The sequence below is a fragment of the Phoenix dactylifera genome, chromosome 5 (genome assembly GCF_051530095.1).
Source record: "Phoenix dactylifera cultivar Ajwa chromosome 5, Ajwa_hap1_PhDact_Kaust_v1.1, whole genome shotgun sequence".
NCBI classification, from domain to species: Eukaryota; Viridiplantae; Streptophyta; class Magnoliopsida; order Arecales; family Arecaceae; genus Phoenix; species Phoenix dactylifera.
Genome location: NC_143194.1, coordinates 25,093,444 through 25,154,391, shown reverse-complemented (window position 1 = coordinate 25,154,391; position 60,948 = coordinate 25,093,444). Strand labels below are relative to the sequence as shown.

Sequence of the window (60,948 nt, the reverse complement as noted above, 5' to 3'; positions counted from 1 at the left end):
AGATTACTTTGTTCAGAGTTCTTCTATACTGAAAACAACATGCTATGGTTCAATTTTCCGTTGCAATTGATCTTGGATGCCACCAAATGCAGGCTGCTTCTCGTTGCCCATTCTCGTTAAGCCAATCAGTTGGCAGAGGCTTGCACAGGCAATAACGAGCTCTTCTCGTTCAAAGTCCAGACCAGGTCCGACACATAACCATGCTCGGAAGAAGAAAAGAAAATTTTTTTTTATAGAAAACATGAATAAGTTAAAAAAAGCCTGTGGCTGGGGGATGTCGGCATCCTGCACGTCGAGAAACAGTTCACATCGCAAACCTATCATGGCCAGCCGGATATCCCAGCTTCCGATCTAAACTTGCCTCGCAAGCGAAACCATGTGTAAGCTTGCACGCATGTACAGTCACCATTATGAGCTCCTCAACGTGTTCGTCCTCTTTTTCTAAGACACTTCTCAGTCATCTTGGCACCAGCTCACAAACATGTGACTTGCTTGAAATAACCTCGATTGCCAGGACCCAGAAGAACCGAGGGACAACGTGCGCCCCCACTTGCAGTTGTGAAACAACGAAGAGGTGAGCGTCTCTCAAGGTCGCCATTGATAAGTATTTGTCTATCTGATCATGTCTCACCTGCCTCGTGGTAATTAAGTGGTACAGAGATGCAATGGAGCCAACTCGAGCTTACCTATGTCAAAATCCTTCCGAGTTGTTGAATCCGAGTTGATCGTGAGAACCACTTAATTAAGAAGACTTTTAAGCGGAATCTGAGTCTCTATTCATTTTGTTATCCAGGTAGTCTTAAAGCTTGGATTGCATGTAGAGGGACTTAGTAGTGCGTCTCAAACTGGACTAAATTTCTTAAAAGAATAATCTAGACTTGTTTGGTTGCTGAAAAATTTTATAAAATCTTCCGAGTGGGATCTTCAGTCTTGAAGGGCTAGTTTATAGAGTTTGGAGCCGGCAGTCAATTCTTAATATTAAGAGATAGTTAATCCATTTTTTGAGATAATTCAACTTATTCTCGAAAAACAGGAATTAGTGATGCTTTGTGCTTTCCGAATTCCTTGCATGGCTTGAATTCAAACAGGAGAGCAAACATGTAAGCTTGCTGATAAGGTTGTTCATTATGAGATGAGAAGCTTTATTAACTTGCAATCTTATAAACCATGCTATCTCACGCCATCTATTATTGGGTGCGTTTGGCATTGGCCAAAGAAAACACTCGGCAGCTTGAGCCATATATTGTTCTTGGCCCTCGGTGACGGCCCGGTCTGAACTGCGATTGGACCCATTTCCCTTTTGCATCCAAAACTTAGGAAAATTCCATCTGGAGTCCGACTCTTTCTGCATTCGACGCGTCCTGGGGACAGCCTCCGCATCGTGTTCGTGTCATCCGCTTTTCTTTATCGTATGGAGAGACGACAGATGGGGCTCATCCTTTGCTCCGTGATATATGGTTGATGGTGAGGGAGGGGTGTACTTTTCAGGCTAGGCATATATACCGTGAGGCAAATGGGGCAGCTGATTGGGTGGCGTCGTATGTGGCGAACCACTCAGGAAGCACCCTATGGGTTGGGGTGGATGACTTGCCCGGTGCATTCCGGGACCTTTTGTTTGCAGATTCTGCTGGGTGTATTCGTACCCGTGTAGTATGATATGCCCGTTGCTAGCAAAAAAAAAAGAGACGACAGAGCTCGTCAGTTGGGATCCCGTCACCGCACGGTAATTTTCTAGCCCATTCTTTTTTTTAAAATATTTTTTTTTTGCCGCTAAGATAGATAATTCATATTCCGATCCACAAAGTGCTACCGGCGTGGCTGGCCATAAAGACGGCCATCCAGTCCGCAATTCTGTTAGCTTCTCTAAATATATGCTTAGTTTGAATAGCTCCTTCATCCCTTACCATCATTTAGATGTTTCGAAGCAGTGGATGTTTGCAATCGACAGTCTTCGAATCTCTTTGGATCCAACTGACTCTTTTAACGGCTTCGATAGATCTCTGTGAGCTAATGCTGAAATATTTAACACAGAGACCACATCAATGTTTTCTTCCGCTTACGACAGGAAACGAAAGTGGCCTCGTCCAATCGTGCTTTTGCTTGCTGCTTCAGATGCTTCCGAGCATTATTTCAGCCACGAATCAAAAAGCTTGCCATATTGGTGTGGTTAGAAAAACAAGCACAATCAGCTAGATGAGGGCTTTTTGGGCATATACTTTTAGTTGGTAAGTGCTTTTTGGGCATGCTTGGTTCGATTTGATTGCGCGGAATAGCATGGTTCTGCTTTCTTTTATTCTTTCCTTTTCTCTTCTTTTTTCTTTTTATTTTTTTTAGCATCTGCTTTTGGTCAATTTTAACAATTCTTTTGAGTCATGTCATGGCCAACGACGAGCTAGTTATATGCACCTTTAAGTGTTTACTTGGCTAATGAAAGTTAGTGTTGCAAGCAAAACTTAATATATTATATATATATATAAGACGGTTGCTATGATGCTATCAAGACTCAATATTTATGGATCCAAGCAATTTTTTGTGAAGTAGTTGAGATTTTTTTTTTCTTCGGGTAAACAAACAGTTGAGATTTCATTTCAACATTTCAATCTTTTTCCTACGACAAGAAGCATGCAAAAATGATAACTTTTATTTAAACCACCTTTCAATTTGTCACTTTCTACCAATGAAATATGCTTCATGTATCCTAGTAAAAGAAAATAATCTGAACATGATTAATTAATTAATTAGTAAAAGATGATGTTTTGTGTGTGTTAGTTCTCAGATTTTGTCTGTTGATTGCTTCACATCGAAGAACAAGATGTATTCCTACCAATAAAAAGAAAAAGGAAAAAGAATAAAGTGTCTTGCGTAGTTGAAGAGAAAGATTAGCATTTTCGGCTGCTAACGGGGTGGTATCACCGCATAATCACGGTAGGGGAATTTATCAACGTAACGTGGATGGCCGCTAAAAAAAAAAAGAAAAAAAAAAGAAGAGAGCAAAAAACAAAAACAAAAACAAAAATAGCTATACTACTAAAATCTAATATAGAGATACAAGGACGAACATGACCCTTGAGACAATGTGAGATCGGTGCGTGCCGAAGACCTTCAAATGGTCTTCTAGTTTTGTTCTTTTTGTTAAAACAGGCGTTTCATATAATTCAAGTATGGATTTACTTAATAAAATCAGAAAACAATAAATTTTGGAGTATTTTGGGCAACTCCTTCTTTCGGCCCATAGGGTACTCTGGAGTGATAGACGACATAAGAAATCATCCAGTCCATGGCTTTATTCACCTCTCTGAATATATACCTAGTCTGAAAGGCCACAACGTCCCTCAACATAACTCAAATATCTCGAAGTAGGAGGTGTCCCTCTCTATCATCACTTGGGCCATCCTGGATTCAGTTGATCATCATTGTCGAGTCATCCTCTAATATAACCGAGATAGTATGTAGCACGCGCGCTCAAGTGGCCTGCTCATATGGCCCTCTATAAAAAGAAACCATCCGGATTCCCTACATGGGCTTTCCTGGTTTGGGCCTCATTAAGAATAATGCCCACATCCCCCAGCGCCAGAGGATAACGATTTAAAGTTCAAAAATCTCTCTCCTCGACTCTCGCAGCCAAATCCCACCGCTTGGGCGCCAATAAATTAACACATGTCCGAGCTCTCCTCACTCCAGCACTCGACCTCTCTCTCTCTCTCTGGGCGGTTTCTTGTGAAGCTCTCGGTGTCCTGCGGAGGAAGGGTTTGCGTCTCTCCCCTTTTCAGCCTTCAATTTCTTCTTCTTTTCCCACAGATAGGGCTTACCGGTTGTCTTTTCTTTTCCTACAGTAACGGTTCGTTTGTCTTGGGTTTTGTTGGCCGCTTTTGGCTTTTTAGTGTTGGATTGAAGGGTGGCATTTGAATTACGCTGGGGAACCTGCAGAAAGGAAAGACATAATGCGAACTTGTTGGTTGCTGAGTTCTCGCCGAAGGGTAAAGGCTGTGTTCTTTCTTACGCGATAATAATCACAGCGATTTGGGCTTTCGATTATCGTGACTTCTACTCTCTGTTACTCATAGTTTTCTCCGAATTGGAAAATGGTTGGTCCTTAGTGTAACAGGAGTTGTGATGGTCGGTTTTCAATTTTTGAGATCTTGTTGCAATCCCTTCGTTATGTTGCTGCCTGATGCATCATGCTCAAGTGTTCCTTTTGATGGAAAGTTTTAGGTCAATCTGCAGAAAATCCTTTTTTGGGATCCTTTTCCACCTTAAAAATCTTTATTTATTTATTTTGGTACAATGGCGACTTACACGCGACCAACTTATCCAATTCTGTATGAATTTCCCCGTTATTCTTGAACTTGACCAATACTTCGGGGGAATTTTTCTTCTTTATTTTTTTCTTGTAGATTTCTTCTGGAAGTACTTCTCTTCGGGAAAGAGTTCTCCTTTACGTTTCCATATTAATAAGCATTTTGTTTTCAGCCTGAATGAGGCATATGTACATCTAGCAAAATCCAGTACCAAAAATTCTTGGTATGCTGTATGCAGATGGTACTCAACCTCATTCACTTTCTCTCTTCTTGACCTAGATCCCTATCATAACTCAAGACCTCACCCAAAAAGGATAGCAGGAAGGTGTTATTTAGGGTTCCTTGTCCTATACTCAAGGTCTACCCAGTGCAGAACTGATATGGGACTAAACACATGCCTGCACAGGCCCTTACATACTCTCCTATTTAAGCCCTGGTATCCTCATTAGGATAAAGGTCCAAGTCAATTCAAATCTAATTACAGGTATTACTTTTTTAATCACAAACACCACAATTATTGGTAGTCAAACAAAATGGGCCCATGCTGTAGTGTTCCCTAGTCCACATGGGCAATGGGTCGGATCTGCTCTAATATCATTTGTTGCAACCTAGGACCTTATCTAAAAAAGCTAATTGGAAGATGTTATTTGGATTCCTTTGGATAAGTATCCAAGATATATCCAATGCATAGCCGATGCTTACGTAAGACTAAATATACACATGCATAGGTCCTCACAATCTCCCTTTTAATTCTCTCTAACTTTTCCCCTAACTTCTCTAACAAGATCTACCTTCTCCCATTGAGTGATTCATATTTTTTGTTTTCCTTCTTCAACTAATTGATCCTGAATTTTTGCTTTCTCCTATTCTTAGTGCGGCATCACATGATCGGAATGTGACTTTCTCTCATATTCCTATTTATATGACAGTTTTCCATTTTATTCCTGCTTAAAATACTCAGCCTTTGCAAGAATATGTTAAATTATAATTTTAGACTTCGCTCATAATCTTTTTCTCAGCTTTGAAAAACTTAAGCTTCCTCACCCAAATTGTCATTGTTTCTCCAGATTTCTAATCCTTTTTCCTTAATTCACAGATCGTACTTTCCAACAAAGATAGCCTAAGGATTGCGTTCTCTGACACTTTGGACAACTATTGTGAAAAGTCTGCAGTCTTATGGACAAATATTGAGCAAATGCATATTATTTTAGTCAGCAACTTGTTTTCCAAGACGAATCAAATGCTCGAAAGGACATAAACAAATATTTTTAACAGCTTAGTTGTGGTAAAGGAGGGAGGTTTGTATGCATCAATCATGTCTCTTCTTTAAACCATGAGAGCGGACTAAAGGTTGGTTTGTTGATGAGTTGAAAAGGCTTGTCAGGATTACAACCCTAAAGGAATCAAGGTGAAGGGAAAAGAGAGAAGAAAGGAAGGACAGATGATGGGCCATTCTTGTTTTTGTTAAAAAAATGTGGAATTCAAGGGGGCTTTGATTTGGCCAAAATGAAAAGAAAAGAAGAGAAGAATTTTGGTAGGCAGGCGCACATACAACCCAAAGGCTGAAGCTAATTGATGTTCAGGCAACACCTGCCCTAAGGACTAAAGCATAAGGGCATAAGGCAAAGCCTAGAGTATCTCCATTGCAGGGTAATGCAATTGCAGAAAGTTATTATGAAAATAATTTTAACAATGGGGGAGCATGAATTATTAGATTTTGGTGTTTTTGCTATATTGCACTCTTTAACTATAGAAATCATAGAAAGTTTCATTGGAATATGAAATTTTTTGAATCATAAATATCATTTTTAAAGTGTGAAGGGGTAGGGGCTGACCATTATCATGGACAATAAAGAGGATGTTATGGGAAGAATTAGGGTTTTTTGGTGGTTTTTCCCCCTTTGTTGTATAAAAGGTATTGGTTGTCTCCTTATGGATATCTCTTGAATACTCAACCTTATAGAGAGAGAGAGAGAGAGAGAGAGAGAGGTGGATGTGTATGTGATTCATTATTATTAGGATCTAGTAGAGCCTCATACCCATTCCCAAGTGATTTTGTTGATTAGGCCTCCATAAGTTGTCGATGCGAGTCTTTTTGCCATCCTATTACTCACTCTGGCCAATTTAGCTACAATCAATTAGCATAAGGGTGTGTTTGGTCAGTGGAAGTTGGGCTCTAGAATGAGAATGAGTGACTCCCACTCCAGTCATTTGGTTTGGAGGAGTACCATTCCCATTCCCATTCTAGGAGGGGAATGGGAATGCCTCAACCCCCCAAAACGCAATCCTAACTCTCCTAGAAGTATTCAAATCCCATTTTGCTAGGTTTACTTAAAAATTATTTTCCAAAAATACCCTTATATTTAATTGATTTTTTAAAATAATACTTAAAACTATTGCGCTTTCGATTCTGATTCTGATTCTAGTTATGAACCAAATGCGTTAGGAAATATGGTCATTTCGATTCCCATTCCAATCCATTTCAATTCTGATTCCAATTCTAGTCACTAACCAAACGTACCCTAAAGTTATCTAGCGAGCTTGATGTCCTTTGTACTTAATTTGACTTGTCGAAGTAGTCCAAACTTCCATGACTTCCTCAATTTCAACCATTACTTCAAATTATGGAGCTCGTTTTTGTACCCCCAAAAAATGTGGAACTGATTTTTATAAGTATTGGTAATTTTTTCTTGTAATCCAAACTTTGCAAGGGCATGTTTGGAATCTTTAGTGTTCAGAAATCTACTTTTGTAGGTATTGGATATTAGTGGTTAGATCAAAATAAAGTCTATTGGACATTTCATGCAAAATTTTAGAGGCTTCCCCCTGATTCTCTCTTATTTTGATATATATGTCATGACAGGAACATATGAGGGAGATTCAACTAGGTTCTCACACAGTGCAATCTCATGGAGTTAAAGTGGCAAAAATACATAAGTACGACTGGTTTGTTGTCGTTTTACTTATGATGATGGTGGTTACTTTGAATGTTATCCATCCATTTTACCGCTTTGTTGGAAAAGATATGATAACAGATCTGAAATTCCCACTGAAAAGTAACACCGTGCCAGTATGGGCTGTTCCAGTAGGTTTCTTCATGTCTTTTTCTCAAGTTGCTATTCTTTATGAAATCAAGGCAGTATTGTGATCTACAGCAACTTATTTTCTTATTCTATCTGTGTTGTACTTTTAGATCATTTCAGTCTTGTTGCCGGCTGCTGTTTTTCTTGCTGTATATTTTCTTAGGAGAGATGTTTATGATCTGCATCATGCAATACTAGGTAGTTCTCGATCTCCATCTCCTTGATATGATAAGAAATTCTTCTTTTAACTGCCATTGATGGCAAAGTTTACACTTTCAGTTCATGTGTTTTAATTATGTGCAAGATCAGGCCTCCTTTTCTCCGTGCTGATAACTGGAGTCATAACCGATGCACTTAAGGATGCAGTTGGGAGACCTCGTCCTGACTTTTACTGGCGCTGTTTTCCTGATGGAAAGGAGGTTTGATTCTCATCCCATCTTTTATTTTTCATGTAAAAATAATTTTGTTCTTGGCGGTTATTCCCTTTATGTCTTTTTTATCAGCGTGCTTGATCAGAAAACTATTTGCTTGTGCATTTGTTTCAGTTGTATGATCAAGTGACGGAAAATGTTATTTGTCATGGAGATAAAAGTCTCTTAAAGGATGGACACAAGAGTTTTCCTAGTGGTCATACTTCATGTAAGAAATATTGTGCCTAATTTCTTTCCTTCTTTTGCCACATTTAATGAAAAATGAATCTTTATTGTTCACTATGTGATGGAAATGCTATTCCAGTGTTAGATAATGTGCTTTTACTACTTTGCAAAGGTGCCTTCCTTTCCAGAGGTAATCCAATCTGAAATAATCGTGATGAACTTTCATGGTTATGTGTATGATGTATACTGACTGCTATTAACAACTTGTATATTTATTGCAAATGGAAAGTTATTGGTAGCTTACTTTCTGTCAAATAAAGATATTATAGATAAAGAAAACAGTTTAATGACATAACCATGACACAAAATTCAATTACCTACATATATATGCTTTGTGCTCATTTTACTTGGATCTGAATGTTGGATGATTTTCAGTCATCATATACTCAATTTGAACACCTGTATTAATGGAAAAAAAAGCAAAAATATGGTTTTGTGCAGGGTCCTTTGCAGGTCTTGGTTTTCTTGCATTATATTTGTCAGGGAAAATCAAAGCATTTGATCAAAGGGGTCATGTGGCAAAACTTGGCATTGTATTTCTTCCTCTACTTCTTGCATCCCTTATTGGAATATCAAGAGTGGATGACTATCGGCATCATTGGCAGGATGTCTTTGCTGGCGGTATTCTAGGTTTGTGTTCTTGAATTGGTCAGCTTGCGAATTTATAACTGTTAGCAGTTTATGGGCAATAATGCTCCTTCATGCCTGGCCTAATTACCACCTACAACATATTCCTGCAGGTATTATAATGGCTGCATTTTGTTATTTGCAGTTCTACCCTGCCCCTTATCATACTGATGGTAATAATCTATATGCATAATTCTAAATGTCAATGCAATTGCCATTGTTTTTTGCAGTACTCATATTTCAGTGACACAGACAGATTTAACTATAAAAAAACTTAGTGGTGCTTTGTTTTAATATCCTGTTTACTGGACTTAAATGGTGCTCTTTCAACATCCTGATTAATGGGCTTATTACTAGTTCATTTAGAGCATGTTTGGTGTTGTTATTTTTTAAATTTTTTTGATACATAAGAATGATATTTGAGGTTAGCAGCATTTGTTTAAAGCCTTAGGTCAATTGAACCCCCCCAAGGAGTGCAACTGTGTAGTTGGGATTCATGAGAGCTAGGTATGGTCCCATATTCTGGTGATGATTGTTGGACCGGGCAACCATGATCATGAGCGAATGTTGGGAGTTGATAAGATATATGGTTCGAGAGTTTGATGAGATGTATGGATCAGAGGACTTCCAGATATTAGACTTGTGGGATACTCAAGCAGCGGGTCCTGGTCATGAGCCCCGCCCTTTGCTATAGGGAGGAAGACAACTTTTATCATAACTTATGACTAGTTCAATTAATGGCATAAACAAGGACTCCTTTGGTATGCGAAAGAATAAAAAAAATATATAGTAAAAAAAGTTTTAAACAAACTTTTTGTTTGATTGAAGTTTTTTTAAAAAATTAAAAATAGTATTTTCATACAAATAAGATTCTCATATTTTATGATAAAAAAATATATTAGAAATATAGAAAATCTACATTTCTGCCGAGATTTTTTTTTCCAAAACTACTTTTAAGCATCAAAATACAGAAATAAAATTATTTGTTTTATTAAAAATATAATAGATATTTCATACAACTTTTCTAAAAAAATTAAATACTCAACATAAGCCATTTTGTAATAGTTACTTTCTTATAGTCAATCAAACATACTAAAATCATTTTTCAGGGATTCAAATCTCACATGTATTGCTTTATCATGTATAGAAAAGAAATGTGATTCAAATCTGTTGCTGCACTTATTACAATTCAATTAATAAGGTCTCTCATGTCTCTCCTGTCTTCAAAAATTCTGGCCACAAAAATCCGCAACAGAGTAACATGGTAGAATAGGCCGCTCTCTACTTTCTTCGTCTCCTGTTGCTCCTATGAGAGCAGGAACCCAAAGACCTCATCTTTATTTTTCTCCAAAGGCACGCATTCTAACCAAAAGATTATATATATATATATATATATATATATATATATATATATATATATATATATATATATATATATATATATATATATATATATATATATCTCACAATCCACGAGATCATTTGCAAGAAACAATCAGAACATCAAATAACGACCAATATATCTTTCGAAAGGCGTCAATATACCAAAAAAATAAAAAAACCTAACCAACAGAATTCAAACCTACAGATATCATCAAATAGATTACGACAAAGACTAAAACAACAAGAAACAAAAACAACCACATCTACAAGATAATCCGCATCCCTATCTCCAAGAAACTGCGATCATCACACAGATCTAAAACTACTTAGAATCAAACCCAGCAAGGATCACGAGATTAAGTACCATCTCTGACTTCCGCTTCCGAAAACTCGATCTAATGTAAAATTCGCCAAGAAGACACGAAAAAGAATCCCCGAAAGAGATCGGACGATCGAATGAGAGGGGAAGGCGGGCAGATCCATGTCTGTATTGTGGAAGGTGCAAGCATGGCATAATCAGATGGAGGATTTCCAATCAGCAGTAACAGATTGTATAGGTCTTAGAACATTCTTTTTTGTTATATTCATGTCTTGTTACACTTTAATTGAACGGTGTGAATTTGTACTTAATATCTGTGCTGATTTTCTTTGATTTTATCTTGTTTTGCCTCACTTTGTCTTCTTGCAGCATCTAGGCTACCACCATGACAATCGAGATTTTATTGAATCTGTCATGTGATGTTTAAGTCGCATCCTTGTTATGCTTGTTTTCTTTCCATACATGGTTTGGAATATTAGCATGCACATATTTTATTAGTTGATCTGTACCTGGTTTGCACCTATCGGTATGATAACAACCTGCCTCTCAGAATCTTGGTTTATTGTTTTTATTTGGGTCATAATATTGCTCCATGTCATAGTGCCTTGACTAAGTATCTTATAATATGTGCTCAGTTATTGTGGTAAACATTATCATTGGTCTGGTTAGTTTGTCTTGTAGAGATCTGCATGGTGGCCAAAAAGAATTTCTTGGCCAGCGGTCATGCATTGATCTCTCTTATCCTTCCACATGGATGTGCACCAGCTTTCTAAGATTTAAAAAACAAAGTAGAGCCCCTTCATAAGGTTTGCTTGGTTATAATGTTTGAGATGATGCTACTTGATAATTATTGTCCGGTAGTTCTTGAAGGTTTTGTTGTTGTCGGTGGCGGTGGGCCTCTGTAGGAAGCTATCTAAGATGGTTTTCCATATATGACAGGAGTCTTTAAGTCTAGGCTTAATATCAGAATAATTATTCCTTGTGGAGTTTGTGCCTGCGGAAAGTGCTGATTGGATTGGATAAGATCAAGCCAGCACATGAAACCTAACTTCTGAGGATCACAATATTCTAATTGTATATTTTCTTGTGTCATTGGAAAGCTAGTTGAGATGCCATCTAGTTTGCATCTTTTCTGGTTATTAGTTAGCCAGTGCAACCCACTATGAGCTTGTATTGTAAGTTTTCCATCTGGTATTTTTTCTTGTTAAGCTCATCATCATAGAGGATCTTCCAACATCAACATTGCCACTCGAGGCTCTGTGTCCTAGGTCTATCTTCTTGCATGCCACTTCTATGGTTGCTGATGAGGCATATTATTGCCTCCTGCATTACCATCTCAGCTTACATGGGAAGTTACCTCACTGCGAATATCATTCCTTTATAACTCTGCTTATCTAGTTCTTTGATGCATCATTGTAGGAGCGATCGCTTCACTTGCACCGTTGAGTTCCTTCTCATTTTCTTATGGACTTAATATTCAGCCTCCACTTTTGATTGTGATCCTGGCTGACCAGGTGGCTTGATATAGGATTCTGTTTGCTCTGAATTATGCTAAAAAGAAAGAGGTGGGGGATTTTATGCATGTCTTAGTTTAACAAAATTTCTGTTAAGGTTGTTTTTTAGGTTCTTATGTAAATATTTAAGGGAATTAGAAATGAGGATGATATATTTTTGAGAACTAACACAGTCATTTTGGTTGGACATCCAAGGAAGTATTCAACCTTTTCTGTAGCATGATGGTTTAAAGTTTTAGCAGGAACTGAAACTAATTAATCCATAACCAATCCAATGGGTGGCCTAAATTAGGTAGTTTATATAGCCTATCAGCCTAATTTGATGTATTTTTCATCAACTTGATTGATGATATTACTTGTGGGTTTTACAGATTGGTCTTTAAGAAGTATTTTTAATCAATGCATGATAAAACTTGGATTTTGCAAATTTTGAGAAAGAGATGGAAACATTTGATTGTTGGATACTTCTATGGATAAGGCTTTGTTTAAGATGCACATTAAACATTTTCATTTGGGTGCTCTGTCTGTTTTTCACATGAGCCTTATGGAACTGTCTTGCCTGTTCCTCTGTGATGCCAAACTAGAGCAAAGATGTAATCAGGTTCGATGTTGTACATCAGCAACTAGGAAGTATTTGCTAAGAACACAGATTGGCCACCTGACTAGGAATTTCCAACCTATAGGTGCCTCAGAAAAGTGAATCACTGCTTATTACTCTGACCTTGGCTCAAGCCTTAGGTAGGCCTTGATTTTCCAAGCAAATGGCAACACGGAAAGCGCTACACCAGTCCTCTTTCTTGCCAAAACTCTGTTCTAATATTCAACGTTTCAACTACAGATTTGGATAAACGAATCATGAGAAAATTTCAAAGCCATAACTTTCTCAGCCTTCAAGTTGTAAGTGTAGCCTAGGTTGCATGGGAGAGGGGAGAGGGAGTAACTGTTTGTGTCCGATGTTAGTTGAGGATGTAATTTCTGTTTTGGAAATTGAGGCAGATTGTCTGGCATCATTGGTTTTTGTTAAGAAATCTTTAACTGCTCAATCAATCCTTGTCAAGCACTGTATCTAATATCTCTTTTATGGGGATTCAATCTTGTGTTAAATTTTGCAGTTATATCTTGAGAAAGTCTCGTATGGATGTTGGTAGTATTTAAAGCTCTCAAGAAGATTATAAATTGTAGTTATCACCACTCTGCCCTGCCTGACACCCTGTGTGCTTATACTTTGGAAGTTTCACATTGATTTTCTGAGTTTCTTTTCTGTGCAACCTCTCTCTTTATCATCTTTTCCTTTTTCCCCCCCTTCATGTCCCAATAATGTTGTGTGATTCACATTCATTCCAAGGGCTGGATTTTTTATTGTTTTAGAGAGAGTAGTAGAGGAGTGTGGAGTTTAAAATTTCTATACAAAAAATAGTTATTTATTGATGTGCTTGTATGTTAAGAAAAGAACATAAAGAAGCATTATAAGGAAAAAAAAATAAAGAAGCATGATAAGGAGAAAAAAGGAAAGCCTCCAGTTTCTCAAAGATGCGAGGTTTAATCCTGCTTGCAAGAAGGCAAACAGTTTCTGCTTTCCTCCAAAGACAACCTCTCGAATAGGGAGTGTGCAATTCTTCACGTTGCTCTCCAGACTTGTCCAGGATGATGCCGAAGCCAGGATTATTTCTAGGGTTGACTATTTCTTATAATACTATTTGATGTTCCATACCCTTCGCTTTTTTGGCTCCATTATTTATGGATCTAGCCCAATGCTAATTCAACAGCAGAGGGAGAAAGAAAACAAAATGGATATTAATAAAATGATAACTGTACAATGTCATTTGTTTGTGAAGTTCAAATTTTCACATGCATTTATCTGTAACCGCCCTTCATTATTGACACCATGATTTTGGACTTGTGCTGATTATTTTTCTTCCCATCTCTGAAGAGACTGAGAAATCCATTGATGGTACACTTGTGGTGGCTCATAATAATTTTTGGTTTAGCTATTGATTAGCTGATGACGTCATAGTTGATAAGTAATATATTCTATTTTCTACTTTGTTGTATGTTGTCTTCTGTGTGGTCATCATCCACCCGTCCCCGGTCTCTCTCTCATGCTTGTGTCGGTAAAGAGCAATAAAGTAAATTAATATCGGGCATGACTAAACTAATTTTTTGTATTATGAGAGGATATTCTGTTACATGGATGGATCTCCTCTACAGTGGAGCAAAGATCCATCAGATGACTATAATCATCTGTGCTTGACTAAGATCTCCTGCACCGACATCATTGAGAATTGTCATTATACTTATGACAAAGTTAAGCTAATTCTGTGAGTGATTTCTTGAAAGTATTCCTGAGCGATCATCTAATAACATTGCTTTGTCGTGAAGGTTGGGGACCGTATGCGTACTTCCAGATGTTGGAGGAGCCACGAACCAGCGGCAATGCAACTAATGCGTCAAACCAGCAACCTGAAGGTAGCAATAACAACAGGTTACCTGGAGCACATCACGATAATAGGACTGAAGCAAACGATTTAGAGTCTGGTAGGTCGTGAAGTAATGCTGTACTCTGACCAAGTAGAACTGTTGACATTTACAGATAGCACCTCTAACTTGTCTCTTGTATATATGTGCAACTGCAAGGCTAATCGTGGAAAAAGAAAGGAGTGTTCAATCATGTTAGTTACGAACTAGTGCAGGAATTCTGACGAACTTGTAGTAACTGTTCTTCCTATGGAGTTTCCAAATGAATTGCTTGCTCTTGTACAGAAGCCTGATTCCCTGGTAGCAAAATGGCTTTAAAGCTCTTCTTCCAGAGCCCTTATTAATTTATGCTTATTTAATGTTTATTTGGATAAGAATCCCAAATCAGCTGTGCAGTTGCTGATCATTGCGAATTTGAAGGTCATCTGTTTCTGTGAACTTAAGGGCATTCCTTCCAGAGCCCTTAAGCATGTTTACTTCCATGTCCAACCTATTTGGTATTGGACCATTTAATTTATGGTTAGCTTTATCCACATAGCGTGTGTTGCATCTTTGGGTTGTTTATAATGTCTGGAACAAGCATCATTAACCTTAATATTCCATGGCTGCACATAATATCTAAGATACTGTATCATGAAAATGCCCCATTAGATTGCTTTTGAGAACCTTATCGTGCAAGCTCATTAGCAATCACATCTCCTCTTTAGACTTTTTTTTCTTTCCTGATGCAAGAATAGACGTCTTTGCTAATGTGCTTGCTTCATGAGCTTCTTAAAAGCAATCTAATAGTGCGTTTTCATCGTACGGTATCTAATATCTTGTTGTTTTCGATTTTTAATTAATTGATTTAGTCGTCTGGCATAATGATTAGGCTTGCAGCGTCAGGCTTTTACGGGCTTGCAGATTCTGGATTGAATCGTGCTGGGCCGGAGTTATGGGCCAGGCCCATTTTGACCTCCTTATGGCACTTTGCCGCGCTCAATACTTGGCCTTGTTTACAGTTGTTAACCCCTTGCCGCCACCCACAAAAACGGAAAAAATAATAATAATAAAAAAAGCCCTTTCCGCTTTTATTTGGAGAGGGTGTGTCCCGTTCACATCTCGCGAGCTCGTCAGCTTTCAAATTTCAAACGGGTCGTGCTCGACCGAACGTCACAATAGCGACCTGTGTCTCCCAGCCTCGCTCCCACTAACCTAGGATAGGGTCACCCGACGGTAAGTGTAAGACCAAATGGACGACGGTAAGCCAGCCTGCCTGCGGCTTCGAGTGGACATAAATAAACGGAGGCCGCCTCCCTCCCGAGCGCCGCCCTGTCTTTCCTTCCCACTCTTTTCTGCGTCGTGCCAGGGAGGGAGAGGAATCTCTCTTGTTCTTCGGCCTTCTAATCGCGTTAGCACGGAACTCCAAGTCCAGCAGCGTCGTTTACTCTCCCGGTGATATAACGGTTTCTATTTTCCACTCCCTGGTAAAACCGACAATTCCCTTCGCCACTTCTTTTCTTTCCCCGTCTCCTCTTCTACTTCACTTGTAGCTGCTCCGAGTTCGCCAGATCTCTCTCTCGCTCTCCCTTCTAAATAAATAAAAAAAATTCTCTCTCCCAGGAGTGTAAGGTCACCTCATCTCTCATTCATCAACTTCTTTTTGTTTTTATTGCAATCTTTTAGATTTATAAAGAAATGATCGCAGTGATGTTGGTTTCTTTCTGCACCACCTCAGGAATCCCTTTCTTGTTTCCCGCCGGAACCTGTAGTTATGATTCTTTTCTTCCTAATCTCTCTCTCTAGTGAAAACTTATTATCATTCTTTTACCTATCGAGATTTTTAATCTGGTTGATTAGGTCTAGTGGAATCTAGGTTTTCTGTTTTCTTGATTTTAATTATGAATATGATGTGATTGGATTTATTCCGAGTATTTAGATGTGTGTTATTTTCTGTGCTTTGGATGATTTCTTGAGAACTTGGTGCCTGAATTTTCTGATTCATTTTCTGTTATCGTCATTGATGTGAACTGCTTTCTTGTTGCAAAAAAGTCGGTGAGATGCTTGCGATGTTTAAGAAATTATAGATAACCTACCGGGGGGTGCGGGGTGGGGAGGTAGTGGTTTGTGGATATTAGGCTCTGTCTATGTTGACTTCAGTTGAATGGTGTGAATAAAGAAGTCGGGAACTCACAGTGACAACATGTTTCCTATACCTAATCTTGCTGAAAGATTATTGAAGCCTTTGATTATGAAATTGAATACCTTAACTATTGTTTCAGAATTTCTGAAGGACTTCAAGCACTTAGTGGAAGCCTTTGTATTGACTAGGACTATCTTAAAATTATTATTATTATTATTATTATTATTATTATTATTATTATTATTATTATTATTATTATTATTCTGGACCTTACTGCAGGCTAAAGACATTACAGTCTGCTTACAAGTTAGGTGATGCATTGTAGTTATTTATTTTAATAAGATTCACAAACAAACAAATAGCTCCATACTCACTATGGATGTTCAGGTATAAGATCCATGGGTCATCTCACGTGGAGGGAAATACATTTGGAATCATATGTTTGAGGTGCTTATAAGGTTATCCAGTTATAGTTGGATGGCCAACCATATACTTGTATATAACATCAAGATCCATTTTACCGATGTATCGAAATTTTCCAACATCTTTAGACTCTACAATATTCATTGGTTGTGTTATGGGATAATGCCTGTAGAGCAATTTGCTAGTCTGATCATGAGAAGGAAGAAAAAGTCCAATATCTGAAAATCTAGCAACTAAATAAAACGTGGATGCACCACCACCACCATCACTAAATACTCTTTCCAAGGGTCCATCCATGCATTCCAAAGCCACCAATCCACGTACGTTACCTTTCGGTTATTCATGTGCCACTCACATGCTAAAAGCTGCCTGGCTTTGTCCTTAGGACTATTGTTTAGGGCCAGGTTTGGTCCAAGCCCACCTGGTATTTCAATCGAGCCTCAGTTAAGACATGCACATGTCTTGAATTGTTTGGTCTGGGCATCAGTTGGCCCAATTATTGGTGCTAGTTGATAGCCTATTCAGTCTCTTATACTACGTCCTCTTGACCTTTGTTTAATCAGAGACTACATTTTATGTTTTCGTCAATGCATAGGATGCTAGTATGTGGTAGCTTAGAGTCCAAACATCCCTTACCTAAGGTTCAAACATAGCATCTTGCTTTGAGTAAATTATATCGATTTTAGAAAGTCCAATATAATGATAGGTTTTGTCATAATTTGGGCTATATGAGGCCATGATAGTGAGTTATGCTAATTCATATTGCCACCAGCATGTCTGTGTAACTGGGTGGATTTGTATTTAAACTGATGCTGCTTGGTCCAACTGAATGAAATGGTGTTTAGACCACAAAAAATGGATTACATGTAATTTTGGTTTAACATTTTGCCTAGTGTTGGCGTTATATGGGACTTGAGTAGGTAATCTTAGGCCCCCTATAATTGATGGGGTTATTCGTCATATTTTAAAAATATTGAGAAATATGTTATCTAGCATGTTTATATTCAATATTCTAACAGAAATTTGGTGAATTTGATGGTGGCTTCAGCATCTAAAGATCTTGCTAAAATTAAATTTGACATTTGAAGGGGCTCATAGGATGTGACTGTTTATGTCAAATTTCAAAAGTATCATTTGTTGTGGTTGCTGTAGGTGTACCTATAGTAGTTTGAGGTAAGTTGTAATTTAAACATGTGAGAAAGATGAAACCGACAATGTTGTGGATGATCTTTCTTTCACTATTGAGAATTTAAGATAGTAACAATTAACCTGGTCTCTCTGTGTCCAGGGACCAGTGGGATATTTTGCTTTCTAGCCTCCTATGTGCAGGCTATATGCACACATGCACAAGAATTAGGCACACACATTGCATCTTATTAGCTATTTGGAGGAAGTGATGATGATGGTGTCATTTCTTCTTCTTTTTTTTGGGTATTTGTTTGGGTTTAACATTTATGAAAATACATTCATATTTTATTTTTGAAGGATTATAAAACGTTTACTTTTAAGAATTTTAAACTTATTTGGGTGATCGGCAACATAGGGTGATTATTTTGAAAAGGAGAGCACTAGATGCTCAGCTAAAAGGTCGCAGGTATTAGAGAAATGGAATGTGGTTGATGATGGGGAACTTCTGGAGTAGTGATTCATCTACCAGAGTAAAACTTGATATCACTATTTACGTACTCTTGAAAATTTCAAAGATATTTTAAGTCGTTGAACTTTAATCTTCAAATGCACTCAAGACGCTAAGAGGTCATGATATCATAAACATCATGTCTTCATTCGAGTTTACTTTTGTGCAAGGTTTTAAAATTTGGTTGTGGTGCCCTAGGTATGGTTTTGGTTTCAGCAATTTTATCGTCATATGGACTAAAGATTCTGAGAGGTTATGATTCATAAAATTTGTCTTCATTTAAGTTTACTTTTGTGCAAGATTTTAAAATCGGTTTTAGTCCCCCACATAGAGTTTAGTGTCAGCAGTTTCACTCGAATTTTAGGAGTTTGTCATAAAGTCAAAAAAATCAAAAATTAAAAAGAATTTAAAGATCAAGAAAGTTATTTTATAATATTTTATAGTGTTTTAAGTTATCTGGTATCATAGTTTATGTATTTTGGGTAATTGTAGGCTGAAATTAAACTTTATTGAAGCTTAATGCATTAGATATATAACATGGATGTACTAGTCTATTGGTAAAACACGCCAAATATCACTCAAACAAGCACAAATTAACAAGACAAATATACGAGTATAAAATTAATTACATATATGAACTATAAACGCTTCGATACATGCTGTGCAACTTAAATCCTACATATTGTGATGTCGATTATAACTTAAAGACACAAGTGACAATTGCATCTGAACCACCATCATAATAAAGCTTAGATGAGAATAAATAGATTAGATCATTAGAGCCTTAGATAAATGCGTGATTGTATTGTAATGAATATTAGTAAACATTAAACATATATCTACTTGTTAAACAAAAAAAAAGGGAGGAAAAACTTTTTTAGGTTTTTTTTTTGGCTGAAACTGATTGAAACTGAACATTCCTGTCAGTTTTGATTCGGTCTCATTTGAAACTGACCTGTTTCAGCCGAAACTTCAAACCTTGTTTCTATGGTATTCTTGCACCTTTTTTTCTTAATGCGAAATGAAAAGATCTTAGTCTATGGCCCCTATTATTTTTGACCATCACGGCCACTTCCTGCCTTCTTCCCATTTCTGTTAATAACATGATTAACAGTTATTTCTGAATTATATAATCGTTTCTTTTTTCTGAATTTATTTTTTATTCACCTACCAGTGCAGGATTATGGCAGATATTCGGTTGGGTGCTCATACTATAAAATCCCATGGAATGAAAGTGGCAAGGTTCCACATGCATGACTGGATTATTCTACTCCTCCTTGGGGTCTTAGAAATCATACTAAATGTTATAGACCCTTTTTATCGCTTTGTGGGGAAAGACATGATGACTGATCTGAAATACCCACTAAAAAGTAACACAGTGCCATTTTGGGCTGTTCCAGTATGTTCTTGCTTCTGACTAACTAATATCAAGTCTGGAGTAGAGTTGATCTGGATCTTTTACTTGTGGTACTTAATTTATGTATTGTAACATAAAAATACCCTCTTCTTTTGTCACAGGTGATCGGAATTGTATTGCCTGCTGTGGTCTTCATTGGGATATACTTCAAAAGAAGGGATGTGTATGATTTGCATCATGCAATACTGGGTAAATCTACTTTTATTGGCCCTATTATTTTAGAATAGGTGCATTTTTGTAGTATATTAATGGATTTGCCACTTAATTATTGACATTTGCAAACAGGCCTTCTGTATTCTGTGCTTGTAACTGCAGTGATTACCGATGCAATCAAGGATGCCGTTGGTCGACCTCGGCCAGACTTTTTCTGGCGTTGTTTCCCTGATGGAAAAGAGGTGGGTCATTATTCTTGCGACCATCCTTCATTTTTTTTGGTAAATAAATTCTTATCCTGGAAATCCCTATATATGTTTCTTGCTGTCCTGCATTGCATAGCCTAAACAGCTACAGTTGATCCACATGTCATGTATAGGTCTATGATAATGTCACAACAAATGTTATATGTCATGGAGAAAAGAGTGTTATCAAGGAAGGGCACAAAAGTTTTCCAAGCGGTCATTCTTCATGTAAGTGAAACAATCAGTGTCCGCTTATTGTAGGTTGCTACTTTGACGATCTTTACTGTTGATTATGTAACTTGCAACATGGCTTATGTTTTGGTGACTTCTTGCCATATCTGATATCATGTCACATTGTACTCCTGATGTGGATTATAATAATATCCAATTATCTGCTAGTTCACTTATTTAATATATTATATATAAATCATATATTTTTTGTCTATCTTACCTGTGTTGATGTCGCTGTTTTAGTTAATATGCAACATGAGGCGGGGTAAGAGGTTGCATGTTGGTCCATTTCATATAGTTCAAACTGTCTGGAACTTCTATTTAGCCCATTAGGGCCCAGCATTGCCCTTAACTAAGTCTCCTCAAATCCACATTGAAACAGTTCACAAGTGTTGATAAGTGGATTGGTTGCATAGAGCCATTTATTGCTCTGTGCTTCATTGGCCACAAAGAACCTGTTTCTTTTGTTGTTAATGATGGGTTTGATTTTATACTACTTTAGCTATGGCATTTGCAAAGAATATTAACATGTCAGATGAAAGGCTTTTTGGGGTTTCTTTGGGGGGGGTGGGGAAGGGATTTGAATATCAAATATACAATGTGCTCACTTAATATTTAGATAGCATCTACCTTTTTTATGGAGCTGTCATCAAAGACCAGCTAGCAGTTCTTCATGCTTTTTTAAGCCATTTATAACATACTAAACTTGGGCAATCATGTGAATAGATAAATTTCATTCAACCCAAAACATATAAGCGTTGCCTATGCATGCTTCCAGTAAAGATCATGTGGTGAAAAATAAGTATCTAATTATAATGTATTTTTCGATCGCATTTCTGGAGTCTTTTAATGCATGTTGATGCCTTAATAATGTTAAATGTGTTGATTTTGTCTGCTTTGCATATTAAAAATGGTGAAGAATGAGTGCATATTATCTATTTCTATAGTCGATGAGTTTCTAAGCTTGTACGATATTGAGCTTATTTGGCATCATGAATGTCTTATGCTGCACTTGGCTTGTGCTTGAAAAGGCAGTTGAAGATCCTCTTGCTTTTCAGAGTACTAATCGTTTGTAAATTAGAATTTTATGGGATCATTTCATATTCTGTTTTTTGCATTATTGGTTTATATAGTAATGGGTACTAATGTGCTTCCCATCCATGCATATGCAGGTTCATTTGCAGGCCTAGGTTTTCTTGCATGGTATCTTTCTGGGAAAATCCAAGCTTTTGATCGCAGAGGCCACATTGCCAAACTTTGCATTCTGTTTCTTCCTCTACTTTGTGCATCACTTGTGGCAATTTCTCGAGTGGATGATTACTGGCATCATTGGCAAGATGTATTTGCTGGTGGCCTTTTAGGTTTGCATCTCTAGGATTGATCATTATGGATGGTGTACTATTCTTTTTGCATTTCTTTATCATCTGTTGAGACCTTAATTGGTTTTTGCAGGATTCGTAGTTGCTTCATTTTGTTATCTGCAATTCTTCCCACCACCTTATGATGTAGATGGTATGTTTTCCATATCCTTGATTTGCTCCTTGTGCATCTATATCATTAAATGTTCTGGTTCTTTTTCTTCCTTGTGGGCCAAGTTCTAGCCATACTTAACTAGATATTGAAGTATTCTTGGGAAGTAATTTATATAAAAAATTATAATATTGTTTTTTGGATAGAAATGCTAAAAGCATAACCTTTTTTGTTTATTTGTTGGGAATGCCTTTGCTCTGTAATTACTTTTGGCATCTTGATTTCAATATAACGAGGGCTCAGGGTTGGTCAATTGCATTATAGAAATGTTAATTATTGTGGGTAGTGGCTTTCTAGAGGCTTAAAAGACAACTCATGAGATAATTATTAGACTTTGAAATTCTTTTTCGATCAGCAGAAATAGTTATTTGTGCAAAATATGTTCTCTAGCTCAGTTGATGGGAATATATGCACTTCTGTAGTGATGGGACCAGACCGAACTTATATGCTAAAGAAGAAAGAGGACAGCTGATGTGATGCTGTTATATTAGACAACTGAAGAATGTTGGAATAATTGAAAAAAAATTTAATAGATGAATCTCCTAATAGCAGAAAGTTGCCAATCTAGCTGGAAATATATGGCACGAAGGAATTAAACAAGATGGATGCGATATATCTTTGCATCTAGCTGAACTCTTTATTATTCTAAATTGTACCTAAATTTTAATCAAAATCTATGCATTTTTCTGATTTTGAAAAATCTTTGTTTCTAGTTGAAGTATTCATGAATACGGAGTTGTATTTATGTCCAATACATCCATAGAATAAAAAGACTAGTTTGCTTTCTGCATTGAGTCGATCTATATCTTTTTATAAGCTCTTATACTTTTCCACCTTGTCCATCTAACCTTGAAATCAAAACCACTATGTATATACCATCTCCACATTGTCCACTATTGACATCTCTATAGCTACTCCCCTTTAGTTCCCGGTCTCCAAGGGAGAGATATAAGAGAAGTGCCCCAGGCAAAAGTTGGGGTGTTTTGTCTACTTACATATATATGTAAAAGAATCACTGAGCATATAAATCTTCATCTGCCCCTCTCCATGTCTCCATGGCTCACAGCATGCACCTTGTTATGTTTCCCACAAAAGTGAGAGTTCAGGTTCTGAAATTCTTAAATTTCTATATGATATCAGGATCCAGACGCCTCCATCTAGTGTGAGAAACCATTCCATGCTGTGAGCCCTCACCCCTTTCAGTGTTCCTTTCTTTTTACTTTATACCTTTCACGAAATCACTACCACCCATCAGTGAAAAAAGTCCTTCCTCTAATATCAGTTGTGCAAATTTTAGTATATGTGAGGGGAAAGGGATATGAATTATAGATGTAAAAAAGGACTACTTTAGCCTAATGGTAATAGCTTTGTATTGGATGACTAACCTTTGATTCTGATGCTTTGGTTGCTCATATGATGGCCATAGCAAGGCAATTGTGTTATCCAAATATTTGTTACATGCTTTGTTTAAGTGTGCCCAGAGCGCCTTTTTTCGTTAGGCAACATCAAGACGTACGCAATGCATTTACCTACATATTTTTCTGTATGGTAATAATTGTATCAAGATCACTTTTCTCTGGGTTGTGCATTTGTTGCAGCCTCCCATTGGAACTGTTTTTTGATGTTGTGGAGAGATTGCCATGTACCAAATGAACAATATGGCCAGCCAACTTATGCATCAATTAGTGTGATCTTTCATAATGTATATTTAGTATGCCATATTGGCCCATGGATTGCATAGGGGTTCCGATATGGTATAGAAATAAAATTCCAGTGTCCATACATAGAGTTGAACATAGTCAAACAAGAAATTGAAAGATTTCGTTGAAATTGTTCGTTTGGAAATTTGTGGCAACATTGGGATGGCAGACGTGGATATAACTATACATTTTCAGGTGCAGTTATTATAAGCATAGGAATGACTTCACATCCACTGCAAAACTTAGAGGTGGGGGGTTGAAAACTGTAAACTTAAAATGTTGGATGTAATATAGGAAGCTTAAAATCCCTGTCTACAAAGATCACATACTTTGAAGCCTCTTGCTTATGCATCAAAACCTCCCAGATATGATCTTAGTGGCCTAATACCATATGTTGATTTTGGTGACTTGACATGTATGCTTGGGGTCCCCAAACGTGTTAATTTTCCATACATAGGCCTAAACTGTATAATATAACCACATATATATATCTTCTTGTATACATCCACATCACTAAGCAAAGAAATAGAATATCCGAGCCTTCAAACATGGTCTTTCTACCAGCCAAGACGTAAATAAGGGTGAAAACATTACAATGGCAAATGGAGGTGCTTGATTTATGTTAAGAGCCTATCAAAAAATCCAGGCGATTAGATGGATGGGCTCAAGAGTACACAAGCACTACAAGAGTTCTTAACCTATGCGATGTGGGACTATTATTCCTCAACACCCCTTCTCACGTATAGAGCCTGAGGAACGAAACCCGGAATGAGGGGCGACACATAGATTAATAAGTGGGAGCATGGAAGTTTTTGTAAGCAAGGAGGATCGCTGGCTCTGATAGCATGTTAAGATCCTATCTAAAAACCTGGGTGATCTGATGGATTGGCCCAAGAGTATATAAGCACCACAAGAGTTCTTAATGTATCCGATGTGGAACTTTTATTTCTCAACAGTATATTATAAATAACAAACCCCCCGGTGAGCAAATTGTACAGCAGGATGGTGATGCATGGACAAGTCATTTTGAGGCATATGGCTGGAATGTATTTAAGATATATGAATTTCAGGAATATTGGCTCTATCTAAAGGCTTGGAATGGGCAAAGGATGCAGGATATAAAAGTCTGGGCTGAAACAGATGCTAAAACAGAGGTCAACTTTCGGAATGAATATTTTGCATGAACTCATAAGTTCATTCTACATCTTTGGGACGTTGTTGGTCAGCTCAAGGATTTTGCATACCTTAGGGTGAGCAAATACACGGCTGATTGACTGGCAGACTGGAAAGAAGTCAGATGGTAGATGGTTGGAAATCTGGGCTTTGTCTTGATATGATGAGTTATAAGATTTGGGGGGGAGTGTACATAGTAATCTGTGTTGCAGACGGTTGAGTTAATTAGAAAGACAAAATAAAATCAAAATAAAGTTAATAACAAGGAATACAGGTCTATTGTCAGAGCTAGTTAGAGTCTTGTTGATCTGCAGCTTGTTCCAATGTCCTCCACCTGGCTGCTTACGAGGTGCATAATTGTCAAATAATGCATGTCATCAACACAATGTTTTTGTATGAACAGTTTGTTGAGCTGTTAAATATCCAAGGCATCATGACATGTCTACTTTTATAAGTATTTTATAGGACATCTATAGCTTTTTAGGCAAAACATTGTCGATGCTATCACATGATAGCTTGAAACATCAGAATAATGGAACTAATATAGCATTGCTTATACTTCATTTGTCTCAAACCTTCTCCTTTGGCACATCAGTTGTTTTTTTACTTCAGAAGTCCTTTGTCATTTGATTCTTTTAAGTGCAGGTTGGGGGCCTTTTGCATATTTCCAGATGTTGGCAGAGACGGGCAATAATATTCAGGGGTCAACTAATACAAATCCTCTTACTTCACGACCATCAGAGGTTGAAACTGTTTATGTTCAATCCGAGCAACAAGTTGGGATTTACATGCGAGACATAAACCCAACTCTAGACGCAATGGAAACTGGCAGGAGAGATTAATTTCGGACACCGGAGGTAACATGAAATCCTCTCTAGAAAATGGGGGTCAGTTGGTTTCCTAATCTTTCCAGTCCTGTATTCTCTTTTCACAATGTATAAAGTTTCCTCAGTGTGATTGTAAGCATGCAGAGTTTGCAAACGCTACGCTGTCTTGGCTCCTTGCAAGGAAAGATGCAGTGTGATAGATTGTAGCGAGAAAAGCATTGTAATAGGAGTCGCATGTATGTGAAATGCAGAAGCTGTAGCTATATGCAATTGATTTTTTTTTTTTGTTTGGATGCATGCAACTACAGTTTTTGCAGCTCAATATTTGTTGTAGGTATGTTGCAATTGGAATTTGCAAGTATAAAAAAGCTATCATGGTTGGATAAAACAGAACAGGTATTTTCATCGTTTAAATACGAAGGTAATGTTATCCTCCATCCCTGTACTTATTTTAATATAAATATACTATCATCCTAAAGTAAATAAATATGAAAATTAAAATAATTCTATTTGTAATACGTAATGGATCTCGCCAAGGATTGAAATTTTAATCATCCTCCATGGCTGCGTGCCCGATAATTATGTTATACAATTTGAGGACATCAATCTTCGACCATTTGGTTGAAGAACTAAGAGTAGACTCATCAATCAGGGTTCTCCAGAGCACGAGATTTTGATAGACCAACTTGTTCTAAACGTACTCGTTATGAACGGTGTCCGAAGTAATTGTATTTCTCAGGCATTTTAAAAACACTTCATGCGCGCATGTTGCAAGCGAGTGATCCATGTATCTTCTGGTCTCCTTGGAGGATGAGGAGGGGAGCAGACCTTAAAGTACTTGTCAATTAGGTAGCCTTGATGATGATGTGACTGTCCATCTCATATGCATCTCCACGTAGGCTTGCACCCACTGAGATTGAGCATTCTCATGTGTGTTTTTTTTTTTTTTTTTTTTTTTTTGTGAGGTGAAAATGAGCATGCTCATGCGGATGCATGCGAAGGATGCCTACAATGGTGACTTCATCAAGCTAGCCTCGATGAGTTGGATCATATGTAATAGCTCGGATGCTCTATGGTGGTGCTCCAAGTTATTCCATCCTCCTCTGGCGGTTTATGTATGGACAATGATGTGGGGGTTGAGGAGAAGGGCACGGGTCTGCAGGTCTTCTTGGAGGGTGAGGGGGTTAGGGCAGGCCTTGGGCGGGCGGTAATGTGTGGGGCTTGGTGGAGAGTGGGAGGTGGAGTAGAAACAAATGGTCAGCATCTGATGTGTGAGAGAAGACCAGGTCTGATGGGCTCGCAAGAAACGCTGATGGGATGAGAGCCTGGGAGAGGAAAATAGATAGAATTAGAGAGCTTCAGAGAAGTCCTGGAATCGTGCAGCCACCTTGAAGCACGCGCTGACTCGAGATGCGGCATCTTGTCTTGCAGCCAATCTGGGTGCAGAAAAAGTTGCTGAAACTCGGCTTTCTTTGACATTTACAGTAGTTGCAGCTGTAAGATCTCGGCTCCAGCGATCCAAACAACTCAAATACGGCAAGTTGCTGTACTCGGACTTGCGGCCAGTCCAAATACAGCAAAACAAACAGGCTTTTGCTGCCATGACTTGAAAACGCTCGACCAGATGCTACCGTCTCTTGTCATCTGGATAAAGATGTCGAGGGATCGATTCGATTGGAGTCTCCCTCAAGGGGTGGAGTGGGAATAAGATTTAAAAAAAAAAAAAAAAACCGACTTGAAGGATCTCAAGTATTGGAAAGTTAACCTGCAATTGTGTATTGACTGATGCCTCTTGAGGTTTCAACCGCCATCGAACCATCTAAATGCTGTAGTTCGCTCCATTTCAAGCGGCCATTTCGATACGTGCCTCATGAAATTTAGGTGTGAAAATGATTTAACACTCCCGGAAAACCTCCCCGTGTTCGATGTTCTTCCCTTATATATATATATATAATATTTGTATCACCAACTTTTAGGCCACTAACAATTGAGTCAGTAAAGTACGGGATATGGCAAATTAGTCAACAATCTTGACAGACCATGCAATTTAATCAATAATCTTGATAAATCATGCCAAATCAGGAAATCGCGCTGATTGGAGTTCAATGCTGTTTGCTCTTTAGTATCACATGACCGCACCTAATTTTTAGATTTGCTGATATAGCATCTTAAGGATTACATAACTCTTAAGTCTGCCCAAATTGTGAGTTACTCGAATCATCAGCATTTTAGGACGCTACATGGCTGTCCTGTCGGTGCCGGTATCTATTGCCCGGAAGAATCGGGGTGGAATGGTGGATAGATGGGCTATTAGATAGGGATTGGCGGCAAAGGTAAGGAACGACGGCGACGCAGTGGCGATCATGGGAGCATCGGAGGGCAAGGGTGGGGAGCAGATCAAGGGGTTCGCAGAGTGCAAGTGTTATGGATAGACAGAGGAGTGCAAGATGGCATTCGTCAAGGAAGAGATCCGCCAAACCAGGCAACAGATCTCCACTAAGGAGGCGCTCCATCGACCCATGAGCTTCTCATGGGACTTCCGGTCGGCATCGCTGCCGGCCAACCTGAAAAAGGACCACATCGCCCACCTCCTCCGCCGGAACCTCGACACATGAGCTTCTCATGGGACTTCCGGTCGGCATCGCCGCCGGCCAACCTGGCAAAGGACCACATCGCCCACCTCCTCCGCCAGAACCTCGACACATCGGGGGCTCTCCGCTCCGCCCCAACCAGTCCCCATAGGAAGGAGGATGACAACGGTAGCCGCACAGACCGCTCACTTGCTCCCAGAGCTACTGTTCATCTCTTTCTCATTAAAATTCGACCTCGTCAGAGGCAGAGTGCAAACAATGTTAAGCTCCGTCAACGTGATTTACTGATTTGGCATGAGTTATCAAGCTTGTTGATTAAATTGCATGATTTGTCAAGTTGTTTACTAAATTGCCACTCCCCCAAATTCAAAAATGCATTTTTACGAAAATGTATTTTTCCTTTTTTTTTTAAGGGTAATCTACAGGCTTTTTCAAACTGCCATATTCTGGGTTTATGAAATTTAGCCTAATGAGGGCCGCCGGAAGCTGGGCAGGTAATTCAGATGAAGCCCATCACTAAAAGTTTCCAAGGTTTTTCACTGTAATTAACTAACAAAGGTACCAATTTGGAAGGTACACAAACTATACGTAGTTTGTGTACAAAGCATACAATTCACATCCTAACCATACACCTTCCCTATGAATTTACGCACGCCGATATCTTGCCCATGCTCGAGAATGTTGTTGCTTGCATAATGTTTAGTGCTCAGAAAAACAAGTTTCACAATTGAACTTTATATCAAGTAACCTCCTCATCATTTCCCTATCTCTTAAAAACCCAACGGCAGAGCCCCACTCCAACACTGTCAGACGCATCAATGAGCCTCACAGTAGATATCTCATTCAACACTTCATCGCCATACTCTTTGACTGTTGTTAAATGCAAACTGATGCAACTTAAAATCACTGCAGCAGGTAAGCTGCAGTGCCAGGCTATTTCAGGGAGGAAGGAAGAAGAGGGTTTAGAAAAGATGAATGCGCAGAGAAGGTGAAAATACTTCTTTAAGTATGATAAAACTAAAAATATATGGTTGAAGCTTAAGCATATTGAAAATCCATCGACCAAACTTGTTTCATCTCATGGCACTTTGCAACTCATGGTTTTACTGCAGGTAGCAGTATGCTATCATTCAAGCCAAAGCCAAGTAGATTTTTAAACGTCACAAACTTGCAAAACATTAGCCTTTATGAAATGAAATATGAAGTCTAAATGATGAAGCACTACAAATGATGAATTGGAGAAGGTGAACACTTGCGCAAAATAGTAAAGATAACCAAGCAAAACAGATGATTTCTCTATCAGAACAATACTATTTGAGCCTGAAAACTCAAGGTGTTAAGTTTCTCCGGTCAGGTCCACGAACACAAGGAAGAGAGAGTACGTTTCTCAAACAACTATAGCACTAAAATTAACCATAAAGGTCTTCTCAGATGAAAATAAATCATATAATTACCTATGCACAAAATAGGCAATACCATCAACCAGAAATCATGAATCGAGTGATCTTGATTTTGGAGCACGGAAGGCCAATTAACTTGATCTACATATCAAGCATCAAAATATCTTTCAGTAGACAAGACTCTTAAAGTTCACAAATAATGAACTGCCCGTGTTATAACAATTCTGCAATTCCCTAAATGTCCGAGAAAAGGGCAAGATGCAGGGGGTTGGAAGGGGGGAAGGAAATATTTCTGGGGAAATAGAAGTGCTCGTAATCCAAGAATTGATCAATATGGAAAATGTAATAAATGCAAGAAAGTGCTCATACTATTTAACTGTGACAAGGACTCCAAACCCACAATTAAGGAATAACCTAGCTAAACACAGCTACAACCACTAATACATCAACTAAATTTCAAGTCCACAGTTTCACAAAAATCAGTGTCCACAAGATGCCATTCAAAGGTTCCTAGTTCGCTTACTTATGTCTTGAACATATCAAGCATTAAAACTAGGGAACGTCTTTCAATATTATTGTGTTTCAAGAGCCAAGTAATTCAAAAGACATACCCAATGTCAAGCATTACTGCATTCTTCTTATGTTGCAAAAAAATTTCTGAATATATTACAATCTACCTCCAATGCAATTTCAAAAGACTACAATAATATAAGCAACATGTATATTCAGAGGTGATCAAAAGTTGCAGAACAAAAAGTAACTCATTATTAAAATATTGATAAATATTCAACAAGTACAGATTCAGGTAATCATTAAGAGCCCACCCCCTTTGCTGCACTACCTTGTAGGTTCTCCTAAGCATACTTGTCCACTATAACATATACAAAATCAGGAACATGTACACCAGAAGGATCATTTGACATGTAATTGAAGCCCGTCCTACTTGTCCCAATTATTTGGTGTCGACTGATCAAGGTCCTCTGGTAACTATAGTTTTCCTACACGGAGATTAAAACAATTAACTAAGATTTTACCCTATTATACAATATTATTAAAAAAACAATCTTAGAAAATGAACGCAATCATGCAAAACTAACATAAAAAGTGCATGTATATATAGGCTCTTCTGCATATGCAGACGAAACAAACAGATGCAGCATAAGTGGCAGTCCGACATACAAGAAAAATTAAACTATATACATGACAACGAAACCTTGTTAGATGATTACGCCATCCCTTTACAGGCCAAGACACTTAGCACATTAACTAATTAAGAAAGGCATATTTGCTACAGCTCTTCACTCCCCCACACATCTAAATTATACTTGTTAACCACTCATCTTCCTCTTTGGCAACCTCAATTATCGAGATGATTGATTCCATGGTTAGCATACAGGAGCTAAGACCAAATTAAGCCAACCACTACTCTCCCACACAGACCACATGGGCAGAACTTTATATGCAACAATCAACATGCTAAACATGACCTAAAAATCACACAAACAACTAAAAGAATATCCTTGAGTTGAACATCATAAAACCCCATAGCACAATGTACAGATCTATATCCCTGTAAACAGTAAATCATTTACGTGGACAGTTAAGCATAACAGAATGCTCTCTGGAAAAGAATTGATCATAATTTCAATCAAACTAAGAGGGACATCATAGTCACAAGCTGCAACCAATTCACCTAATTAATGCCCTATAATATCACAAAGAGAATCACGGACCACATTCCAGCACCAGCACCAGATAAAATATGCCTGCTTTTTAACAACATTAGTCAAAGATTGACATCATGTTCCCTTCTGATATACATTCATATGATAGTATCACTACTCCCTGTATTGCAACTAACATGATCCTAAGTGGATCCATATAAAATCTAGAAATAACTATGCGTATTTTACTACCAGTAGGATTACTATAAAACCAAAATTTGTCAAAATAAATAAGATTAAAACTTAATTCCATACCTACGATTTTCAGACATACATCAATCCCCTCTTCCATAAGGATGACAAAAAAAAGTAGCATAGCATTAGCTTCAAACACGAAGAGAACACCATCAATGCAATCTCATCAAGCCAATTTTAGAATTAATATGATAGAAGCACATTCTTATCTGACAGCACTAGTTATCTTTTTTCATCAAACTTTGTACTTGTAAAATTTCTAAACCACATTTCCTGAGGCAATATATAGGGCACTGAAAAATGAGATTTCTAGATCAAAAGAGGAAATAAAAAGAGAAACTCTCAATAGTCCTCCCAATCACTGAAGCTACAGAACATACAATAACAGAGACAGCAAACAGAATAATTTAATGCAAAACAAATCATATAAGTGCTTGATCCAGAGTGGAAGTTCAGATCGAAACCATCAAATCCAAATCCGAAGAAGCTCTAACCATAATAAGAGAGAGTTAAAAAAACATCATCGTCTTAATCCACCAATATGATATATAGCAGAAAAATAACCAGAGTTCAAAACTCGAGCCCTTTTTTTCATCTCAGAGTCAAAATCTCCCAACTAATAATTAAAGCAAGAACCATAAACGATGATAACCGGATACGCAGAAAAAGAACGAGAACCAACAGATCTACCACTGTGACGAACCGAATGATCAGTCGACCCCTTGGAGGGAGGGGGCAGCGGCGGCGGCGACCTCGTCGGCGGAGAATTTGCCCTTGGCCTTGTCGACGGCGCGGCCGCGGGCCTTGCGGTCGAGGAGGGCCTTGCGGTCCTTGTCGAGCTTGAGCTTTGTGACGACGACCTTGGAGGGGTTGATGCCAACGTTGACAGTGGATCCGTTCACCTTCTCGCGGGTGATGCGCTCGACGTGGATGACCCACTTCTTGCGGTAGACCTGCACGACCTTGCCCTCCCGGCCCTTGTAGGTGCCGCGCACGACCTGGACCTCGTCGTCCTTGCGGACGGGGACCGACCGGACGTTGTACTTGTTGCGGAGGTCCGACGAGAGGGGCGCGCTCATCAGCACTCGCCGGACGCTCGACGGCGCCGTGAAGTGCGCCTTCCGGCACTTCCGCCGGGAGCTCGACACTCTCGGGTTGTACTTCATCTCGTCGCTTCTCCTCTCCGGCGGCGGCTGGGTTGTGCTTTAGGGGTTTATTAATTTTTGGAGAGGAAGAGGAGGACCCCGAATCGCGGAAGGGATGGCTTATATCTTAGGGGTTTAGGGTTTCGGTGAAGAATGTAGTCCATTATGACTATAATACCCTTGACCTTTGGGCAAAATTTTTGTACGAGTCCTGGGCTATGGAATTTTTAAGCTTAGGCCCTCAAGACGTTACAAAGTATGTTTAGCACCTCATTACCTTGGTCGGCATGGCTATTCGCCCGATCCCGAAGGGGGCTAAATATAAAATAGTTTAGGAACACTGTAATATATGTTGCATTAGGCTACACCATAGTAATTGCAAAAGGCAAACAGTGAGAGTAACACCACCAATCATGATATGTGTGGGGACAACTGGAAAATGCCTCTCAATGTCTACACTAATCGATGTGGGATGCTTAGGCCCTGTTTGGGAGAACTTTTGGAGGGCCAAAAAGTACTTTCTCGCCCTCTAAAAGTACTTCTAGATATAAAAAAAAAGGTATTTGGTAAAATTTTTGGAAAGCTGTTTCAGCTTTTTCAGAAAGCTGAAAACAGCTTTTGAGGAGAAGCTCTAATTTGGAGCTTTCGAAAACGCTATTTTCAGCTTTATCGGGAAGCTGTATTTTTGACCAAAATACCCTCATTTTTTTTAAAAAAAAATTCTTCCAAAAACCTCTCTCTCACCGTCTATTCCTCTCTCACCCAACCCCCCTTCCTCTCCCCTGCCACCGCATCCCCTCCCTCTCCTCCGCCCCCATGGTGGGGAGGTGCCGAAGAAGAGGAAGACGGGTGGTCCTCCCCTTCCCGCGGCCGCCGCCGGCCCCAATGTCCCCGTCATGGAAGGAGAGGTGTCGAAGAAGAAGGAGGTCCCACGGTGGGAAGGTGCCGAAGAAGAGGAAGAAGAAGGGGGTGCCCTCCCCCTTCCTGCGGCCGCCGGCGGTCACGACCCACCCCCCTCCCACGTCCGCCACGGCCCGGCCCCTTTCTGGCGCCGTCGGCCTCGCAGAAGAAGAGCACTTTCCGGGTGCCAGCCGCGCCCGCCGAGACTGCCGCCGGCCACGGTCCGTCCCCTCCCACGGCCGCCGCAGGAAGGGGGAGGATAATATTAGTCTCATTGTGTTCGTGTTAGCTTAGATTTTTTATATAAAGGCATTATACCTAATCAAGGATGATATGTTCGGCACGCTTATGCCGTGCCATTCTATTTTGGATATATATATATATATATATATCCAAAATAACAGAATGAATATATGTATGTATGCATGTATGCATATCCCACAATTTTTGTATTGTTGATGCAAGCCATTATTACCCTTGATCGGAAAAAGGGTCTTTGCAATGCCGCACCAAGTTTAGTTGTAGATAAGCTACTAGAGAGATATGCCATATATACGCTAGAACAGAACAAGGAGATCGGTTGTAGAGAATGACCTAGCCTGCTATAGTAAAGTTTTTTTTTTTTTACTTGAAATTACTTGTTCTCCACATTGGGCACCACCATTTTCTCGCCAATTTATGCAGGCATACGATTTTAGCTTAAGAAGTGGGTCTCCTCCATTTTCAACACATATGACTAAATAACTTGGCTAACTTGTCTCATAGCTTGAATTTTATGGATGCATAATCCTAGCAATGTGTTATTTGAAACCATGCCTTTGCCCTATAAGCATCTATCTAATGATCTGAGGGGGAAAAAAAAGAGCTTTGAGTCCTCTTAAATAACTTGGTGCTATTTTATCTGTCATATCTTGACATGTTTGTTAATGAAGTTGTACGCACTAACAAGTAGAGGTACACAATATACACAAAGCTACATGTGATGTCACATATTTTGAAATTCAAATAGTAATTGACATTTGTTTATCATTATTTGTAAACATTTAATATAATAACTAGACTTGTAAACCCAACTATTAGATACAGCATAAATAACATTATTTTGGTTTATAAATATATACTATAATTTTCTAAACTTGTTTTTCAGAATTTTTTTATTATATTCATTTCCACATAGATGACTATTGTCTTGATATATGATTCTTATAGCTTATCGAAGCTTTTTACTTTCCTCGAGATTTCTTGCTTAGCATTTGTCCTACTTACCAATCTTTTTTAATGGAATGGATGAAGCTTGCCCTCTCTCTCTCTCTCTCTCTCTCTCTCTCATTTTTTCAACGAAAAAAACTTGACCCTCGCCAACTTCTTGAATACTTGCTGGTTTTACTAAGCAAAATATATCTAGTTAGTGATATGGGTAGGATATTGATTAACAATAAGCAACATCTAAAGACGGATTCATTTATGTATCCAGAGTCTTGGAAGAGTTCTTAAAAAGTTCTACCCCACGCTAACCAAATTTGATGTTATTTTTTTTTGATAAAAGTCCATCATGTGTTATTTATTGAAGTCAAACACAAAAAATCAAGTTAAAAAATAATGGATCCATGAATATATAAATATCTCTAAGATCATTTCTCTATCCAATATGAGATTATTACTGCTCTCTCAATATATTAGGCCCTATTTGGAGGAGCTGTTGGTAGTAGAGCTGTTGAAAGTAGAGTTATAGAGCTTTTATAAAAAGCTGCTTGTTGTTTGGTAACTGCATTTCTAAAATGTTGTGGAACTTTCATATATGTTTAGCAAGCAAACTGATAAAGTATTTTGTATGACAAAATTACCATAAAGGATATTGCATAGTATTATACAATAGAGCATAATAAAATATAACATATATTAATACATGATATAGGATATAGTATAATATTATTATAATGTAAAATAATATTATTATAATATAGTAATATGACATTGTATAGCATAGCATAATAATAATATAATTATTAGAGTAAATTAATTTTTCATAATATAACATAATATTAAATTATTTAACATAACATATTAATGTATTATGATATAATGTAATATATATTATATTTATACTATAATACAATAATAAAGGTATAAAATATTATAATTATTAGTATAAATTAATTTTCCATAATATAACATAATATTAAATTATTTAAAATAACATATTAATGTATTATGATATAATGTAATATAATATAATATTTATAGTATAATACAATAATAAAAGTATAAAATACTATAAGTATTAGTATAAATTAATTTCTTATAATATAACATAATATTAAATTATTTAATATAACATATTAATGTATTATGATATAATGTAATATAATATTATATTTATAGCATAATACAATAATAAAAATATAAAATATTATAATTATTAGTGTAAATTAATTTTTCACCCTTCTGATAACCATTTATCAGTTTAACAAATTATCTTTTTACTTAACTATTTGCAAAGATGACAAATTCATTGTACCTATCAAAATCATAAAGATCAGATTATTTGCCACTCACTCATTATTTATTTATTTATTTATTTATACGTTCATGCATATATATATATTTATTTTTATTTATTTTATTTTATTATTTTATTCATTGAAATATATTTATTTATTATCTTATTCATTCATTCATTCATTCATTTATATCCATATTTATTTATGCATTTATTTATTTATTTTCTTTTTTTCTTTATATATTTTATATATTTTAAACTAAAAATAATTAATCTCATCACTTGCTTGGGTTGCATATTGAGGTAGTGGATTACATCTGCTGCTCTGTAATATTTGCAGATTGGTAAGAAATTGTGGTCTACCCATTGGATTGCCTCCTTTGTTATTCAACACTTAGAAGAGATCTTTTAGAAGAGTTATATAGTTGCTTCTTTTTTTCTTCGCCAACTTTTTTTTCTCATAACTCTATTAGTTGCGAACAGCTGTATAAAAAAAATTAAAAAAAGCTACTAGTGACGACTTTTAAACCTAGATGACTCCGATAATTTAGCACAAGATGGAACTTATAATAGAATTCACCAACAAGCGCGGAGACTCCATGAGGCTGCCCATTTGCCCGATATCTTGCAACCTACCAGATCGCCAACCCACGGTCAAAGCACGAGTAAAGCAGCTCCACTAATTTTCTAATCGTCAAACGAGGTGAAAAGCGCACCTCCCTCCCTCTTTTTTCTCACTGTCGACCGTAGATCCCTAACAAGGACATCCCACGTGGTGGCCCCGCCCACGTAAAAAAAAAAAAAAAATCTGGCGGATCCACCGGTACGGACGACGCTGGTTAAACATTGATGGAACCCAAGTCCACGGCGCTGAGAGGCCGCATGGCCCCACCACGTGCTAGCTGTTAAGCACTCACTCGAGACGGCGAGTGCGGACTCCTCCATCAACCGCAAAATCCAAGCGCCTGTGCACCAACCTCGCCGCTCCCCTAAAGATCTCTTAAACCCCAGGCACGGAGAGGTGAATTGGGCCCCATTTGTCGCCCCAAGCTGGCGATCACTGATGCGTAATAATGATTTGGTTGGACCCAAACTGGTCCGAACCAGTTGATATTAAAACTGGACCTTCATCAGATCATAGATTCCTCCAGTGGGAGATGGCCTTCAGTCTCCATAGCATGCCGTTATCTTCATCCCACACGGGAAAGAATGCAGTTAATGAACATCGTTATCACCAATAAACATCGTTATCACCGACACTAATCAGGCCACTGTCGAGTTTTTAACGCACCAATAACATACTTGACCGGGTCGCACGCCGCACGGTATTCAAAGGACTCGGTATTTAAAACACATCACAAATTGCTTCCCAACCGAGCATGTGTCCCGCCTAACTCTCGTCCTTTGCATTAAAATCTAGCCGCCTGAGCACCCCCTCCTCCATGTTTTCCAGAAACGACATCGCAGTTCACGGGAGTAGTGGGGTATAACTCGGAGCCCTTTTTTTGGCCTTTGGTGCAACATTACGCCAATCGAACCTCGTGAAGGAATGCAGTGCATGTCAAGTCAACAAGCGTGGAAGATGATAGAAATCCCTGATGTGCATGCGCAGAACGATTTTTATTTTCTTACCACATATTTTATCATATTCATCATAAAATAAAAATCAAAAAAAAGATGAAACCCTTCTACTAATAAAGTTCATCCATCCTAAAATTCAAAATAATATATACATAAAACAACATATATAAAAGCATCTGTCTATATCCTGCTCTTTTTGTACGTCAACGTCAAGTTGTTCTTTCCTTCCAATCGTTCCTGGAGCTCCTTTCTCCGTTCCTACATAACTAATACTCACCTATCAAATTAATTTTCCAATAATATATATTCACCTCCAAATTAATTAAAATTTCAAAATATTATATTTATCAAAATACAAAATATGTTCGATCAATTTTTAATATATATTTTAAATTTATATATATATATATATATATATATATATATATATATATATATATATATATATATATATATATATATATATATATATATATATATATATATATATATATATATATCAAGTAGTGATTCAATATATATTTTTTTAAAAATTAGTACATATTTAGATAAATTAATATATAATTTCTAGAATTTTATGTTCCTAGATATATGATATATATATTCAGATAATTTTATGATATATATTTTAAAATTCTTTAACATATAGCTAATGAAGATCTAATTTATTGCTTTTTGATCCACGGTTCTTAGAACAAGTTCGTCGGTGGCATACGCCCTAAAAGACTTTTGTTCGTGCAAGGTGCAAGATTGTGCAATTCACTGGATCATTCGGTGTTGCCCCCATGTGCCACATGGCGAGGCGCATGCGAAGCGGCCAGATAAACGCGTCATCGCTGCGTGCGGCCAACTAGCGTTCAATCAAACGATCAAAACCTGCATCGAGTACTGCAACGATTTTTTTTTTTTTTCACTAGTAGACACAAAAAACCTATCTTCCAGGCCCACAAACAGAGCGACATCATTGAACAACGGCTGAGATCCAATCTTACAAAATGTGGATGGATTACTATACATGATGATTTCCGGACGCTATTTAGCAACAAGCTCACAATAGGCCACTTGGTTAAAATCACCACCAACCCCAGCTGCCCACCCACAGCGACCACATCCCCTGATCCCATTCCCCATGCCTTATAGCAGCAAACCGTCCGATTAAGGCGCTTTCGTTACAGTGTACCAGCACCCATCGACACGGCATCGACGGTAAAAGAGTAGAACAGTCTAAATGAAAAAGATAAAAACAAAATATATATATAAAAAGGAGCACAGAGAGAGTGGTTAAAAGAGAGAAGGGGAGGCCTAGCAGTTATTGGGGGTGAACCCCAACACCGATTTGTCGAGATCGAAACTGACACGTGTCCCCTGCTGCTGGACGTTCCCGATGATAGACAGCGGTGCCGTAGTCGGCGCAAAGGCCAGGCAGTAGGTGCCACCGCCGTCAACCGGGATGAGGTAGTTCTTTGCCGGCAGCCGGAGCTCCCGCCCTTCCGGAAAGTGGAACGCCACAGTCGGCACCTCCACGCTGCTCCGCGACGAGAGGTCGTAGCACGTGTCGAACAGCGACATCCCCTCCGCCGACGGCAGCCCCGACGTCTCCCGCCGGAACGCGTCCCGCAGCGCCCCGTACGCCTCCGCTTGGAGCCGCGTCACCGCCGTCCCGGAGTCCACGATCACACCGCCGCTCCCGCTCTCGTCCATCGCGAACGACGACGGCGGGATCGACAGCATTTTCCCGCCGACGCTGATGCCGGAGAGACCCACGTAGTAGAAGGTATCCAGCTTCCGGTTGTGGAGGAGCGGCGCGGCCACTGCCGGGCCGGAGGCGGCGGCGCCGCCGCCGAGCTCGAGGGTGGAGCTCGCCGGGGAGTCGCGGTCGACGAGGCAGTAGGAGAAGGAACGGGCGGAGATCTGGGAGGGGAACGAGAGGGGCCCGCCGCCAAGGGCGAGGAGCCCCGCGGCGCCGACGAAGAGGCCCTCGTTGTCGTGGCCACAGCCAAGGGCGACGCCGGCGACAGGGGCGGAGTTGCCGAGGGTCACCGTCTCCGTCGCGAAATCCCCGACGGTGTAGGACCCGTCGCCGTAGGAGACCTGGTAGAGGCACGATGAGTCTCCTTTGCCGCCGGAGGAGTTGCGGCAGGCGGAGACGTCGAGGGCGCGGCAACGGGGCGAGTCGCAAGGGAGGGGGGTGTAGGAGGAGGAAGCGGAGGGGTCGAAGACGGGGTCGGATTGCTGGTAGCAATCGGCGCAGGGCTGGCATTGAGCCCAGGTGACGTCGCTCCCGGTGTCCAGCACCATATACAAGGGCTTCGGAGGGCTCCCTATCCCGACTCTAGAGAAGTACTCGCCGCTGCCCTGGCTGGTCCCGGAGACGATGGGGCCCCGGATGGCCTCCGCCGACGCTTCGAACTCCTCCTCCTCCGTCACAGGCTTCAGATCTGAGCGTTTGACGCCGTGGGCGGCGAGGGCGAGCCGGGCGGCGATGGATTTCACCCGGGTGGAGTCGCGGCGGAGGCGGTCGAGGGTTAGGGCTTTGTAGTCGGTTGGGCGGGGCTGGGCGTTGGTGGGGAGGAAGTCTCGGGAATGTAGCTCAAGGGTGAGGCCACCAGATGTGGCGCGGACGGACTTCGCCTCTTGGTCGAGGGCTTGGTGGGGGTCGAAGGCGAGGACGCGGAGAGCCTGGTCGAGTGAGGCGGAGACGTCGAAGGTGGCGGTGGTGGGGGCGGATCCGGTGCTCCGCGTTGAGAAACTCCGGGAAAGAACAGGGGAGGCGGAGAGTAGTGTGAGGAAAAAGAGGAGCAAAAGGAAGTGGATTTTTTCCGCCATTATTGTTACCGTTGTGAGACGTTCAGAATGGGGAAGAGGGACGGAGAGGTGGAAGGGTGGATGGGGGGGCTTTTAAAGGGTGGGAGAAGTGGGGCGGGGGGAGAGAGGTGGGGGAATGTGGGGGAATTTAACGGGGGTTCACGTCGGTGGCGTTGGAACAGAAGAAAAGCCATAAGCGAGGGAGGGGCTTTGGACCTAACTCTTGCTTCTCAGGGAGAAAGATCATTGCAAAGAGAGTTGGATACTGGGTTACTTTGGGTCTTTTTTTTTCTTTTTTTTTTTTTTAATACTGGGTTACTTTGGGTCTTTTTACTCGGGTTATTAACTACTTACAGTCGAGCTCCTGAATGTTTTTTTTTTTTTTCAGCAAGCTAGCTTTGTGGCTAGGCCAAGGGTTGCAAGTGGCTGGTCCGTGGGCTTAGTGGGATGGATTTCAGCAAGTCCAGATTTTGCAATTAGTGAGATGAGCTGTAACTAATTGGATATTTCTAGGAGTTGGACTGAGATTGCATTGATGGCAGGCACCACCCTGATATTCCTGCTGGGTTAGTATTTTACTTTTGGCCATAACCTAGAGCTGTTTCTCCCTAAGTTAGATCAAATTTCTAGGTACAAATTAGTGTTTGTTCTACAAATTAAATTAAATTAAATTATTTAAGACCGAATGCAGGTGAGCTACACAACTAGGGACACAAAATTTGATCATGACACCCTGCTGTATCTGGAACACATTTCAGTTAGTCTGGGCTTGTGCCTGTGCTATTTGAGCCCAGCAGCTCGATTTGATCATTTGATTCGACGTAGCCAATTATGTACCTATATCGGCAGTCATTTGATCGATTATCCTTCTGATCACATGTTACGTGTGATTTCTTGTAGCATTTTTGATAGAAAATTGCCATATCCGATGGCCTAGAGCACCCAAAAAGCAAACCCTTGTGTATAGTTTAAGTCCCTGCTTGCATATCAGCAGGAGAACTATTTGCGTATTGTTTATGATTTGTGACCAAACAAATGAGTACGACGTGAGCTTGGGCCGTTGGGCCACCTGTGCCCCAGTCGCGTATAGGCTAATCCAAGCTTAACTCATCCAACGGGCAACTATGTTTACAAACGGAGATAGCTTATACGGATATGCCCGCACCGCTTTTAAAGCAGGCCGTAACTGTGCGAAAGAGCATCAACGTTAAATTGTTTGCCAAAGCTCTTAATTGCTTTACAAACAATCTAAAATATAAAAGAGATCATGATATATATTTGTTTGGTATAGTTCAATTTTCTTCTTGTATTTTTGAAACAAAAGCAGAGAACAAAGACTGTATCAAAAAAATTTCGTATTTATGAAATATAATTATTACAAAGATATTATGTCGTAGTCACAATTGCCGCACCATTATTATAAGATGTAAATCTTATCCATCATCGTCGTCACCTAAATATACATAAGATTTCTTGAATCAACGTCCATGTCATTTGTCACAAGCTGTTGCATGTCATTTAATAAGAACTGATGAGAGATAAAACAAGAACATAATTTGAATGAGCCGTTTAGTTTGCTATTGTTGATATAGCGTCTCATGCTTTGCCCGGTTTGGAAATATTTGTATCTAAAATAAGCGAGTATAATATTTACTATAGTCAAAATTTAATATTTTGAGACATGGCTGAAAATTCCATATACCAAATTTCAAAAACAGCATGATCGAGATGTAGTTTTTATTTTTTTAAATAAAAAAATCCTCTAGTTCTTTCTCTAACATTGATACTCATTTGGAAACTTGGACCAACCAATCATCATGTAAGTGCATTTGATGGACTCACTCTCCCTGGATATAGCCTTGTCCTTCAATAAATTGGAGGGAAGTACTTGACCTCCTCCGTTTCTTATCACGGAAAAAAAAAGGCGACGTTCTCACTCTCCCTTCTTGTGTGATGCCTTGATATGCCATCACCATAGAGGAAGTAAGCCGGGTTTCATACAACCATTTCATGCTATTGTTTGTGCGCATTGCATGGTAGATCTTTTCAGGCATCGTGCAGCATGATTGAGGGTTAACATCGCATACGAGCATTGGATCCAAACCATTTCTTATAACAGATGGTTAGATCCTAGCCTCATTCTTAGCCGGCATTTGGTGGACTCATCTCGCACGTGTCTGAGGACCCATCGATTAAATTCATCGTATGCCCTTCGCCCAAGAGCATCTCAAAATAGAAAAATTATATCCTACATCACGTGCACCACACCAATCACCTTGTCTTATGTCTATAAGCTCCATTCATCTAATCACTTTGGCTTATTTTTTGGGCTCTATTCATCATGCACTTGTCTCGTATCGCTGTCACCTCGCATCTCATCTCGGATTATTTCTGAGGTGCATGTGGTGTGGGGCTTCTGAAGTTGAGGTGATACCTACTCGTAGAACTAATTGCACTATCTATCAGCACACCTTCGCATTGCTGCGATTATTAATAGCTGTCATGGATGATCTATCATAATCAGCCGGTCGACATTTCAATGCAAGTCGGTCACGTAAGCCGAACAAAAAGACCCAAGCCTTTCTTTATTTCCGCAACCTGGTTCCCTCGGCTGAGCGGTTCTAGTTTGGGGTTGCCATGGGAGGCAACGCGGATGCGGTATTAGTCCCACATCGACTAACTACCTCCATCTTTGGTTTCTTTCGTGCTATACATAGCGCAGGCGCTGCTGGTGTCAAACTCACGCGGCTGCGTGGCGAGCACAGAGCGAACTATTCTTTCGCCTTTTACTAAAGAATACCGTGTGCTTGCCACTCCAAGCAGCATACGCCTATTTTTGGAGGGTTCCCCTTTTTGGAGTGGGCCCTACAAATCAAGCATAAATTTTTTATAATAAATAATAATCAGCATTCACGAAATTATTCAGTTAATAATAATTTATCTATTAATCCTAAGGGCATTGATTAGGGCTGTCAACGAAACGAGCCGAGTCCGAGCCTGGAAGAGCTCGGCTCGGCTCGTTTCACAGAAGCTCGGGCTCGGTAACGAGCTCTATTTTGGGCTCGAACTCGGGCTTGCTTGGCAAAGCAAAGGCTCGGGCTTGAGCTCGTAAAGCTCGTTTCAATTATGAGCTCTAGAACGAGCCCGAGCTTGGGCTCGTAATCGGGCTCGAGCTCAGGCTCAAGCTCGATAACAAGCTATTTTTCTCTATGTAATTAGATTTTTATGAATTATGGTGCTGAAATAAGATTTTTCAGTGGAAGACTAGAGCTCGTTTGGGCTCGTGAGCTACTCGGGCTCGGGCTCGGGCTCGGGCTCGAGTGTAAACGAGCCTCATATTGGGCTCGGGCTCGGGCTCGTTTGACTAACGAGCCGAGCCCGAGCCGAGCTTTTACCGAGCTGAGCCCGAGCCGAGCCCGAGCAGCTCGGCTCATTAACAGCCCTAGCATTGATCCGGATTTTGGGTGAGAAATAAAATTCTGCACGGCAGTTGAAAGGGCCATCGGGTTAGCCGAATGGTCCAAATACCCTTCCATTGCAGACAGAAGGCTTGGATGATACGAGTCTTGTTGGGTTGCATTGCATTTTCAGATTAACTTATCCCATCTTGCGGCATGATACGAGTCTTGTTGGGTTGTATTGCATTTTCAGATTAACTTATCCCATCTTTGCGGCTGGATCCATGCTTCTTGGGGCCAAACAACAATCAGAGGTGGATGCCTATCTAAGCGGGTAACTTGGAACACATAAAATTTGGTCAACGCGTTGAGCAGCGAGCACTTGAAATATCCAAACGCCTAAAAGAAGTGAAGATTGTTCAAACTCACAGATCTCAGAGAAGGAGAGCAAATAGATAAACTTTGATGACAGTATTTCTGAAAATAGAGGTAGATAAACTCGTCGCAGCCGGAGGTCAGTGCACTTTCGACGAGTCTCTCATCGGAGCAGAGCTGCATAGGTGAGCATCATCCATGCGATATTAATTCTGGGTGCGGATAGTATCTATCTTGAAAGTAATTCGGCTACGGTGATCGACTGGATTTAGGATCATTACAGTAAAGACGATCGGCATCCATTGCTTTGGGACATCTGCGGGCTTTCAAGAGAGTTCGGCTTCTTTCGAGCCATTACTCGGAAGAGATTTTTAGAAGACTCACGAGTTATGAAATTTATAATATACATAAGAGATAAAGCTTATTTTAAATATTTTAATATCCAAAACTATATCTATCATTCTATAATTTGTATCTCATATCATAAATTTATAGTCTATTTTTCATAAAACATTAAAAGAATATGGATCAACATGAATAAGAAAATATGTATAGAAAAACACATTTAATATTCAGAAAAAGACAAATAATATTAAAAATGAATAACAAAGAAAAATAGATACCAGATGAAGGAAAAATTACAAAACTTGAATTGATTCAATCTCAACATATATCAGACTGCAGGAATCAAACCTATGCCCATAAACTCCAACCAAAGTTCAAGTTCTATATTAGCATGGCACCATACAATAGCATCATACTGTATAGTATTAGTAGAACTCATTGGTTGAAGTCCAAGTCTTAAATTAGTAATGTAAATGCATTATCAGAATTTCATTTTCTCAATCCAATTTTCTATGGTTATAGGGAGCCTCCCCCCAGCTCTCCAAAATACACAGTGGGAGATGGTTGCCCTGCTGGGGATTTAGATTGGGGTAGCTTATGAGGTTATGAACCTGGTGGTTGCCATAGAGGGAACTTGAGATTTGGAAGAGGAAATGGCTTTTGGGACAGGAGAGGAGAGGAGGTGACCCGGTGGGACGCACAGAGGCATGAGGATTGGACCTAGGGTTTGGGTTGTATCTTCGAGCGAAAGTAATGGTCAATCTTCTTTCACGACATCAACTATTGGATCATATTTCTCATAGATCTCAAAGCACTACAAACTATTTTTTCTATCTGTTTGCACAAATCTCGTAGCAGCTATTGTGCAATCCAACGGTGCACTGAATTATTTTTTCTTGCAAAAGATACAACCCAAACTCTCGGGCCTATTAAGGTGGAATATCCGATGGAAAGTCTGTTGTTTTTTCAAAAACAATCCCAGGATGTCAAGCCCATACAATGAGCCCGATAGGTTGTCCAAATTTTGGGGCCAAGGAATCAAAGGGATATGTCCAAGGTTATGGGGCTGGTTGGCTGCCACCATTCAGCTGCAAACCCAAAACTTTTCATTAACAAATTTGCTAATGAAAGGAGTTCCATTAGCTGATTGCAGCCATATCATTACGTTTTATGAAATTGACTGTGCCAGGAGTCACATTCTTTTTAAGAAGATAAGATAGAAAAAGCTTTTTTTTTTGCGGTTGATGAAACCCAAGGCATCATCTATTTAATTCTTTATGACCTGATGCGTGTTAAACTATAAGGTTTCGGCATATCTACCCTCCAGAATGTGCCCATCTACATATATACTCTTGTAATCATGAAAGTTGCACGTATGATGTCTTTAAAGTACTCCATTTTTGTTGCACCAAAAAGTACTCTATTTTTGCAGCTATACTCCTATTGCCTTACTATCAACATTCATTTAAGTGATATTTGGTTTGCAACAATTTGTCTAGGTTATATAATAACTTAGCATATAAAATTGCCATTATATCCCTCTTTTTTTAATAGTAGCATGATATCCCTCTATAATTTTGATTATTATGAAGTTTAAATCATGTTCAGATATCTACTATCTAAAACATTAGTTTTCTTATTTTTAAAAATGAGACACCAGCCAAAAGGGAACAATCGTACAAAGAAAAGTAATTTACAAATGTATACATATGGATATTTCATGAGATAAAAAATGTTGGTACACCCTCAAGTTGCAAAATTAAATCACTCAGCAATGCAGACCCAAAATTGGCCAGTAGCCAAATATTCTCTACATAGCCACCCTAAAGTTCTTTTCAATGAAGAAAAAGTCATTAAGAAATCTTCCACCCTAGTAGAGAGAGAGAGACAGAGGAGGGTAGACGAAGATCCAGTAGTAGTAGATCTCTACTCAAATCTAGTCAAAATTAATATTAGATGATGGGGATTCAATATTGATTAATCGAATCGTTGAATATTATATACTATTTCTAAACTATTTACGCATAAAAAATTATGCAACTTGGAGACTTCTAGCCTATACATCAAATAGTTAAAATATATGAATTGTTTCATTAAATTTAACCTATCTAATTTTTGATCATTTGATGCATAAACTAGGGGTTACATCTCTATGTTATACCCCCAACATACAATCTTGATCCGATTGGATTTAATATCCACTCGAATGCAACTTAGATCCAATCAGAAATGTAACCAAGATGACACAATGTTTTCATTGCATCAGTCCGGGGAAAACACCACCTGGACTCCATGATTCAAAGATTTGTTCTTTGACGCCAATGATCGACCATTTCATTAAGCAAATGAAAAGGTTGTGATTCAAGATTATTACAACTCTTCTACGCTGATTACTGCGACTCAGATTTATACTTTCAAATCATGATCTGGATAGCAAAAAGGTTGTGAAATGGAGTTCTTTCATTGAAGTGCGACCACCAGATTGGTACTTTTACGATTGGATGCGGTGCCATAGAATTTGGGCTTGAAATCGTTCGAACACTTTGATTCCTCAATTGAGTGCAATCAAGTTTTTTTCTTTTTTCTGATTTACTAAAAAAATCGATACTTTGGCCTTAAAAGAAAGAAATAAAAAAGAGAATTCATTTATTGCATCAATTTCGAATGCAGTGCCCATTTAAGATGCACAATAACAACATGAGGCATGCCACGCTGTAGTCCTAACAATTTTCTTGGCTTGCAAGAAAAAAATTTTCTCACCAAAATATTTTTTTTAAGAAGTTAATTCTTAGAAATATGATGTTTAGAGAAATAGTTTTGGTATGTTTGATTTACCATAGAAAAATAATACATTTCAAAGTGACTTATGTTTGATTGAACATCTACTTTTCTGAAAAAATTGTGTGAAATATGTATTATACCCTTAATAAAAAGAAAAACCTTATCAATGTACTTTGACAGCTTAAGGACAGTTTTAAAAAAAATGATCTAAGTTTCAACGAGTGAAAAAGTCACTTTTTCATGAATTTTTCTTTTCCAAAAAATATAAGAATCTTATTCTCATGAAAATACTGTTTTTCTATCTTTTTTCTTTAAAAACTCCCCCAAACAATAAGTCATTTTTTTATTTTCTGTTCACCATTTTTTTTCTCCTTTTTTTTTTTTTCTTTTTCTGCAAACCAAACGAGTCTTACAAAAATACCATCCATACCCAAATAAGCGCGAGCTGAAAAGTGTTAGGTACTGCTTCCACTTGGATGCGAAAAGGGATTCTTCATTTTACCATTTTTTTTCTTCATGATGCTTTGACCACTCCGAAACCCTTTCTAGTTGATGACAGACAAATCTTAATCCAAATTCTACCTTCACTCAGTATCATTATTACTGATATAATCAAATGGTGAGAATCCTCTCACCAACCAGCAAATCAAGAGATGTAAATGCTGTCCCACCCCAAGAAGTTTAGCAGTCAAATACAGCCCTGTCAGCCCTGTTCTTGTGTGCCACTGGTGATCAATCTTCCCATCCTTTTTACCATATAAAAAAGTCGCCATGTTAATTACACAATCCATTAACCTATATATTAAGGTCTAGAAATTAAGGAGATTATGAGCCTATAATTAGACAAGATACTAAGCTTCATGCATATGGGTGGAGGCCGGCCAACATTAACCAGTGTATTAGAGGAAGAAAGCAGTGCTTTATGAGATTTGTTCACCTGATTAGTTTAATGACTCGGACGTCCACTTCACGCTCCACGGAGCAGCCAAAATCCTCTGTGGACGTCCGTCCTAATAACTAGGATTCTATACTGCTTTTAAGTGAAGGAGAGGGGAAGCAGCTTAGTTCACTATGTGCTTGAAAGATTTTGACGGCAGGACTTGATCACTAAACAGAAGACAAACCAAGGATTGAAGTTTATACCTAAAATTTCGAGACCTGTTTTGAACCGAAGCTCAGTCCTGAAACACTTGCAAGCCTCTGAATCACTGGCGGCACAGCTCACTGTTAATGACTTGGTCTATTACCTATAAAGGTCATATGAGCTTGCACTTTCATGCAATCTGAAGCTTTGAATTAAACAGGGAAAATGACCCCAATCTCCGCTCGGTTTAATCGCCAATTTGTTGATCAGAAAGCATTGGCTAAACTTATCGTTCCATTCCGATTTTGATGGACATTTAATATCCAATAATCCGTCACCAGAATTTGCTTGCATATAAAATGAAACCCAGGTTTGCGAAAAGAAGCATTGATGTGCATATAAAGTGGACAATGTCCACAATTGCCATACCTCTCCCTTTTTTTAAAGGAAAGTTCTAGGTTCGAGTCTTGAACAGTGTATCCTGGAATATTTGGATTCGGAATAATTTATTCTTAAAGAAACCATACGCAGGATAATTAATTGAATGTGAGTTACGTGGCCATGAAGTGGCGATCAAAACAAAAGCAACCAATCGATTTGTAAACGATCACCGGAACTCCAACCGTCCATCAAAAACATATCTATTATAGAAAAAAAACATATCTAACGGATGCTTAAAGCGCCCGATGCTTGTCTTATTTTTATGAACTCTCGGTCTCTTTTTCGCTACAGCAATCATTCATTATGCCCGTCCTAAGCACCCGATCCTGATCCCGCAACTCGCAATCCCGAAGATGATGCACAGATCTCAAAGCACCCCGATCTTAAATTTTTCCCGTGACAAAATCGAGTTGGTGTGGCAAGTCGTGATTTGGCCGCCCCCACGTGAGCGGCCCCAATAATTGCCAACCCCATTAGCCATGAACGAGGACTTCAGCGCGGACGTGAGTGGGGCGGCCAAAGCAGCAGCCGAAATTAAGAAGATGCTAATCTAGCTCGAGGCTTATCCATGGAGGTTAACTTTCATCCAAAAAGAGAACAATCGCAGTTTTGGGCTCATATAATTAAAACTAAGCAGCGTATATGTATGAAAAGAATCAGGTTCCAGAAGACACGGAAAGACTCAGAACTTTGCTCACCTTATTAGATTATAGGACGTTCATGCATCCCAACTTATAACTGGGGAACCTAATAACAACTCCACAGTCCACTGCTCCAACCCTAGCCTGGTTGAGGTGATCGAGAGAGAGCAGCTCATCACCATGTGCTGGAAAGAGCTCTGCTTGTGTTTTAATCCTGAGAGAGATATTGGACCTGATTTTCACGGCACTGCAGTCTCCATGAATCCCAAGCTGGAAAAAGATGGCGGTGTCGATCGGAAATCCGGTTTCATCAGCCCAGTAAAGGCTAATAATGCTGCGACTGGTGCCGCAGGTGGTGCTCGTAGTTCCCCAAAGGTTACTACTACGAACAATAGCACTTCGCATGAAGATGGAGAGACAGATTCTGGTCACAAAAGCGAAGCAGCTCGAGTGATCCCTAATCCGGAGAAGAGTGATGCCTTGAAGGCCCAGACGAAGGCCATGGAATCGAACGAGCGAGCTAATATTCCACCCAAGACCATCACTTCATATGCAGTGCCCGCACCAAAAGACCAGACAAAGGCTGCAGGCTACGATGGAGATGATGGAGAGAGAGGGAGGAGGCCTTAGAAGGAGAGCATCAGTTACGAGAGAGCGCCCAGGTTTACAGGTGAAAGCTAGTTAGAGGAGACTTTCTTCGGCCTTGGACGGTATGATTAATTAGGCTGCTACCGTGGTTTAGATAAATATATATTATGATATTTTTCTAGTGTTTCCACTACTTCTAAGTTACAAATATATGGAGTATGTAATTAGACATCGGCGTGGCTTTCTGTTTTCTGAGCACTTCCTATCCTTTTTTCCTTTTCATTTCAAGATGATGGTATACCATGTTGTTTGAGATAAAGCAGGATGAACAATGAACTCTGTCCGTTTGAATCAGAGGGATGGGTTTCTCAGATGACATGTCTTGCTCTTGATTTTAACCACTGTTTCTCTCGTCAAAAAAAAAAAAAGAGATATTAACCACTGTTTCCTCATGTCCCAAAAGAGTCAAGGCAAGAAAAAAGGTTTGGAGGACCAGTCGTTGAACCCTAGCACAGGCAGGGAAAGTTAGAGACAGAAATTATCCAGTAGGAGAACAAAGAGTAAGCATCAATAATATGATCTAAAGCAGTGTGCCAGGACTTAAGCAGATAAAGAAATGAGCATGATTCTTTCAGGAAACCCACTCCCTAACTTTAAGAAGCTTATTAGGAACTAAAGCTTGCAGCATTCGCTCCTGACACCTGACCAGAGAATTAGAATCAGCTTTTTGTGTAAAGGTGGATGGTGTTTTTGTTTAGCAAAAAGAAGGGATTCAAAATATTAAAAGGTCTTGGCTATTTTTTTCAATGTTATCTCAACATTTGGATTTCTGACAAGTCATCGCATATTGCTTAGAGTTGCTCGGCAGCTTTTTTAAATTAAAGAGGGATTTTTTATGATAAAAATTCCTCTGAAATAATTGCCTTTGTAAATCTCAAATGGAATAGACCTCTACATTGACAACAAGTCTAGAACTCAACCGTGGCCTCTCCTCTCCGGAAGAATATGACAAGGTGGCTTCTCGATCGAGTGTACGTGATGCTATTTTTTGTCAAACGACAAATTTACCCCACTTTAACCACGATTTGAGGTGCAAGAAGCATGCATGTCACTTTGAACCCATCCAAAATCTTATTTCAGACTTGATCTAAACTATGAATCTATAACCATTGTTTTGGCCAGAAATCCATGATTCCGTTAGACTTGGCCTAGCAGAATTAAACCTTGCCATGCGGCCCTAATAATTTGACTTCAATAAATCTTAAATTGCAGAAATTTTTTTATTGCCAAATTTGTTTGCGAAACCCTTTTGTTATCGAAGTCCTAAAAAATATTATATTTTTTTCTCTCGTATTTGTGGGTGGATTTCTGCCACTGAGGAAACATGTTTTCCTTCAGTAATTTCATTTCAATCGAGTTTTTATTAACATAAGAAATAGGAAAACAATTGGTGTGGACTTTTCTTCGAAAAGGGTTTTAATTTTAACAGGAAAGAGGAGAGTAGATGGTTAATTTGGATTGTGCAAATTTGATTAAAAAACCAAATAAAAGATCTCAGCCATTCACTTTGTTCTATCATGTGCAACACACGTAATGAATCTAATCCTAATTAAAGCATGACATAATGCTTAATGAACATGGTAAGTAATCATGCAGTACCTGAGTCCAAAACTTAGATTGCAACTCTTTCAAGTCAGATCTAGGTCATAACCCATTTGGGACCTTTTTATGAACAACTCATTTGAGACTTATTTGTTTCCATATACGAATTCTATCATTGGAACTACTAGAGGACTATGTATGACTGGCTTGTCCAACCCCTAAGCTTGTTAATATTTACTTTTATCTTTATTTTTAAGAGAGAGAGAGAGAGAGAGCTAAGATTTACTTTTGTCAAATGCTTAGCTCAAAAGAGAGCGGGATAGATATGGAGAGAGAGAGAGAGAGAGAAAGCGAGAGAGAGAGAGAAGATGAGATTGTTCACTTGCAAATAAACATATTTAATATGCAAATAGATGAGGCTGTTTGGCTTATTCTCACAACTAACTAAATAATTACAAAAGATACCCATGTCTTGCACAATTTCAAAATAAACCTCACCTACATGGTTTAGCTTCTAAATCATGATTTCTATATAATTTGATATAATATCCACCCGATTAGACTTCTCTTATTCTAGATGTTCTTCTAAATTCGGTTAATTCTCAAGCTGATTAAACTTTTCATGCTCTCATTCTTCTAAATTCAATCCAATGTTTTTTTGATCAAGCTCTCCTTGCTTTGGATACTCATCTTTGAAGTCTACTCTTCAAGTAAACCTTGTTTGAAAAAACTATCCAAGAGTCAAAGCAAGAGAGGTTTATCCTCAATTTGCATTTTTTTTTCTCTTCCTAGGTTACATACATGAATCTTATTTTTGACTAGTTTAATTGCTACATGGATTTCAAGTTTCCATCACATTTGCATAAAAGAGGAGTGCCTTTAAGATGATCAATTAGATTATATTCCAAAATTTCCTTCAGGAAGGAATAATTGAACAAATCAATGACATCTCACTCCTCCATTGCAACCTACCACATTAAGGGCCTCTTTGGAGAGAGGAACCCATTATCCATGGATACTCCGGTGGGAAAATAGGGAGGCATACAAAAGTGGAAGAGGTGGAGACTGCATGGTTAGAGAAGAGAAAATTATTTAGTCCCTAAATTTTAGTGATAATGTAAATCACATTTGAGGCAGAATTCGTATTTCCTGAAATTTTGAGATTCGGAGTATCTGCCTGCTTCAGGACTTTATTTTCCCCCCTCACTTCACTTCCATCATTCTTTAATTCCTGCAGCCATACGATAATCATGGATAATGAATGCGAAGCATCAAAAAAAGGCTATCAATAATATCATCTCTAGGGTTGCTTTCTTAGCACAATTATGCCTCAAGTCCATGCATTAGCTGCGCCTCCTAATAATGGATAAGCCATTGACTAAGATTCATTATATTATATCGCCTTTTTTTTATGTAGATAAGCCCTTATTTTTTGTGTCCTTGGGCTTGACAAGTGTAAGAATGCAACAACTTGAGAAAGGCTATTTTTATTTGTCAAAGTAAGCAGCTTTTTTCCTTTTTACATAGTCTTTTTACAAAGCCTTGACACAAATCTTTCAAGTGCCGTGACACAACTAGCCAGGCGTTGAACTTTTTGGACAATCTTTAGTGAATACATTTTTTGTATTGCTCAGTTTTGCTCTAGTTTTGCCTCCATGCCTCATTGTATTACCATGAATCCCAAATTTCGTTGGAAAGCATCATAAAAGAATATTTTGGCCAAACTTCCATTATCAACAAGAATTCTATTTATATTATAATTTACAATTGTAAGAGAAATAATTACAACATCATCATGAGGAGTCTATACTCCTCCTAAGTTGGCGTCAGAGAAAGAGATGACGTCTTCCGTGTATTGTCTCTTTGAAGCAGCTTCGGCCTCCTGCGGGGCCCGATTGTTTGAGGTACTTGGAACCTCAGGAGGAATGCCGGCAATGGTATTAATAATCCATATCGTTGGATGATTATTGATGGGCTCCACGGGTGGCAGATCAGAGGCTGAGGCAGGCCCTTCTTGGTCACACTGATTATGTACATACCGGTCCAACCATCCACGTCGGTGACTACCTCAATCTCATCCTTGAGTTGGATGCACTCCTCGAAGTCATATCTGTGGTCTCGGTGGAATCGGCAATACTTCTTCTTATCTCTTTTGCTCGCTAGGACATTTATTCAATGTGGAGGGCGCAGGTAACCTTGGCCTTGAATCTCCATAAGAATCTGAGTCCTCGGTGTAGTGAGTGGAGTATACCTTTTTAAACTTTGAGGAGAACTCTTGGGCCATCGTAAGCTCTTTTTATCCCAAGGTGAAGTACTCCTTGACGCACCTCGCTGTTCTCATCTCCGTTTTCCTCCTCGGAGGGGTCTTCCCTCAGTAGACTCGTGATAGAAGGCCATGACTTTCTCTATTTTTGCATATTTCTCAGCTCGTGCCACCATTTCGGCGAAGTCAATCGGAAAGTGTTTCTCCAAGGAGAAGAGAAAATGAGACGGTCTTAAGCCACCCTTCATTGCTGACATCGGGCTCAACTGATTTAGATCGTGGACTTCTAATGTCGCTGCATTAAAGTGGTTGACATAATCTCTAAGGGACTCTCTCTTCTTCAGCTTGATGTCAAGCAACGCATTGGAACTACAACACTGTCTTCAACAGAAAATGAAGTGCGAGTAAAAAGACGTCCAAGCTGCTCGAAGAGATGGATAGATTTAGGCCGAAGCTTTGAGAACCAAAACTAAGACGTTTTAAGAAGATTTACAGAAAAAGCTTTGCAAAAAAACGACGTCAATGGCTCCATGCAGCATCATGAGAGTTTTAAAACTCTTCAAATGATCCAAAGAATCCGAGGTGCCATCATATGGCTCCACTTAAGACATCTTGAACCAAGGTGGGACCGGTTCTTTCATAATCTACCAAAAAAAAATTCGTGAAGAAGTCGAGGTCATTATTCGCCCTCGATTCTTATCCTTTAGGAGCCTGAATTTGACGGCCTATCTTCTCAATTTTTCTGTCAAGGTCGGGGTCCCGTTAAGATAGAGGCTCCATATGGTGAGGTGATGAAAGATCCAGAGCAGAATCCTTGGGGCTTGGCGGTCGCTTCCCATCTCGACTAAGACTTCTTCATCCGGTGTGTTGACTCTGACGAGATCACTCTGGGATTTGGCGTTGCGAATGGAGGCTAATATGGCACGTGTGGCGCATTGGTTGCTAGAAGTGGCGACTAGGTTGAGCAGGTTTCGATCGGACTAGTTCTGACTGTGCTGTCGTTTGTTGTAAGCCCTGAACTACTGCGATCAAGGCCTGCACCAATTGTACAAGCAGATTGAACTGCTCAGTGTTCATAGGTGCAGCCGGCTATACCGGCGAAGCGTGCTCCATAATCTGCAATGATCCTTATGAGGCCAGAGCACAACATTGCGAGGCATGAGATGCACCGTGAGTCCTTTGCGACCTCATCTTGACAATTCAATTCCTCCTTTCGTTTGGTATCGAAATAGTTGGGGGCCTTCCTCTAGCACCAATCTGTTGCTGTTGAATCCTGAATCGAGATCGGAGCGTTACCCGACTAGCTCTGAGGTCGGTGATAACCAAACTAAATGATCCGACCAAGGTGTGGAAGAACTAGTCTCCTCCGAGGCTGACCTACAAGAAGTCCACTTGCTAGAAAGTATTCAATGGGGGACCTTTCGATGTCTAAATCAAAATGGTAAGGCAACAGTATGAAAGAAATTTTTTTTTGCAGAATAGAGTCTCTAAATGAGCTTACTTAAGGAGCCCTGAACTATCCTTTTATATAGGGTAGTCAATCGATCTGTTATCTGATTTGGTGTGGCATGCCTTAATTGCTAGATAGCGGTCGGTCACATATTTACAACGTGGAAAATATTTTGCATGAGCAGCATGCGGCGGTAATTATACCGATCATGTGTTGACAATAGTGTTGCCATAACTGTCAGAATTTATTAACATGTGTCGAGTAGCTTCTCGGTATTAATCGAAGTTGTTCACCTCAACTAATACCAAGGTCAAAGAGGTTGGTCTAATATAAGGTCAAGATATCCAACATTTTTTCCCATCACCTTCCATAAGGGAACTTGTGATTCATTAACTACTTCCTATGAAGAAATGAGACGGACCACTTATTAGTCCAACTCACATTCAACCTAGCCAGCACCCAATTTTACTAATGGAACTAGAGTTTTAATTGGCCATTAGTTATGCATAGAATGGAGGGTGACAGACGATGTCGAGGTATAGTGAGATACCCAACTGCAATGATAATATATTAAATAACCTTTAGCAGAGACACACCCGATTTTGTCGACCGTCATATTGAAGCAATGTCTATAATTATCATGATAGAGCTAATATTTAACAAGAACTCGAGTAGTTCTTTAAATATTTAAAAATTTTGAAAATTATTATAAAATAGCAAAAAATATTTATTATTTCAATCAATTTGTATCAATTAAGATGATAAAGCTAATATTTGATCAGTCATGCTACAATAACCACATCGAAAAGATTGTTGCTATAATTGTCATGCCACTTAGAATGAGAAGGTTCATGCAGCACATACATTGATGCAATTCCCAATCAGGTTGTGGTATAGAGTACCAAATCTCTTATATGCCATAAGATATACTGGAAGTGAGGAAAAATTTTGACATAGTAGATTTGTTATATTTACTCTTGTTTATAATTTCATAAAAAATTTTAAAATCTGGAATCTCATAATTAGTGAGGGTACCAAATTGAGTCGAATTGAGATATCATTTATCTTGCATAAGATTTTTGGCAGAAAAGTTTTTAATAATCATCTTGACCTATATTTAGAATATTTTCATTGATTTTGTATAAAATAAAACAAATGAAAAAGCTATTGTTCTTCCTTTTTTTTTTTTTTGATGATAATTGGCCCTTTTTTATTGACATGCTTTGGTTAGCAGCGCCATCACTGCTAGTGCCTCAGCATACCTTTAATGTTGATCCAGCCCCTTCCTTTTTCCTTTTTTGCTTTTGCTACCCTCCATCCAACTCTATCACTTATTATTAGCTTTTAGCCCTCTCACAACCATTGCTCTCTGTATCTCCTGTCTTGGGTTGATTTTGTCCCGATGATAGATAAAAGAATTTCCAGTATAGATCTATATTGTATATCATATTGCTTATATTTCAAATAGCTAAACTGAGCAGCGATTTGGGTGCTAGGTGCTGAGATATCAAGAATACCTGTCTTACCATTGATTTGTCTCCATGATAAATAGGAGAATTTTCAATATTGATGGACATTTGCATATCATATCTTTTGATATTTCAGATAGCTTATCTAGGGTTTAGGTTTCTGGATCCCAAGATATGGAAAATAAAATTCTTGATTTCATATTCATTTTACACTTTTAATCTATATATCAATATATTTTAGGCAAAAAGTTGATACCTATATGCTAAAAGAACAAATAAAATCTGCAACAATGATATGAGGAAATAAAAAATTATTGGATGGATCAGGTCCAAATGGATCAAGCCACTAATCAATTACTGCATCATCCATTCTTATATCCAAACTATTCAAGATCAAAATGGGATGAGAATTTATACTGTCATTCACCATATATATATATATATATATATATATATATATATATATATATATATACACACTTTGGAATTTAGATTGGTTTTTTGTATCTGATACATTTAAGGATGCAAATAAGTTAGGTCATAAGTAATTTTAATCTAATTCGATTTTTTGTTTAGGCCTTAATGGTGGACTCATACCCAATTTAATGCAAGATCGGATGGAATTTTGGGAGTTTCTCAAACTCTCTGATAACTTTTCTACAAGGAATACCATTTAGTGTGAGCGAACACGTCACAAGCAGTACGAACTGCAAAAATGTACGAGCAAACAAGCAATACTTGTACGTTGGGAGGACCGCTGAAACCCTTATTTTGTCCCATCAGGTGGAACAAATACCAGGATATACCTTCATACCTCTCACACGGAACCTCCCTCCAATCCCACTTAACTCGTTCCCAGGAAACACCAAAACCAGCAGCAAGGCACCCGGCCGTTTCCCCCAGGCCCAGGTGGAGTCGACGCCCCTTCGAATCCCCCAAGGGGCAAAGGTAACCCAATCCAAATTTAAAAAAAACAAAATAATAATAAAATAATCAGACAATAAAATACTGGAGGATTTTTCTGGAATCTCCTCTGCCACCCATACGCGGCGTGGCAGGTGCGCCTTGACATCCGGGGCGAAGATTCCTCTCCCGATTCTCCCCCTCGCCAAATCCCAGCCGTTCGTTTCCCGATCGAGAGCGACATCTTACCGTCGTCTGTCTCGGGTTCCAGTCGCGGTCGGTCGAGTCTTCGATCTTATCTCCTCGTCCTCCTGCTGACGTCGATGCCAGCCTATGGCAGCAGAATCCCACCGCGGATTTTTTTTTTTTTTTTGTTATGAACCATGGAATATTCAAAAACCCCTCGATCCAAGATTCGATGGCGTACGCGACGCCCCGACCTCGATTCCTCCCCCCTTCCCATCTTTCCTCTCTCTCTTAATCCCACCCTCCCTTCCGTTTTATCCCTATCTCGTAGTTTCTTGCCTTCTTGCCCGAGTTTATTCCTCCCTTTCCTCCGGCTCTAAGATCCCCTTATTCCCCTTTATTCCACTCCCCCTTCCGGTCCGTTCGAAGCGATATCCCATTATATTTCAGCGCCTCGGTCGTCCCAGGCTTTTCTTGTTCTCGTGCTGTTGTTCTCCATGGATTTGGCGGAGCGGGCACGGAGGTGCCATGAGTACGTGGAGGCGCTCGAGCAGGAGCGCCGGAAGATCCAGGTGTTCCCGCGCGAGCTCCCCCTCTGTCTCCAACTCGTCACCGAAGGTTCTTATCTTTCTCTCCTCTTTGTCCGTGCTTTCTGTGGGGCTTTTATTCTTGGAGTACCAGGCTGGTGATTTGGGTTTTGGTGGTGGTGGTTGCAGCGATTGAGAGCATTAGGGTGCAGATGGGGAGCAGCGAGGAGACGGTGACGGACGGGCCCGTGCTGGAGGAGTTCATCCCCTTGAAGCCGACCTCCTCTTCGATCGAAGAGGAGAAAGGCGGCTCCATGGAGATGGATCAAGAGAGATCGGATAAGAAGCCGGATTGGCTCCGATCCGTCCAGCTCTGGAGCCAAGACCCAGACCACTCGCTCCCTAAAGCGGTGAGAGAGAGAGCGAGATCCGGATGTTTTATTCTTTGTTCTTCGTTTTATTCCTCTAAATCGTACTCTCGTGGCACACTAGGAGCCTCCGAAGAAGCCGATCGCGGTGAATGCGAAGAAGATCGGCGGAGCCTTCCGCCCATTTGACAGAGAAAAGCACGTCCCGGCGCCGGTGCCGTCCGCGGCGGCGCCCGCGAGCTCTACTACGGTTGGCGGAGGAAGCAGCGGCGAGAAAGAGAAGGATAAGGAAGGCCAGTCCCAGCCTCACAGGAAGTCGAGGCGGTGCTGGTCGCCGGATCTCCATCGCCAGTTCATCCACGCCCTCCAGCAGCTCGGAGGCTCCCATGGTTGCTCCGAAAACTATCATTCAATCTGAAAATGAGATAATTTTATTGCCAGTATGTTATATATGTTCCTAAATTTGAAACGGGATTGGTTGCAGCCGCGACGCCGAAGCAGATCCGGGAGCTGATGAAGGTGGACGATCTCACCAACGACGAGGTCAAGAGTCATTTACAGGTAAATAAATTGCATCTCTATCAATTTTGATTGTTACTCTAAATTTTTATTGTTAAACTTAGGATTGCAGAATCTGATGATTTTGAAATACATAATAGGATTAGCCTCCCCTGGTCGTTGCATTAATTCGCCAGTTTGATTGGTTCTTCATGATGATCTTAGGGTGCCAACAGAGCATCCCATGCATCGGGACTTATTCAGACTTTAGGGAGACCCTTCCTGTCGCTAGCTATATTCTCTTCTTTTGATTCCCCTGGTCATTTGATGCTGGTGATCTTGGGCCGCCCCTGGCTATAATTTAAACTCTTCCTCTCCTCGTCGTCTAGCTCGAATTGGACTGTGGCAACCTGTCGTCCTGGTTATCGAATAATACTGTAGGCTTTGATACTACTTTAGCATCTCATTGGTGACGTGATTGCCAGGATTCCAAAATTTCAAACCAAAGGTGGTGGAGCTGAGAGTTGGTGCCATTGGCCTACCTGCCTTATCTATTTGTCTAAAATTTTTCCACATGACAGATCATTGTAATACTCCCGTCTATTGGATTTGGAAGATTGGCATCTCCAATAAACAATGTTATGCTGAACTCTTATCCTTATCTTCATGGACCCACTTATTGTTTCCACTGATCGAATTGGTGACGGAGGAGCTTTCTCATCTGAAATTCATAGTTTAAGTTGCTGATTTTGGCAGCCATATTTTGCATGCATCACTGGTATGGTTGGTCCATCCTGACAGTCATCAACCCGCATTACATTCTTGGAGGCCTGTTCTTTTTGGCAATCGAGATTCACCATTTTCCATTCCATAATCTCCTTTCTATTTTAAAAACAATATCTTTTGCTTGCATGATCGCCATAGTGGGAAGGAGTCTGCGCCAGAAGGTGTGCAGCTTAAGTTTGATCCATTTTCAAAAGGTACAGATGAAATAAGTAACATGATTCAGCGAACTTTCACAAGAACAGGTTTTCTGTGACTCCGTGGAGTCTTACTTCTGAGGGAAAATTTTGTGAGAATTTTGTTACAGCACCATGTTGCATACAATGAATATCCATTCTCCTGATTGTAGTTTGTTTGAGTCGAAGTACTTCGTATCTTATACTTCTTGGATGCACAATTTCGTGATTCGGTGGTCTTACATGTTCAAATCATGTTGTTGTTTCAGAAATACAGGCTGCACAGTAGACGGCCAAGCCCCGCAGTCCAGAGCAGTGGCACCAGCAGCCCCCCGACTCCCCAGTATGTAGTGGTTGGCGAAATATGGGTCCGGCCGCCGGATTATGCAGCAGCTGCGGTTGCAACAGCAGCACAAC

At 39.4% G+C, this 60,948-nt stretch overlaps 4 protein-coding genes, 1 non-coding gene and 1 pseudogene across 19 annotated transcripts in view; 4 read left to right on the top strand and 2 right to left on the bottom strand.

The window, feature by feature from the left end:
• The first annotated feature begins 3,596 nt into the window (after window positions 1-3,596).
• Window positions 3,597-14,642, top strand: LOC103713995 (lipid phosphate phosphatase 2-like). 5 transcript variants are annotated; one of them, XM_089930765.1, is made up of 10 exons: window positions 3,598-3,747; window positions 3,882-3,977; window positions 7,162-7,383; window positions 7,492-7,579; window positions 7,691-7,800; window positions 7,927-8,020; window positions 8,479-8,667; window positions 8,778-8,837; window positions 14,260-14,415; window positions 14,515-14,642. In XM_089930765.1, the coding sequence occupies exons 1-10, from the start codon at window positions 3,658-3,660 to the stop codon at window positions 14,517-14,519; spliced, it is 1,110 nt and encodes a 369-aa protein (XP_089786891.1). In that variant the 5' UTR covers window positions 3,598-3,657; the 3' UTR covers window positions 14,520-14,642. The 5 variants fall into 5 exon arrangements, 4 of the variants coding, with proteins under 4 accessions (XP_089786892.1, XP_089786891.1, XP_088578116.2 ...); XM_088721990.2 differs by having other exon boundaries at window positions 14,260-14,642; XM_008801079.5 differs by having other exon boundaries at window positions 3,615-3,747; window positions 3,834-3,977; window positions 14,260-14,642.
• A 961-nt stretch (window positions 14,643-15,603) lies between these two features.
• LOC103713996 (lipid phosphate phosphatase 2-like) lies at window positions 15,604-26,200 on the top strand. 10 transcript variants are annotated; one of them, XM_008801085.6, is made up of 8 exons: window positions 15,604-15,821; window positions 19,711-19,935; window positions 20,055-20,142; window positions 20,239-20,348; window positions 20,486-20,579; window positions 21,755-21,943; window positions 22,035-22,094; window positions 25,631-26,200. In XM_008801085.6, exons 2-8 carry the CDS (start codon window positions 19,720-19,722, stop codon window positions 25,825-25,827), a joined length of 954 nt encoding a protein of 317 aa, XP_008799307.4. In that variant the 5' UTR covers window positions 15,604-15,821; window positions 19,711-19,719; the 3' UTR covers window positions 25,828-26,200. The 10 variants fall into 10 exon arrangements, with proteins under 10 accessions (XP_008799307.4, XP_026663057.4, XP_088578114.2 ...); XM_026807256.4 differs by having other exon boundaries at window positions 15,609-15,821; window positions 20,239-20,387; XM_088721988.2 differs by having other exon boundaries at window positions 15,613-15,821; window positions 19,716-19,935.
• A 4,345-nt stretch (window positions 26,201-30,545) lies between these two features.
• LOC103713997 (large ribosomal subunit protein uL24y-like) lies at window positions 30,546-32,978 on the bottom strand. Its single transcript, XM_008801086.6, has 2 exons — window positions 32,426-32,978; window positions 30,546-30,801 (listed from the first exon to the last, which is right to left on the bottom strand). Exon 1 carries the CDS (start codon window positions 32,886-32,888, stop codon window positions 32,433-32,435), a length of 456 nt encoding a protein of 151 aa, XP_008799308.4. The 5' UTR covers window positions 32,889-32,978; the 3' UTR covers window positions 30,546-30,801; window positions 32,426-32,432.
• A 5,806-nt stretch (window positions 32,979-38,784) lies between these two features.
• Window positions 38,785-40,896, bottom strand: LOC103713998 (protein ASPARTIC PROTEASE IN GUARD CELL 1 pseudogene; annotated as a pseudogene). The gene has a single exon (XR_015987203.2). The product of XR_015987203.2 is annotated as a protein ASPARTIC PROTEASE IN GUARD CELL 1 pseudogene (transcript).
• A 2,503-nt stretch (window positions 40,897-43,399) lies between these two features.
• Window positions 43,400-43,515, top strand: LOC113463175 (U5 spliceosomal RNA). Its single transcript, XR_003386931.4, has one exon. It is a non-coding gene; the product is annotated as a U5 spliceosomal RNA (small nuclear RNA).
• A 14,800-nt stretch (window positions 43,516-58,315) lies between these two features.
• The window catches only part of LOC103713999 (transcription factor NIGT1-like), a 3,115-nt gene continuing 482 nt past the window's right edge, over window positions 58,316-60,948 (top strand). The window contains exons 1-5 of the mRNA XM_008801089.6: window positions 58,316-58,797; window positions 58,896-59,116; window positions 59,199-59,463; window positions 59,559-59,635; window positions 60,801-60,948. The exon at window positions 60,801-60,948 is cut by the window's right edge and continues 482 nt beyond it. Of these exons, the coding sequence (XP_008799311.4) occupies window positions 58,677-58,797; window positions 58,896-59,116; window positions 59,199-59,463; window positions 59,559-59,635; window positions 60,801-60,948 (832 nt within the window). The 5' untranslated portion in view covers window positions 58,316-58,676. The remainder of the gene's footprint in view (window positions 58,798-58,895; window positions 59,117-59,198; window positions 59,464-59,558; window positions 59,636-60,800) is intronic.

Bases quoted from the DNA above. Each gene is read 5' to 3' on its own strand.
- LOC103713995 (XM_088721990.2), top strand. From the start codon at position 3,658: ATGTCCGAGCTCTCCTCACTCCAGCACTCGACCTCTCTCTCTCTCTCT. The intron at 3,748-3,881 runs GTTTGCGTCTCT...TTGGCTTTTTAG, and splicing joins CGGTGTCCTGCGGAGGAAGG to TGTTGGATTGAAGGGTGGCA. The intron at 8,838-14,259 runs GTAATAATCTAT...TTTGTCGTGAAG, and splicing joins TGCCCCTTATCATACTGATG to GTTGGGGACCGTATGCGTAC.
- LOC103713996 (XM_026807256.4), top strand. From the start codon at position 19,720: ATGGCAGATATTCGGTTGGGTGCTCATACTATAAAATCCCATGGAATG. The intron at 19,936-20,054 runs GTATGTTCTTGC...CTTTTGTCACAG, and splicing joins TGCCATTTTGGGCTGTTCCA to GTGATCGGAATTGTATTGCC. The intron at 21,944-22,034 runs GTTTGCATCTCT...TGGTTTTTGCAG, and splicing joins ATTTGCTGGTGGCCTTTTAG to GATTCGTAGTTGCTTCATTT.
- LOC103713997 (XM_008801086.6), bottom strand. From the start codon at position 32,888: ATGAAGTACAACCCGAGAGTGTCGAGCTCCCGGCGGAAGTGCCGGAAG.